At 46.4% G+C, this 67,703-nt stretch overlaps 3 protein-coding genes across 3 annotated transcripts in view; all 3 read right to left on the bottom strand.

Moving 5' to 3' along the window:
• Window positions 1–7,119: 7,119 nt before the first annotated feature.
• Window positions 7,120–57,620, bottom strand: LOC120023219 (general transcription factor 3C polypeptide 1-like). Its single transcript, XM_038967264.1, has 24 exons — window positions 57,180–57,620; window positions 56,363–56,566; window positions 51,946–52,122; window positions 51,525–51,668; window positions 48,284–48,380; window positions 34,873–34,996; window positions 31,580–31,756; window positions 31,321–31,436; window positions 30,616–31,084; window positions 27,279–27,463; window positions 27,078–27,169; window positions 26,682–26,835; window positions 25,206–25,309; window positions 24,619–24,752; window positions 23,985–24,057; window positions 18,951–19,444; window positions 16,407–16,552; window positions 15,792–15,889; window positions 14,048–14,144; window positions 10,990–11,167; window positions 10,552–10,669; window positions 9,986–10,118; window positions 7,403–7,525; window positions 7,120–7,218 (listed from the first exon to the last, which is right to left on the bottom strand). Exons 1-24 carry the CDS (start codon window positions 57,398–57,400, stop codon window positions 7,120–7,122), a joined length of 3,957 nt encoding a protein of 1,318 aa, XP_038823192.1. The 5' UTR covers window positions 57,401–57,620.
• A 5,813-nt stretch (window positions 57,621–63,433) lies between these two features.
• Window positions 63,434–64,216, bottom strand: LOC120017640. Its single transcript, XM_038960547.1, has 2 exons — window positions 63,981–64,216; window positions 63,434–63,907 (listed from the first exon to the last, which is right to left on the bottom strand). The coding sequence occupies exons 1-2, from the start codon at window positions 64,194–64,196 to the stop codon at window positions 63,449–63,451; spliced, it is 675 nt and encodes a 224-aa protein (XP_038816475.1). The 5' UTR covers window positions 64,197–64,216; the 3' UTR covers window positions 63,434–63,448.
• LOC120017648 (axin-1-like) overlaps window positions 64,193–67,703 on the bottom strand; it is a 5,218-nt gene continuing 1,707 nt past the window's right edge. Inside the window, exons 3-4 of the mRNA XM_038960559.1 lie at window positions 65,107–65,268; window positions 64,193–64,338 (exon numbers count right to left, since the gene is read on the bottom strand). Coding sequence (XP_038816487.1) covers window positions 64,212–64,338; window positions 65,107–65,268 — 289 coding nt within the window. The 3' untranslated portion in view covers window positions 64,193–64,211. The remainder of the gene's footprint in view (window positions 64,339–65,106; window positions 65,269–67,703) is intronic.

The raw sequence follows: 67,703 nt of genomic DNA, 5'->3' as shown, positions 1-67,703 counted from the left end.
CGATCCATCCACGTGAATGGAGGTCTATAGGAGCGATCCATTCACGTGAATGGAGGTCTATAGGAGCGATCCATCCACGTGAATGGAGGTCTATAGGAGCGATCCATCCACGTGACTGAAGGTCTATAGGAGCGATCCATTCAGGTGAATGAAGGTCTATAGGAGCGATCCATTCACGTGAATGAAGGTCTATAGGAGCGATCCATTCACGTGAATGAAGGTCTATAGGAGCGATCCATTCACGTGAATGGAGGTCTATAGGAGCGATCCATTCACGTGAATGGAGGTCTATAGGAGCGATCCATCCACGTGACTGAAGGTCTATAGGAGCGATCCATTCACGTGAATGAAGGTCTATAGGAGCGATCCATTCACGTGAATGAAGGCCTATAGGAGCGATCCATCCACGTGAATGGAGGTCTATAGGAGCGATCCATCCACGTGAATGGAGGTCTATAGGAGCGATCCATTCACGTGAATGAAGGTCTATAGGAGCGATCCATCCACGTGAATGAAGGTCTATAGGAGCGATCCATCCACGTGAATGAAGGTCTATAGGAGCGATCCATTCACGTGACTGAAGGTCTATAGGAGCGATCCATTCACGTGAATGGAGGTCTATAGGAGCGATCCATCCACGTGACTGAAGGTCTATAGGAGCGATCCATTCACGTGAATGAAGGTCTATAGGAGCGATCCATTCACGTGAATGAAGGTCTATAGGAGCGATCCATTCACGTGAATGAAGGTCTATAGGAGCGATCCATTCACGTGAATGGAGGTCTATAGGAGCGATCCATTCACGTGAATGGAGGTCTATAGGAGCGATCCATCCACGTGACTGAAGGTCTATAGGAGCGATCCATTCACGTGAATGAAGGTCTATAGGAGCGATCCATTCACGTGAATGAAGGTCTATAGGAGCGATCCATTCACGTGAATGAAGGCCTATAGGAGCGATCCATCCACGTGAATGGAGGTCTATAGGAGCGATCCATCCACGTGAATGGAGGTCTATAGGAGCGATCCATTCACGTGAATGAAGGTCTATAGGAGCGATCCATCCACGTGAATGAAGGTCTATAGGAGCGATCCATCCACGTGAATGAAGGTCTATAGGAGCGATCCATTCACGTGACTGAAGGTCTATAGGAGCGATCCATTCACGTGAATGGAGGTCTATAGGAGCGATCCATCCACGTGACTGAAGGTCTATAGGAGCGATCCATTCACGTGAATGAAGGTCTACAGGAGCGATCCATTCACGTGAATGAAGGTCTACAGGAGCGATCCATTCACGTGAATGAAGGTCTACAGGAGCGATCCATTCACGTGACTGAAGGTCTATAGGAGCGATCCATTCACGTGAATGAAGGTCTATAGGAGCGATCCATTCACGTGAATGAAGGTCTATAGGAGCGATCCATCCACGTGAATGAAGGTCTATAGGAGCGATCCATTCACGTGACTGAAGGTCTATAGGAGCGATCCATTCACGTGAATGGAGGTCTATAGGAGCGATCCATCCACGTGACTGAAGGTCTATAGGAGCGATCCATTCACGTGAATGAAGGTCTACAGGAGCGATCCATTCACGTGAATGAAGGTCTACAGGAGCGATCCATTCACGTGACTGAAGGTCTATAGGAGCGATCCATTCACGTGAATGAAGGTCTATAGGAGCGATCCATTCACGTGACTGAAGGTCTATAGGAGCGATCCATCCACGTGACTGAAGGTCTATAGGAGCGATCCATCCACGTGAATGAAGGTCTATAAGAGCGATCCATTCACGTGAATGAAGGTCTATAGGAGCGATCCATCCACGTGAATGGAGGTCTATAGGAGCGATCCATCCACGTGAATGAAGGTCTATAGGAGCGATCCATCCACGTGAATGAAGGTCTATAGGAGCGATCCATCCACGTGAATGAAGGTCTATAGGAGCGATCCATCCACGTGAATGAAGGTCTATAGGAGCGATCCATTCAGGTGACTGAAGGTCTATAGGAGCGATCCATCCACGTGAATGAAGGTCTATAGGAGCGATCCATCCACGTGAATGAAGGTCTATAGGAGCGATCCATCCACGTGAATGAAGGTCTATAGGAGCGATCCATCCACGTGACTGAAGGTCTATAGGAGCGATCCATTCACGTGAATGAAGGTCTATAGGAGCGATCCATCCACGTGAATGAAGGTCTATAGGAGCGATCCATTCACGTGAATGGAGGTCTATAGGAGCGATCCATCCACGTGACTGAAGGTCTATAGGAGCGATCCATTCACGTGAATGAAGGTCTATAGGAGCGATCCATTCACGTGAATGAAGGTCTATAGGAGCGATCCATTCACGTGAATGAAGGTCTACAGGAGCGATCCATTCACGTGACTGAAGGTCTACAGGAGCGATCCATTCACGTGACTGAAGGTCTACAGGAGCGATCCATTCACGTGACTGAAGGTCTACAGGAGCGATCCATTCACGTGAATGAAGGTCTATAGGAGCGATCCATTCACGTGAATGAAGGTCTATAGGAGCGATCCATCCACGTGAATGAAGGTCTATAGGAGCGATCCATTCACGTGACTGAAGGTCTATAGGAGCGATCCATTCACGTGAATGGAGGTCTATAGGAGCGATCCATCCACGTGACTGAAGGTCTATAGGAGCGATCCATTCACGTGAATGAAGGTCTACAGGAGCGATCCATTCACGTGAATGAAGGTCTACAGGAGCGATCCATTCACGTGACTGAAGGTCTATAGGAGCGATCCATTCACGTGACTGAAGGTCTATAGGAGCGATCCATTCACGTGACTGAAGGTCTATAGGAGCGATCCATCCACGTGACTGAAGGTCTATAGGAGCGGTCCATCCACGTGAATGAAGGTCTATAAGAGCGATCCATTCACGTGAATGAAGGTCTATAGGAGCGATCCATTCACGTGAATGAAGGTCTATAGGAGCGATCCATTCACGTGAATGAAGGTCTATAGGAGCGATCCATTCACGTGAATGAAGGTCTATAGGAGCGATCCATCCACGTGAATGAAGGTCTATAAGAGCGATCCATTCACGTGAATGGAGGTCTATAGGAGCGATCCATTCACGTGAATGAAGGTCTATAGGAGCGATCCATTCACGTGAATGGAGGTCTATAGGAGCGATCCATTCACGTGACTGAAGGTCTATAGGAGCGATCCATTCACGTGACTGAAGGTCTATAGGAGCGATCCATTCACGTGACTGAAGGTCTATAGGAGCGATCCATTCACGTGACTGAAGGTCTATAGGAGCGATCCATTCACGTGACTGAAGGTCTATAGGAGCGATCCATTCACGTGAATGGAGGTCTATAGGAGCGATCCATTCACGTGAATGGAGGTCTATAGGAGCGATCCATCCACGTGAATGAAGGTCTATAGGAGCGATCCATTCACGTGACTGAAGGTCTATAGGAGCGATCCATTCACGTGACTGAAGGTCTATAGGAGCGATCCATCCACGTGACTGAAGGTCTATAGGAGCGATCCATCCACGTGAATGAAGGTCTATAGGAGCGATCCATTCACGTGACTGAAGGTCTATAGGAGCGATCCATCCACGTGACTGAAGGTCTATAGGAGCGATCCATCCACGTGAATGAAGGTCTATAGGAGCGATCCATTCACGTGACTGAAGGTCTATAGGAGCGATCCATTCACGTGACTGAAGGTCTATAGGAGCGATCCATTCACGTGACTGAAGGTCTATAGGAGCGATCCATTCACGTGAATGAAGGTCTATAGGAGCGATCCATTCACGTGACTGAAGGGCGATAGGAGCGATCCATTCACGTGACTGAAGGGCGATAGGAGCGATCCATCCACGTGACTGAAGGTCTATAGGAGCGATCCATTCACGTGAATGAAGGTCTATAGGAGCGATCCATTCACGTGACTGAAGGTCTATAGGAGCGATCCATCCACGTGACTGAAGGTCTATAGGAGCGGTCCATCCACGTGAATGAAGGTCTATAGGAGCGATCCATTCACGTGAATGAAGGTCTATAGGAGCGATCCATTCACGTGAATGAAGGTCTATAGGAGCGATCCATTCACGTGAATGAAGGTCTATAGGAGCGATCCATTCACGTGAATGAAGGTCTATAGGAGCGATCCATCCACGTGAATGAAGGTCTATAAGAGCGATCCATTCACGTGAATGAAGGTCTATAGGAGCGATCCATTCACGTGAATGAAGGTCTATAGGAGCGATCCATTCACGTGAATGAAGGTCTATAGGAGCGATCCATTCACGTGAATGAAGGTCTATAGGAGCGATCCATTCACGTGAATGAAGGTCTATAGGAGCGATCCATTCACGTGAATGGAGGTCTATAGGAGCGATCCATTCACGTGACTGAAGGTCTATAGGAGCGATCCATTCACGTGACTGAAGGTCTATAGGAGCGATCCATTCACGTGACTGAAGGTCTATAGGAGCGATCCATTCACGTGACTGAAGGTCTATAGGAGCGATCCATTCACGTGAATGGAGGTCTATAGGAGCGATCCATTCACGTGACTGAAGGTCTATAGGAGCGATCCATTCACGTGACTGAAGGTCTATAGGAGCGATCCATTCACGTGAATGGAGGTCTATAGGAGCGATCCATTCACGTGAATGGAGGTCTATAGGAGCGATCCATCCACGTGAATGAAGGTCTATAGGAGCGATCCATTCACGTGACTGAAGGTCTATAGGAGCGATCCATTCACGTGACTGAAGATCTATAGGAGCGATCCATTCACGTGACTGAAGGTCTATAGGAGCGATCCATCCACGTGACTGAAGGTCTATAGGAGCGGTCCATCCACGTGAATGAAGGTCTATAAGAGCGATCCATTCACGTGAATGAAGGTCTATAGGAGCGATCCATTCACGTGAATGAAGGTCTATAGGAGCGATCCATTCACGTGAATGAAGGTCTATAGGAGCGATCCATTCACGTGAATGAAGGTCTATAGGAGCGATCCATTCACGTGAATGAAGGTCTATAGGAGCGATCCATCCACGTGAATGAAGGTCTATAAGAGCGATCCATTCACGTGAATGGAGGTCTATAGGAGCGATCCATTCACGTGAATGAAGGTCTATAGGAGCGATCCATTCACGTGAATGAAGGTCTATAGGAGCGATCCATTCACGTGAATGGAGGTCTATAGGAGCGATCCATTCACGTGACTGAAGGTCTATAGGAGCGATCCATTCACGTGACTGAAGGTCTATAGGAGCGATCCATTCACGTGACTGAAGGTCTATAGGAGCGATCCATTCACGTGACTGAAGGTCTATAGGAGCGATCCATTCACGTGACTGAAGGTCTATAGGAGCGATCCATCCACGTGAATGGAGGTCTATAGGAGCGATCCATCCACGTGAATGAAGGTCTATAGGAGCGATCCATTCACGTGACTGAAGGTCTATAGGAGCGATCCATTCACGTGACTGAAGGTCTATAGGAGCGATCCATCCACGTGACTGAAGGTCTATAGGAGCGATCCATCCACGTGAATGAAGGTCTATAGGAGCGATCCATTCACGTGACTGAAGGTCTATAGGAGCGATCCATCCACGTGACTGAAGGTCTATAGGAGCGATCCATCCACGTGAATGAAGGTCTATAGGAGCGATCCATTCACGTGACTGAAGGTCTATAGGAGCGATCCATTCACGTGACTGAAGGTCTATAGGAGCGATCCATTCACGTGACTGAAGGTCTATAGGAGCGATCCATTCACGTGAATGAAGGTCTATAGGAGCGATCCATTCACGTGACTGAAGGGCGATAGGAGCGATCCATTCACGTGACTGAAGGGCGATAGGAGCGATCCATCCACGTGACTGAAGGTCTATAGGAGCGATCCATTCACGTGAATGAAGGTCTATAGGAGCGATCCATTCACGTGACTGAAGGTCTATAGGAGCGATCCATCCACGTGACTGAAGGTCTATAGGAGCGGTCCATCCACGTGAATGAAGGTCTATAGGAGCGATCCATTCACGTGAATGAAGGTCTATAGGAGCGATCCATTCACGTGAATGAAGGTCTATAGGAGCGATCCATTCACGTGAATGAAGGTCTATAGGAGCGATCCATTCACGTGAATGAAGGTCTATAGGAGCGATCCATTCACGTGAATGAAGGTCTATAGGAGCGATCCATCCACGTGAATGAAGGTCTATAAGAGCGATCCATTCACGTGAATGGAGGTCTATAGGAGCGATCCATTCACGTGAATGAAGGTCTATAGGAGCGATCCATTCACGTGAATGAAGGTCTATAGGAGCGATCCATTCACGTGAATGGAGGTCTATAGGAGCGATCCATTCACGTGACTGAAGGTCTATAGGAGCGATCCATTCACGTGACTGAAGGTCTATAGGAGCGATCCATTCACGTGACTGAAGGTCTATAGGAGCGATCCATTCACGTGACTGAAGGTCTATAGGAGCGATCCATTCACGTGAATGGAGGTCTATAGGAGCGATCCATTCACGTGACTGAAGGTCTATAGGAGCGATCCATTCACGTGACTGAAGGTCTATAGGAGCGATCCATTCACGTGAATGGAGGTCTATAGGAGCGATCCATTCACGTGAATGGAGGTCTATAGGAGCGATCCATCCACGTGAATGAAGGTCTATAGGAGCGATCCATTCACGTGACTGAAGGTCTATAGGAGCGATCCATTCACGTGACTGAAGGTCTATAGGAGCGATCCATTCACGTGACTGAAGGTCTATAGGAGCGATCCATCCACGTGACTGAAGGTCTATAGGAGCGATCCATCCACGTGAATGAAGGTCTATAGGAGCGATCCATTCACGTGACTGAAGGTCTATAGGAGCGATCCATCCACGTGACTGAAGGTCTATAGGAGCGATCCATCCACGTGAATGAAGGTCTATAGGAGCGATCCATTCACGTGACTGAAGGTCTATAGGAGCGATCCATTCACGTGACTGAAGGTCTATAGGAGCGATCCATTCACGTGACTGAAGGTCTATAGGAGCGATCCATTCACGTGACTGAAGGTCTATAGGAGCGATCCATTCACGTGAATGAAGGTCTATAGGAGCGATCCATTCACGTGACTGAAGGGCGATAGGAGCGATCCATTCACGTGAATGAAGGGCGATAGGAGCGATCCATCCACGTGACTGAAGGTCTATAGGAGCGATCCATCCACGTGAATGAAGACCTACAGGAGCGATCCATTCACGTGACTGAAGGTCTATAGGAGCGATCCATTCACGTGAATGAAGGTCTATAGGAGCAATCCATTCACGTGAATGAAGGTCTATAGGAGCAATCCATTCACGTGAATGGGGCGGTGTACCTAATAAACTGACCGGTGAGTGTGTATAGATGTAAACACAGACAGGAGTGTGTAACTCACCTATATCCATGGCCAGATGTTTGGTCAGTAGACTATTCAGCCTCACTGTGTTACTGGACTCGTACTGGTTGTTGCTCTAGAACACACAATATACCTCTTACAATTCTAGAACGCTGAAAGGCGTACAATTCTAGAACGCTGAAAGGCGTACAATTCTAGAGCGCTGAAAGGCGTACAATTCTAGAGCGCTGAAAGGCGTACAATTCTAGAACGCTGAAAGGCTTACAATTCTAGAGCGCTGAAAGGCGTACAATTCTAGAACGCTGAAAGGCGTACAATTCTAGAGCGCTGAAAGGCGTACAATTCTAGAGCGCTGAAAGGCGTACAATTCTAGAGCGCTGAAAGGCTTCCAATTCTAGAGCGCTGAAAGGCGTACAATTCTAGAGCGCTGAAAGGCGTACAATTCTAGAGCGCTGAAAGGCTTCCAATTCTAGAGCGCTGAAAGGCGTACAATTCTAGAGCGCTGAAAGGCGTACAATTCTAGAGCGCTGAAAGGCGTACAATTCCAGAGCTCTGAAAGGCGTACAATTCCAGAGCTCTGAAAGGCTTACAATTCTAGAGCGCTGAAAGGCTTACAATTCTAGAGCGCTGAAAGGCTTCCAATTCCAGAGCGCTGAAAGGCTACCAATTCCAGAGCGCTGAAAGGCTTCCAATTCCAGAGCTCTGAAAGGCGTACAATTCTAGAGCGCTGAAATGCTTACAATTCTAGAGCGCTGAAAGGCGTACAATTCTAGAACGCTGAAAGGCGTACAATTCTAGAACGCTGAAAGGCGTACAATTCTAGAACGCTGAAAGGCGTACAATTCTAGAACGCTGAAAGGCGTACAATTCTAGAACGCTGAAAGGCTTCCAATTCTAGAGCGCTGAAAGGCTTCCAATTCTAGAGCGCTGAAAGGCTTCCAATTCTAGAGCGCTGAAAGGCTTCCAATTCTAGAGCGCTGAAAGGCTTCCAATTCTAGAGCGCTGAAAGGCTTCCAATTCTAGAGCGCTGAAAGGCTTCCAATTCTAGAGCGCTGAAAGGCTTCCAAATCTTGAGCTCTGAAAGGCTTACAATTCTAGAGCGCTGAAAGGCTTACAATTCTAGAGCGCTGAAAGGCGTACAATTCTAGAGCGCTGAAAGGCGTACAATTCTAGAGCGCTGAAAGGCGTACAATTCTAGAGCGCTGAAAGGCTTCCAATTCTAGAGCGCTGAAAGGCTTCCAATTCTAGAGCGCTGAAAGGCTTCCAATTCTAGAGCGCTGAAAGGCTTCCAAATCTTGAGCTCTGAAAGGCTTACAATTCTAGAGCGCTGAAAGGCTTACAATTCTAGAGCGCTGAAAGGCTTCCAATTCTAGAGCGCTGAAAGGCTTCCAATTCTAGAGCGCTGAAAGGCTTCCAATTCTAGAGCGCTGAAAGGCTTCCAATTCTAGAGCGCTGAAAGGCTTCCAATTCTAGAGCGCTGAAAGGCTTCCAATTCTAGAGCGCTGAAAGGCTTCCAATTCTAGAGCGCTGAAAGGCTTACAATTCTAGAGCTCTGAAAGGCTTACAATTCTAGAGCGCTGAAAGGCTTACAATTCTAGAGCGCTGAAAGGCTTACAATTCTAGAGCGCTGAAAGGCGTACAATTCTAGAGCGCTGAAAGGCGTACAATTCTAGAGCGCTGAAAGGCGTACAATTCTAGAGCGCTGAAAGGCGTACAATTCTAGAGCGCTGAAAGGCGTACAATTCTAGAGCGCTGAAAGGCTTCCAATTCTAGAGCGCTGAAAGGCTTCCAAATCTTGAGCTCTGAAAGGCTTACAATTCTAGAGCGCTGAAAGGCTTACAATTCTAGAGCGCTGAAAGGCGTACAATTCTAGAGCGCTGAAAGGCGTACAATTCTAGAGCGCTGAAAGGCGTACAATTCTAGAACGCTGAAAGGCGTACAATTCTAGAACGCTGAAATGCTTACAATTCTAGAGCGCTGAAAGGCGTACAATTCTAGAACGCTGAAAGGCGTACAATTCTAGAACGCTGAAAGGCGTACAATTCTAGAGCGCTGAAAGGCGTACAATTCTAGAACGCTGAAAGGCGTACAATTCTAGAACGCTGAAAGGCGTACAATTCTAGAGCTCTGAAAGGCGTACAATTCTAGAGCTCTGAAAGGCGTACAATTCTAGAGCACTGAAAGGCTTCCAATTCTAGAGCGCTGAAAGGCTTACAATTCTAGAGCGCTGAAAGGCGTACAATTCTAGAGCGCTGAAAGGCGTACAATTCTAGAGCTCTGAAAGGCTTACAATTCTAGAGCGCTGAAAGGCTTACAATTCTAGAGCGCTGAAAGTTGAGAATTTATATTTCTATAGACAACATAACAATAACGGTTTATTTGTGTGTATACGGGTGTTTTAGTGTGTGTTTTAGCGTGATTGTGTTTTAGTGCGTGTGTGTGTGTGTGTGTGTGTGTGTGTGTATAGAAATATATATATATATATACGGGTGTTTTAGTGCGTGTGTGTGTTTTACCCTCTTGGTTCTCATCAGATGACAGGTCCATATCAGTTGCGTTTTAATGTGTGTTTTACCTTCTTGGTTCTCATCAGATGACAGGTCCATATCCAGTTGCGTTTGAGGTGTCCGAAGAAGTCAGAGTCCAGACCTCCTGCACCTTTACTGTCTCCTGGTATTACTGCTGTATAACACACCTCCCTGCTGCCCCTACACACACACACACACACACAGGTTACACACACACACAGGTTACACACACGTTACACACACACACACACACACACACACACACACACACAGGTTACACACACACACACACAGGTTACACACACACACACACACAGGTTACACACACACACACACAGGTTACACACACACACACACACACAGGTTACACACACACACAGGTTACACACACACACAGGTTACACACACACACACACACACACAGGTTACACACACACACACACAGGTTACACACACACACACACAGGTTACACACACACACACACACACACAGGTTACACACACACACACACACAGGTTACACACACACACACACACAGGTTACACACACACACACACAGGTTACACACACACACACACAGGTCACACACACACACGTCTCTCTCCCCCTTACTTGAGCATGTGATCCAGGTGACGGAACTTGTGGCGGTCTGTATCCACGGGAACCCTGACTGGCTCCTCCTGGGATTTGGAGGCAGAGCTTCTCTTCGGCCGCTCCTTCCTGATCACACCTGGGAGAGAAAGAGAGAGAGAGCAAGAGACAGAAATGGAGAGAGACGGAGAGAGAGACAGAGACAGATGAGAGAGCAAGAGACAGAATTGGAGAGAGACCGAAAGAGCGACAGAGACAGATGAGAGAGCAAGAGAGAGAAATGTTGAGAGACGGAGAGAGAGACAGAAATGTAGAGAGACGGAGAGCGAGCGAGGGAGAGAGAGAGAGAAGGAGAGAGGGAGGGCAAGACGGCGTGAGTAGCCTGTGCATGCAGGCAGATCGTCGATAGTGATCGTTTTTGCGTGTCTGCGTGTTTTAGTGTGCGTGTGTGTGGCCTACCTAGTGGTGTGTTGAGGCAGACACACATCAGGTCAAACCAGTAGTTGTCTACGTCTGTCAGGGTGTTCAGTGTGTATCTGCGTCTCTCAAACACCCTCGTCTCCAACACCAGGTTATAGTGGGGCTCACACATAGTAGTGTCTACTATCATACAGTTACGTTTCACATACAGGTACACCTAGAGAGAGAGAGAGGAGAGAGAGGAGAGAGAGACAGAAAGAGAGAGGAGATAGAGGAGAGAGGGGAGAGAGAGGAGAGAGGGGAGAGAAGATAGAGGGGAGAGAGAGGAGAGAGAGTGAGGAGAGAGAGAGGGGAGAGAGACAGAAAGATAGAGGAGAGAGGGGAGATAGAGGGGAGAGAGGAGAGAGGGGAGAGAGGGGAGAGGGAGGGGAGAGAGAGAGGAGAGAGAGAGGGGAGAGACAGAGACAGAAGCACATTGTAAATAGAGATAGCTAATTAGCCCAACACCTTGTCAAAATCCAATAGTTAAAACAAAGAATACATGAACAACGTACAGTTCTTCACAAAGTCATTCACACCCCTTGACTTTCTCCACATGTTGTTGTGTTACAGACTGATGGGTGAAAAAAAAAAAAAGAAGCAAACATAGAAAGATGTCATCATTCCCTTTGAGTTTTACTTTGGTGAAGTAATTCATTACTCTTTGGATGGTGCATCAATACGCCCAAATCATTGTTTTATGGAAACCCTTTCAAAGAGCCTATTCAAATGAAATACACATTTTTATTGGTCACATGAGCCGAATACAACAGGTGTAGACTTAACAGTCAAAGGCCTTACGAGCCCCTAACCAACAACGCTGAGTTAAAGAGTCAAAGGCCTTACGAGCCCCTAACCAACAACGCTGAGTTGAAGAGTCAAAGGCCTTACGAGCCCCTAACCAACAACGCTGAGTTGAAGAGTCTAACGCCTTACGAGCCCCTAACCAACAACGCTGAGTTAAAGAGTCAAACGCCTTACGAGCCCCTAACCAACAACGCTGAGTTAAAGAGTGAAACGCCTTACGAACCCCTAACCAACAACGCTGAGTTAAAGAGTCAAAGGCCTTACGAGCCCCTAACCAACAACGCTGCGTTAAAGAGTCAAAGGCCTTACGAGCCCCTAACCAACAACGCTGAGTTAAAGAGTCAAAGGCCTTACGAGCCCCTAACCAACAACGCTGAGTTAAAGAGTCAAAGGCCTTACGAGCCCCTAACCAACAACGCTGAGTTAAAGAGTCAAAGGCCTTACGAGCCCCTAACCAACAACGCTGAGTTAAAGAGTCAAACGCCTTACGAGCCCCTAACCAACAACGCTGAGTTGAAGAGTCAAACGCCTTACGAGCCCAAAACCAACAACGCTGAGTTGAAGAGTCAAAGGCCTTACGAGCCCCTAACCAACAACGCTGAGTTAAAGAGTCAAACGCCTTACGAGCCCCTAACCAACAGCGATGAGTTAAAAAAGAGTCAAAGGCCTTACGAGCCCCTAACCAACAACGCTGAGTTAAAAAAAGAGTCAAACGCCTTACGAGCCCCTAACCAACAACGCTGAGTTAAAGAGTCAAAGGCCTTACGAGCCCCTAACCAACAACGCTGAGTTAAAAAGGAAGACATACTTGCTAAATAAAAAAAGAAATAGTAACAAAAAAAATAACGAGGCTTTATAGTACCAGTACCAAGTCAATGTGCAGGGGGCATAGTCGTGGGTGAACAGGGAGTACAAGAGGGGACTGAGCACGCACACCTGAGGGGCCCCCTTGTTGAGGGTCAGCTTGGCGAATTTTCCTACCTGGACAAAAGGAACACCTATGTGAGAATGCTGTTCATTGACTACAGCTCAGCATTGAACACCATAGTGCCCTCAAAGCTCATCGCTAAGGACCCTGGGATTAAACACCTCCCTCTGCAACTGGATCCTGGACATCCTGACGGGCCGCCCCCAGGTGGTAAGGGTAGGTAACAACACATCCGCCCTCCTGTACTGCCTGTTCACCCACGACTGCATGGCCAGGCACGACTCCAACACCATCATTAAGCTTGCCGATGACAACAGTGGTAGGCCTGATCACCGACAATGATGAGACAGCCTATAGGGAGAAGGTCAGAGACCAGACCGTGTGGTGCAAGGACGACAACAACCTCTCCATCAACATGGTCAAGACAAATTAGACGACTGTGGACTACAGGAAAAGGAGGACCGAGCACACCCCCATTCTCATCGACCGGGCTGTAGTGGAGCAGGTTGAGAGCTTCAAGTTCCTGCGGCCTCCGAACGCAAGGCACTAGAGGGTAGTGGGTACGGCCCAGTACATCACCGGGGCCAAGCTTCCTGCCATCCAGGACCTCTATACCAGGCGGTGTCAGAGGAAGGCCCTAAAAATTGTCAAAGACTCCAGCCACCCTGGTCCTAGACTGTTCTCTCTGCTACCGCACGGCAAGCGGTACCGGAGCACCAAGTCTAGGTCCAAGACGCTTCTAAACAGCTTCTACCCCCAAGACATAAGACTCCTGAACATCTAATCAACCTGTTGTATTCGCGCACGTGACAAATAAAGTTTGATTTGAAATGACTCGTTATAACTTCAGCTTTAAGCACAAAGTGATTTGTCTCTCTAAGAGAACGTAGTCTTCTAAAACTCCAGGAAATAATTTAGTATGTTGTTCATGTTGTGAGCTCCAAATCTGGCTGAGAATATCACAACATAATGAAACCGGTTGGGACTCGCTAGACGGGTCACCTTCCATCTGCCGTCACACCCTTGGCTGGGTTAACTTGTACAGAGGAAATCTATTCTTTATCTGGATAGGCCAGAAAACGTGATGTCACTTCCTATGCAAATCTGGGTTCTAAAAACCTGACACTTCAAGCTCTGCTGAGTGTGGAAGCAGAGACGAGACAGACGAGGCTTTCTGACATTATAAAAGCACAGGACCCTACGGCGTTCACACAGCGCTTTGTACACCAAAAGGTCCGCCTGGAACCGGTCCACAACCGCTCAAAGTACAGCATATAGTGGACTTGACATGTGTAATTGATGTATTTGTGCTAGAAGATATACCTGGTCTTTGTCTTGGAACTTCTCCACCGGGCCAAACTGCAGCAGACCCATGTAAATCAGACGCTGCATGCTGTCATGGAAACTAAAGATGTACTTCCTGGATGATAGATAGAAACAGGAAATATGTCATCAACACTTCCCGTTACGGCTTCTTCTGATTGGACGATGCAAAGAGGGTCTTTACGTGACAGTTTGTAATTGGGCGACAGAAATAAATGAACAAATCAGACACGTCACACCCTTTGTGGGTATTTAACAAGTGTGTGTGTGTCACCTTTTGTGGGTATTTAACCTGTTTGGGATAGGGGGCAGCATTTTCACTTTTGCATGAAATGCGTGCCCAGAGTAAACTGCCTCCTACTCTGTCCCAGATGCTAATATATGCATATTATTAGTAGTACTGAATAAAAAAACACTCTGAAGTTTCTACAACTGTTTGAATGATGTCTGTGAGTATAACAGAACTCATATGGCAGGCAAAAACCTGAGAAAAAATCCAACCAGGAAGTGGGAAATCTGAGGTTTGTAGTTTTTCAAAGCTTGGCCTACCGAATACACAGTGTCTATGGGGTTAAGTTGCACTTCCTAAGGCTTCCACTAGATGTCAACGGTCTTTAGAAACTTATTTCAGGCTTCTGCTATAAGGGAAGGGGGAATGGGAGCTGAATGAGACATGGGTCTGGCAGAGTGTCTCAGGCTCGTGACGCGCGATCCCGACAGCTTTCCTTCCAGTGCTTTTCTAAAGACAATGGAATTCTCCGGTTGGAACATTATTGATGATTTATGTTAAAAACATCCTACAGATTGATTCCATACGTTTGATATGTTTCTACGACCTCTAACGGAACTTTTCGAGTTTTTGTCTGGACGTAGTGCTCATGAAGATGGTTTACTGGGTTGAACACGCTAACAACTAGTGGCTATTTGGACATAAATGATGGACTTTATGGAACTTTATGGAACAAATCAGTCATTTATTGTCGAACTAGGAATCCTGGGAGTGCCTTCTGATGAAGATCATCAAAGGTAAGTGAATATTTATCATGTTATTTCTAACTTCTGTTGACTCCAACATGGCGGATATTTCTTTGGCTGGATTGGGCTCTGAGCACCGTACTCAGATTATGCTTTTTCCGTAAAGTTTTTTTGAAATCTGACACAGCGGTTGCATTAAGGAGAAGTCTATCTTTAATTCTGTGAATAACACTTGTATCTTTTATCAATGTTTATTATGAGGATTTCTGGGATTTCTGTGGCTATCTGCAAAAACACCGGATGTTTTGGAATCAAAACATTACTGCACGTAACGTGCCAACGTAAACTGAGATTTTTTTATATAAATATGCACATTATCGAACAAAACATACATGTATTGTGTAACATGATGTCCTATGAGTGTCATTTGATGAAGATCATCAAAGGTTAGTGATTAATTTTATCTATATTTCTGCTTTTTGTGACTCCTCTCTTTGGCTGGAAAAATGGCTGTGTTTTTTTGACTTGGCTCTGAACTAACATAATCATGTTGTGCTTTCACTGAAAAGCCTTTTTGAAATCGGACACGATGGTAGATTAACAAGAAGTTTCTTTCATTTGCTGTATTGGACTTGTTAATGTGTGAAAGTTACATATTTCTAAAAAATATATTTTTGAATTTCCCGCGCTGCCTTTTCAGCGGAATGTTGTCGAGGGGTTCCGCTAGCGGAACGTGTGTCCTAGACAGGTTAACAAGTGTGTGTGTCACCGTTTGTGCAGTAGTTGGGTCTTCATCCTAGAAGGCAGGAACCTGATGAGGTAGTGCTGCTTCACTGGGTCGTTCAGATACTCCTCCAAACCATCCACCTAACAGAGAGACAGAGAGAGAGAGAGACAGAGAGAGAGAGAGAGACAGAGAGAGAGAGAGAGAGACAGAGAGAGAGACAGACAGAGAGAGAGACAGACAGAGAGAGAGAGAGAGACAGAGACAAAGACGCACACACAGACAGAGAGAGAAACACACACAGACAGAGAGAAACAAAGATTAAATAAGAGGTCTCTCACTACTGTTTGAAAAATGTGTGTGTGTACTGTGCAGCCGGTGTGTGTGTGAGAGAGTGTGTGTGTGTGCACTGTGCAGCCGGTGTGTGTGAGAGAATGTGTGTGTGTGTGTGTACTGTGCAGCCGGTGTGTGTGTGAGAGAGTGTGTGTGTGTGTACTGTGCAGCCGGTGTGTGTGTGAGAGAGTATGTGTGTGTGTGTGTGTACTGTGCAGCCGGTGTGTGTGTGAGAGAGAGTGTGTGTGTGTGTACTGTGCAGCCGGTGTGTGTGTGTACTGTGCAGCCGGTGTGTGTGTGTGTGTGTGTGTGAGAGAGTGTGTGTACCTTGAAGGATGTCTGTATAATCTGAATGTAGATGGAGAGAGGCAGACAGAGCACAACATCAGAGGTCAGGGCCCAGCCTGGACCAAAATCTCTGTGGACCGGAGCAGGGGGGATATACCTCCTCCAAGACAACTCATCTACATAGACTAGAGAGAGGGAGGGGGGGAGAGAGGGGGGAGGGGGGAAGAGGGAGGAGAGAGCGAGAGAGGGGAGAGTGGGGGGAGAGGGAGGAGAGAGAGAGGGAGGGAGGGGGGAGAGGGAGGAGAAAGGGGGGAGAGGAAGGAGAGAGCGAGAGAGAGGGGGAGAGGGAGGAGAGAGCGAGAGGGGGGGAATGAGGAGAGAGCGAGAGAGGGGGGGAATGAGGAGAGAGCGAGAGAGGGGGGGAATGAGGAGAGAGCGAGAGAGGGGGGGAGAGGGAGGAGAGAGCAAGAGAGGGAGGAGAGGGGGGGAGAGAGCGAGAGAGGGAGGAGAGGGGGGGGAGAGCGAAAGTAAGCACATATAAGTGCCATTTCATCCAAACCCCAACAGTACACCACACAGAGAAGCTTCAACTTTGGATTTGAGATCAAATGTTTTATACGAGGCGACAGAACATCTCCTTTTATTTGAGGGTATTTTCATCCATACCCGTTTTACTGTTCAGAACCTAACGCAGTGTATCTAGTCCCCCCATTTAAAGGGCCGTGGGTATTAAGGACACATTACCTTACTGTATTACATTTTGTTAAAATATTTACTCTTTGGTCCCATATTCCTAGTTTTTTTTTTTTTTTTTTTATTTATCCGTTATTTTACCAGGTAAGTTGACTGAGAACACGTTCTCATTTGCAGCAACGACCTGGGGAATAGTTACAGGGGAGAGGAGGGGGATGAATGAGCCAATTGTAAACTGGGGATTATTAGGTGACCGTGATGGTGGGCAATGATTATATCAGGCTTGTGACTCGACTTGTTGGATGTCTTTGCAGTTTGTTTTGGTTGTGTTTTGGATGAATGGTAATGAACATATCGTGTCATTTTGGAATCACTTTTACTGTAAACAAGAACAGAACATGTTTCTGAACACTTCTACGTGAATGCGGGATGCTGCCGTGAATCACATATTCTAGTACCAACAACAGGGGAGGTTAGCATTAATTCACATATTCTCGTACCAATAACAGGGGAGGTTAGCATTAATTCACACATTCTCGTACCAATAACAGGGGAGGTTAGCATTAATTCACACATTCTCGTACCAATAACAGGGGAGGTTAGCATTAATTCACATATTCTCGTACCAATAACAGGGGAGGTTAGCATTAATTCACATATTCTAGTACCAATAACAGGGGAGGTTAGCATTAATTCACATATTCTAGTACCAATAACAGGGGAGGTTAGCATTAATTCACATATTCTCGTACCAATAACAGGGGAGGTTAGCATTAACTCACATATTCTAGTACCAATAACAGGGGAGGTTAGCATTAATTCACATATTCTAGTACCAATAACAGGGTAGGTTAGCATTAATTCACATATTCTAGTACCAATAACAGGGGAGGTTAGCATTAATTCACATATTCTCGTACCAATAACAGGGGAGGTTAGCATTAATTCACATATTCTCGTACCAATAACAGGGGAGGTTAGCATTAATTCACATATTCTCGTACCAATAACAGGGGAGGTTAGCATTAATTCACACATTCTCGTACCAATAACAGGGGAGGTTAGCATTAATTCACACATTCTCGTACCAATAACAGGGGAGGTTAGCATTAATTCACACATTCTCGTACCAATAACAGGGGAGGTTAGCATTAATTCACATATTCTCGTACCAATAACAGGGGAGGTTAGCATTAATTCACATATTCTAGTACCAATAACAGGGGAGGTTAGCATTAATTCACACATTCTCGTACCAATAACAGGGGAGGTTAGCATTAACTCACATATTCTAGTACCAATAACAGGGGAGGTTAGCATTAATTCACATATTCTAGTACCAATAACAGGGGAGGTTAGCATTAATTCACATATTCTCGTACCAATAACAGGGGAGGTTAGCATTAACTCACATATTCTAGTACCAATAACAGGGGAGGTTAGCATTAATTCACATATTCTAGTACCAATAACAGGGGAGGTTAGCATTAATTCACATTCTCGTACCAATAACAGGGGAGGTTAGCATTAATTCACATATTCTAGTACCAATAACAGGGGAGGTTAGCATTAATTCACATATTCTCGTACCAATAACAGGGGAGGTTAGCATTAATTCACATATTCTAGTACCAATAACAGGGGAGGTTAGCATTAATTCACATATTCTAGTACCAATAACAGGGTAGGTTAGCATTCATTCACATATTCTAGTACCAATAACAGGGGAGGTTAGCATTAATTCACATATTCTCGTACCAATAACAGGGGAGGTTAGCATTAATTCACATATTCTCGTACCAATAACAGGGGAGGTTAGCATTAATTCACATTATAGTACCAATAACAGGGGAGGTTAGCATTAATTCACATATTTCTCAGGAAATGTACCTTTCATGTCAGGGTCGTGTCCGACATCTGTCAGATTGATCCCCTCCTGCCCTTCCTCCGCCAACGATGACATCACTTCCGGGTCAGTGGGCAGGCCTGGCTGGCACTCTGTGGAGGCGGGGTCACTTACTGCAGCGTTGTCAGTGGGTGGGTTCTGGGTGTCGGGGAGGTCCGAGTTCTGGGTGTCGGGGAGGTCCGAGTTCTGGGTGTCGGGGAGGTCCGAGTTCTGGGTGTCGGGGAGGTCCGAGTTCTGGGGATCGGGGGAGTCTGTGTTTCGGGGGGTTGAGGTGGGGAGGTCTGTGTGTTCAGAGCTAGAAGGATGGGTGTCGTCAGGGTGTGTAGTTTGGGGTTGTGAGGGGTTACCGGGGGTGGTGGGGTAGGTAGTCTGGACACCAGGGTTATCAGTGGGGAGGACGATAGAGCTGGGGGTGTTGTGGAGGTCAGGGGGAGTGGCGGTAGAGGGGTGTCTCAGGGGGTGTCCGTAGACCAGATACCTAGGAACACATTTCATCAATGATAAATATTGATATGGTTTTAACAAGTGTTTCTCTGGCTTCATTAATAATGAACTCCCTTACGTTGCCCAGTGTACACTGGGTGGTATGAAATACTATTAACTGAACTCCTTACGTTGCCCAGTGTACACTGTGTGGTATGAAATACTATTAACTGAACCTCTTACGTTGCCCAGTGTACACTGTGTGGTATGAAATACTATTAACTGAACTCCTTACGTTGCCCAGTGTACACTGGGTGGTATGAAATACTATTAACTGAACTCCTTACGTTGCCCAGTGTACACTGTGTGGTATGAAATACTATTAACTGAACCCCTTACGTTGCCCAGTGTACACTGTGTGGTATGAAATACTATTAACTGAACCCCTTACGTTGCCCAGTGTACACTGGGTGGTATGAAATACTATTAACTAACCCCCTTACGTTGCCCAGTGTACACTGGGTGGTATGAAATACTATTAACTGAACCCCTTACGTTGCCTAGTGTACACTGTGTGGTATGAAATACTATTAACTGAACCCCTTACGTTGCCCAGTGTACACTGGGTGGTATGAAATACTACTAACTGAACCCCTTACGTTGCCCAGTGTACACTGGGTGGTATGAAATACTATTAACTGAACCCCTTACGTTGCCCAGTGTACACTGGGTGGTATGAAATACTATTAACTGAACCCCTTACGTTGCCCAGTGTACACTGTGTAGTATGAAATACTATTAACTGAACCCCCTACGTTGCCCAGTGTATACTGTGTGGTATGAAATACTACTAACTGAACCCCTTACGTTGCCCAGTGTATACTGTGTGGTATGAAATACTATTAACTGAACCCCTTACGTTGCCCAGTGTACACTGTGTAGTATGAAATACTATTAACTGAACCCCCTACGTTGCCCAGTGTACACTGTGTGGTATGAAATACTATTAACTGAACCCCTTACGTTGCCCAGTGTACACTGTGTGGTATGAAATACTATTAACTAAACCCCTTACGTTGCCCAGTGTACACTGTGTGGTATGAAATACTATTAACTAAACCCCTTACGTTGCCCAGTGTACACTGTGTGGTATGAAATACTATTAACTGAACCCCTTACGTTGCCCAGTGTACACTGTGTGGTATGAAACACTATTAACTGAACCCCTTACGTTGCCCAGTGTACACTGTGTGGTATGAAATACTATTAACTGAACCCCTTACGTTGCCCAGTGTACACTGTGTAGTATGAAATACTATTAACTGAACCCCTTACGTTGCCCAGTGTACACTGTGTGGTATGAAACACTATTAACTGAACCCCTTACGTTGCCCAGTGTACACTGTGTGGTATGAAATACTATTAACTGAACCCCTTACGTTGCCCAGTGTACACTGTGTAGTATGAAATACTATTAACTGAACCCCTTACGTTGCCCAGTGTACACTGTGTGGTATGAAATACTATTAACTGAACCCCTTACGTTGCCCAGTGTACACTGTGTGGTATGAAATACTATTAACTGAACCCCCTTACGTTGCCCAGTGTACACTGTGTGGTATGAAATACTATTAACTGAACCCCTTACGTTGCCCAGTGTGCACAGTGTGGTATGAAATACTATTAACTGAACCCCTTACGTTGCCCAGTGTACACTGTGTGGTATGAAATACTATTAACTGAACCCCCTTACGTTGCCCAGTGTACACTGGGTGGTATGAAATACTATCAACTGAACCCCTTACGTTGCCCAGTGTACACTGTGTGGTATGAAATACTATTAACTAACCCCCTTATGTTGCCCAGTGTACACTGTGTGGTATGAAATACTATTAACTGAACCCCTTACGTTGCCCAGTGTACACTGGGTGGTATGAAATACTATTAACTGAACCCCTTACGTTGCCCAGTGTACACTGTGTGGTATGAAATACTATTAACTGAACCCCTTACGTTGCCCAGTGTACACTGTGTGGCATGAAATACTATTAACTGAACCCCTTACGTTGCCCAGTGTACACTGTGTGGTATGAAATACTATTAACTGAACCCCTTACGTTGCCCAGTGTACACTGTGTGGTATGAAATACTATTAACTGAACCCCTTACGTTGCCCAGTGTACACTGGGTGGTATGAAATACTATTAACTGAACCCCTTACGTTGCCCAGTGTACACTGTGTGGTATGAAATACTATTAACTGAACCCCTTACGTTGCCCAGTGTACACTGTGTGGTATGAAATACTATTAACTGAACTCCTTACGTTGCCCAGTGTACACTGTGTGGTATGAAATACTATTAACTGAACCCCTTACGTTGCCCAGTGTACACTGTGTGGTATGAAATACTATTAACTGAACTCCCTTACCTTGCCCAGTGTACACTGTGTGGTATGAAATACTATTAACTGAACCCCTTACGTTGCCCAGTGTACACTGTGTGGCATGAAATACTATTAACTGAACCCCCTACGTTGCCCAGTGTACACTGTGTGGTATGAAATACTATTAACTGAACCCCCTACGTTGCCCAGTGTACACTGGGTGGTATGAAATACTATTAACTGAACCCCTTACGTTGCCCAGTGTACACTGTGTGGTATGAAATACTATTAACTGAACCCCTTACGTTGCCCAGTGTACACTGTGTGGTATGAAATACTATTAACTGAACCCCCTACGTTGCCCAGTGTACACTGGGTGGTATGAAATACTATTAACTGAACCCCTTACGTTGCCCAGTGTACACTGTGTGGTATGAAATACTATTAACTGAACCCCCTACGTTGCCCAGTGTACACTGGGTGGTATGAAATACTATTAACTGAACCCCTTACGTTGCCCAGTGTACACTGTGTGGTATGAAATACTATTAACTGAACCCCTTACGTTGCCCAGTGTACACTGTGTGGTATGAAATACTATTAACTGAACCCCCTACGTTGCCCAGTGTACACTGTGTGGTATGAAATACTATTAACTGAACCCCTTACGTTGCCCAGTGTACACTGGGTGGTATGAAATACTATTAACTGAACCCCCTACGTTGCCCAGTGTACACTGGGTGGTATGAAATACTATTAACTGAACCCCTTACGTTGCCCAGTGTACACTGTGTGGTATGAAATACTATTAACTGAACCCCCTACGTTGCCCAGTGTACACTGTGTGGTATGAAATACTATTAACTGAACCCCTTACGTTGCCCAGTGTACACTGTGTGGTATGAAATACTATTAACTGAACCCCTTACGTTGCCCAGTGTACACTGTGTGGTATGAAATACTATTAACTGAACCCCCTACGTTGCCCAGTGTACACTGGGTGGTATGAAATACTATTAACTGAACCCCTTACGTTGCCCAGTGTACACTGTGTGGTATGAAATACTATTAACTGAACCCCTTACGTTGCCCAGTGTACACTGTGTGGTATGAAATACTATTAACTGAACCCCTTACGTTGCCCAGTGTACACTGTGTGGTATGAAATACTATTAACTGAACCCCCTACGTTGCCCAGTGTACACTGGGTGGTATGAAATACTATTAACTGAACCCCTTACGTTGCCCAGTGTACACTGTGTGGTATGAAATACTATTAACTGAACCCCTTACGTTGCCCAGTGTACACTGTGTGGTATGAAATACTATTAACTGAACCCCCTACGTTGCCCAGTGTACACTGTGTGGTATGAAATACTATTAACTGAACCCCTTACGTTGCCCAGTGTACACTGTGTGGTATGAAATACTATTAACTGAACCCCCTACGTTGCCCAGTGTACACTGTGTGGTATGAAATACTATTAACTGAACCCCTTACGTTGCCCAGTGTACACTGTGTGGTATGAAATACTATTAACTGAACCCCCTACGTTGCCCAGTGTACACTGTGTGGTATGAAATACTATTAACTGAACCCCTTACGTTGCCCAGTGTACACTGTGTGGTATGAAATACTATTAACTGAACCCCTTACGTTGCCCAGTGTACACTGTGTGGTATGAAATACTATTAACTGAACCCCTTACGTTGCCCAGTGTACACTGTGTGGTATGAAATACTATTAACTGAACCCCTTACGTTGCCCAGTGTACACTGGGTGGCATGAAATACCATTTTTCCTAGAACAATATATTTAATTTAATTCAAAATAGTTTATCCGACAAAGGGAAAAGTTGCTTGACTGTGGGACTAGTTAGTTTAAGGGTAATACTGACTGTGGGACTAGTTAGTTTAAGGGTAATACTGGTAATACTGACTGTGGGACTAGTTAGTTTAAGGGTAATACTGACTGTGGGACTAGTTAGTTTAAGGGTAATACTGACTGTGGGACTAGTTAGTTTAAGGGTAATACTGACTGTGGGACTAGTTAGTTTAAGGGTAATACTGACTGTGGGACTAGTTAGTTTAAGGGTAATACTGACTGTGGGACTAGTTAGTTTAAGGGTAATACTGACTGTGGGACTAGTTAGTTTAAGGGTAATACTGACTGTGGGACTAGTTAGTTTAAGGGTAATACTGGTGCGTACCACAAGAAGGTGTGTGTCAGTCTCAGACGTGGCATCTTAGGCTGGTACCCCAAAGACCTGCTGAGACCTGGGACTGGAGGCGGACAGAGACCGACAGAGAGAGACGGGGGGAGACAGACGGAGGGAGAGAGACGGGGGGGAGACAGAGAGAGAGAGACAGAGAGAGACGGGGGAGACAGAGAGGGGCAGAGAGAGACGGGGGCAGACAGAGAGAGAGAGAGAGAGACAGAGAGAGAGAGACGGGGGAGACAGAGAGAGAGACAGAGAGACAGAGAGAGAGACGGGGGCAGACAGAGAGGGACAGAGAGAGACGGGGGGAGACGGGGGCAGGCAGAGAGAGACAGAGAGAGACGGGGGCAGACAGAGAGAGACAGAGAGAGATGGGGGCAGACAGAGAAGGACAGAGAGAGAGAGACAGAGGAAGAGACGGGGGAGACAGGGGCAGACAGAGAGGGACAGAGAGAGACGGGGGCAGACAGAGAGGGACAGAGAGGGACAGAGACAGAGACGGGGGGAGACAGAGAGAGACGGGGGAGACAGAGGGACAGAGAGAGACAGAGAGGCTTGTCAGCTACTGAACAGTCATATTCCAGGTAGCAGGGTTACCACCATCTCAAACCACACAGAAGTTCACCTATAGAAGGTTTGAAGGTCTTCAGTTGTTTGTCTTTGTCCTCTGTTGTCATATTCTGGGGTTCAGCAGGGACCTCATTTCCCACACTGCTCCTCTCTCTCTCCTTAGCCTTCTCCTCCTCCTGCATTTCATTACTACAGAGAGAGAGAGAAGGATAGAGAGAAATGAAAGAGAGAGCAGTTATAGAGGAGTCTTTACTCTTAAATCTGTCTGTCAGTGAATCTGTCTGTCAGTGTGTCTGTCCGTCCGTGCGTCTGTCCGTCCGTGCGTCCGTCTGTCAGTGCGTCCGTCTGTCTGTCCGTGCGTCCGTCTGTCTGTCCGTGCGTCCGTCTGTCTGTCCGTGCGTCCGTCTGTCTGTCCGTGCGTCCGTCTGTCTGTCCGTGCGTCCGTCTGTCCGTCCGTGCGTCCGTCTGTCCGTCCGTGCGTCCGTCTGTCAGTGCGTCCGTCTGTCAGTGCGTCCGTCTGTCTGTCCGTCCATCCGTCTGTCCGTCCATCCGTCTGTCTGTCAGTGTGTCTGTCTGTCCGTCCGTCCGTGCGTCTGTCCGTCCGTCTGTCAGTGCGTTCGTCTGTCCGTCCGTCCGTCTCACCGTGCAGCAGGGTAGGAGCTGGAGATGCGGAAGCGGACCTGTTCTATAGCCGACTTCACTACAGCATCACTAGGAGAGACAGAGGGGTGGACTATAAACTCCACCTGGAGGAGAGGAGAAGAGGAGAGGAGGAAGAGAGGAGAGGAGGAAGAGAGGAGGAAGAGAGGAGAGGAGAGGAGGAAGAGAGGAGAGGAGAGGAGAGGAGAGGAGAGGAGAGGAGAGGAGAGGAGAGGAGAGGAGAGGAGAGGAGAGGAGAGGAGAGGAGACAGGAGGGGAGAAGAAGAGAGGAGGAAGAGAGGAAGAGAGAAGAGAGGGGGAGAAGAGGAGAGGAGGAGGAGACAGGAGGGGAGAAGAAGAGAGGAGGAAGAGAGAAGAGAGGAGAGGAGAGGAGAGGAGAGGAGAGGAGAGGAGAGGAGAGGAGAGGAGAGGAGAGGAGAGGAGAGGAGAGGAGAGGAGAGGAGAGGAGAGGAGAGGAGAGGAGAGGAGAGGAGAGGAGAGAGAAGGAGGAGGGGGGAGAGGAGGAGGAGAGGAACAGAGGAGGAGAGGAAGAGAGGAACAGAGGAAGAGAGGAGGAGAGGAGGAGGGAGAGGAGGAGAGAAGATGGGGAGGAGAAAGGGAGACAAAATGATACACAGTTAGAGAAACTAGTTACAAGCTGTAAATGCACCGTGTGTGGGTGAATTATGTCTGTTTATGTGGGTCCGGTGTGTACATCTAGTGTGTGCGCTCGGTGTGTGCGCGTGTCTGTCCGGTGTGTGCGCGTGTCCAGTGTGTCCGTGTGTGTCTAGTGTGTCCGTGTGTGTCCAGTGTGTCCGTGTGTGTCCAGTGTGTCCGTGTGTGTCCAGTGTGTCCGTGTGTGTCCAGTGTGTCCGTGTGTGTCCGTGTGTGTCCAGTGTGTGTGTGCTCGTGTGTGTCCAGTGTGTCCGTGTGTCCAGTGTGTGTGTGTCCGTGTGTCCAGTGTGTGTGTGTGTCCAGTGTGTGTGTGTCCAGTGTGTGTGTCCAGTGTGTCCGTGTCCAGTGTGCAGTGTGTGTGTGTGTCCAGTGTGTCCAGTGTGCGTGTGTGTGTGTGCAGTGTGTGTGTGTGTGTGCACAGTGTGTCCGTGTGTCCAGTGTGTGTACCTTCTTGCTGACTCCATCCTGTATAACAGTGTGTGTGTGTGTGTGTGTGTGTGTCCAGTGTGTGTGTGTGTGTGTGTGTGTGTGTGTACCTTCTTGCTGACTCCGTCCTGTATAACAGTGTGTGTGTGTGTGTGTGTGTGTGTGTGTGTGTGTGTGTGTGTGTGTGTGTGTGTGTGTGTGTGTGTGTGTGTGTGTCCAGTGTGTGTGTGTGTGTGTGTGTGTACCTTCTTGCTGACTCCGTCCTGTATAACAGTGTGTGTGTGTGTGTGTGTGTGTGTGTGTGTGTGTGTGTGTGTGTGTGTGTGTGTGTGTGTGTGTGTGTGTGTGTCCAGTGTGTGTGTGTGTGTGTGTGTGTACCTTCTTGCTGACTCCGTCCTGTATAACAGTGGTTCTGAACAGTTTGAGCATTCCCTCTTTAGACAGAGATCTGATGAGACGCAGGATAGACTTCTTACAACACTTAGTGATCACACCCTCTAGCTTCTCCTCATCCTGAACCAACCTCTGGATTCTGGAGGGAGACACAGAGGGGGGAGAGAGAGAGGGACAGAGAGAGAGAGAGAGGGACAGAGAGAGACAGAGAGAGAGAGACAGAGAGAGAGAGACAGAGAGAGAGAGAGACAGAGGGACAGAGAGACAGAGAGAGACAGAGAGAGGAGGGGGGATGAGAAGAACAATATAATCAGATTGAGGATTATTTATATATTGTTTTAAACTACAAATCCCAGTGAGACAGGAAGTGGTGTGACTGACGTGAAGAGGCCCTCTATGATCTTAAGGCTCTGGACAGCTTCCACAATCACGTTCTTCCTCTTCAGCAGGCGGTACGTCTGGCGTTGGTGCTCCTGACCAAACAGAGACGGGGGGAGGAAGAGGAGAGGGATTCAGACAGGGAATTCATGCACTAGATTTAAAGACATCTTACACCATAATGTTGGAGACACACAGCCTCACCTTCTGACTGGGGATCTCCTCGACGACCGTGACGCTGTTCTCTGCTTGGCTGTTGCCTGCGAACATACTCCCCGTCTGGTCCAATGAAACGTCAGGACAGAATTTTGACTCCTCCTCTGGGCTGAGCGTAGACTCCAGCTCTGGCTCCTGATTGGCTTCACCTTTGGTAGGGGGTGTGGTCTTACCTGAGAGGCAAGTGAACCAAGGTAAAGCAGGGGAATATTCAGGGGCGTGAAACATCACAGATAGAAATAGATCTGATACAATTCCTCAACCTGACAGCCAATCATATCTGTTCTACAACCAATGAACAACCAACTACAGCCAGACTCCTTCACTTTTTCCACATTGTTACAGCCTTATTCGAAAATTGATTTTTTAAAGTTCAATCTACCCACAATACCCCATAATGACATCACAATACCCCATAATGACATCACAATACCCCATAATGACATCACAATACCCCATAATGACAAAGCGAAATCCAGTTTTTCGAAATGTAAAAACAGAAATACCTTATTTACATAAGTATTCAGATCCTTTGCTATGAGACTAAATTGAGCTCAGGTGCGTCCTGTTTCCATTGATCATCCTTGAGATGTTTCTACAACTCGATTGGAGTCCACTTGTGGTAAATTCAATTGATTGGACATGATTTGGAAAGGCACAAACCTGTCTATATAAGGTCCCACAGTTGACAGTGAATGTCAGAGCAAAAACCAAGCCATGAGGTCGAAGGAATTGTCCATTGAGCTCCGAGACATGATTGTGTCGAGACAGAGATCTGGGGAATGGTACCAAACAATGTCTGCAGCTTTGAAGGTCCCCCACAACACAGTGGCCTCCATCAATCTTAAATGGAAGAAGTTTGGAACCACAAAGACTCTTCCTAGAGCTGGCCGCCTGGCCAAACTGAGCAATCGGGGAGAAGGGCCTTGGTCAGGGAGGTGACCAAGAACCTGACGGTCTCTGACAGAGCTCTATAGTTCCTCTGTGGAGATGGGAGAACCTTCCAGAAGGACAACCATCTCTGCAGCACTCCACCATTAAGGCCTTTATGGTAGAGTGGCCAGACGGAAGCCACTCCTCAGTAAAAGGCTCACAACAGCCCGCTTGGAGTTTGCCAAAAGGTACCTAAAGACTCTCAGACCATGAAAAACAAGATTCTCTGGGCTGATGAAACCAAGATTGAACTCTTTGGCCTGAATGCCAAGTGTCACATCTGAAGGAAACCTGGCACCATCCCTATGGTGAAGCATGGTGGTGGCAGCATCATGTTGTGGGGGTGTTTTTCAGCGTCAGGGAGACTAGTCAGGATCGAGGGAAAGATGAACAGAACAAGGAACACAGAGATCCTTGATGAAAACCTTCTCCAGAGCGCTCAGGACCTCAGACTGGGGCAAAGGTTCACCTTCTAACAGGACAACGCAGGAGTGGGTTCAGGACAAGTCTCTGAATGTCCTTGAGGGGCCCAGCCAGAGCCCGGACTTGAACCCGATCAAACATCTCTGGAGAGACCTGAAAATAGATGTGCAGCGACGTTCCCCATCAAACCTGACAGAGCTTGAGAGGATCTACAGAGAAGAACGGGAGAAACACCCCAAATACAGGTGTGCCAAACTTATAGCATCATACCCAAGAAGACTCGAGGCTGTAATCCCTACCAAAGTACTGAGTAAAGGGTCTGAATTCTTAAGTAAATGTGATATTTAAAAATATATTTATTTTTTTATACTTTTGCAGAAATGTCTAAATACCTGTTTTTGCTTTGTCATTATGAGTGTTGTGTGTAGACTGATGAGGGATTTTTTTTATTTTATTATTATTTTAGAATAAGGCTGTAAAATACAGGAAAAGTGAAGGGGTCTGAATACTTTCCAAATGCAGTGTAAATGGAGATGAAATCTTAAGTGAGCATTAGTTAGATTGGACCCCTACAGGATGCTAAGGGGTAGGGAAATGGGTGTTAGGGTGGGTGTAGAGTGATGAGGTACCAGGAAGTAGAGTTCGGTCAGTATTTAAGGTGTTGGGTACTTACTAATGATGGGTGTAGAGTGAGGAGGTACCAGGAAGTAGAGTTCGGTCAGTATTTAAGGTGTTGGGTACTTACTAATGATGGGTGTAGAGTGAGGAGGTACCAGGAAGTAGAGTTCGGTCAGTATTTAAGGTGTTGGGTACTTACTCGTGATGGGTGTAGAGTGATGAGGTACCAGGAAGAAGAGTTAGGTCAGTATTTAAGGTGTTGGGTACTTACTCGTGATGGGTGTAGAGTGACGAGGTACCAGGAAGTAGAGTTAGGTCAGTATTTAAGGTGTTGGGTACTTACTAATGATGGGTGCAGAGTGATGAGGTACCAGGAAGTAGAGTTCGGTCAGTATTTAAGGTGTTGGGTACTTACTCGTGATGGGTGCAGAGTGATGAGGTACCAGGAAGTAGAGTTCGGTCAGTATTTAAGGTGTTGGGTACTTACTAATGATGGGTGTAGAGTGAGGAGGTACCAGGAAGTAGAGTTCGGTCAGTATTTAAGGTGTTGGGTACTTACTAATGATGGGTGTAGAGTGAGGAGGTACCAGGAAGTAGAGTTCGGTCAGTATTTAAGGTGTTGGGTACTTACTCGTGATGGGTGTAGAGTGATGAGGTACCAGGAAGAAGAGTTAGGTCAGTATTTAAGGTGTTGGGTACTTACTCGTGATGGGTGTAGAGTGACGAGGTACCAGGAAGTAGAGTTAGGTCAGTATTTAAGGTGTTGGGTACTTACTAATGATGGGTGCAGAGTGATGAGGTACCAGGAAGTAGAGTTCGGTCAGTATTTAAGGTGTTGGGTACTTACTCGTGATGGGTGCAGAGTGATGAGGTACCAGGAAGTAGAGTTCGGTCAGTATTTAAGGTGTTGGGTACTTACTAATGATGGGTGTAGAGTGAGGAGGTACCAGGAAGTAGAGTTCGGTCAGTATTTAAGGTGTTGGGTACTTACTAATGATGGGTGTAGAGTGAGGAGGTACCAGGAAGTAGAGTTCGGTCAGTATTTAAGGTGTTGGGTACTTACTCGTGATGGGTGTAGAGTGATGAGGTACCAGGAAGAAGAGTTAGGTCAGTATTTAAGGTGTTGGGTACTTACTCGTGATGGGTGTAGAGTGATGAGGTACCAGGAAGTAGAGTTAGGTCAGTATTTAAGGTGTTGGGTACTTACTAATGATGGGTGTAGAGTGAGGAGGTACCAGGAAGTAGAGTTCGGTCAGTATTTAAGGTGTTGGGTACTTACTAATGATGGGTGTAGAGTGAGGAGGTACCAGGAAGTAGAGTTCGGTCAGTATTTAAGGTGTTGGGTACTTACTCGTGATGGGTGTAGAGTGATGAGGTACCAGGAAGTTGAGTTCGGACTGCTTCAGGAGAGACATCTTGCCCACTTTCTTTTCTTTTGCATTTTTCTTCTTCGCTCCCTTCTTCCCTTTCTTCTTGACTTCCCAGTCTTTGTCTTCCTCATCCCTCTCTCTCTCCTCCTCCTCCTCTCCCTCAGTGTCTCCCAGAGGTTCCAGAAGCGATGGGGTTTTTGGGGTAGGCCGAGTCTTTGGGGTAGCTGGTGTTTTTGGGGTAGGCCGAGTCTTTGGGGTAGCTGGTGTTTTTGCGGTGGGCTGTGCTGGGGTTTTGGGGACCCCCTCTCCTTCCCCTCCTCCCCCTCCAGCGCGAAGCCTGTCTGATCGCTCCTGCTCTTTAACTAGATGTTGAAGCAGATCGGACTCATCTACATGCATATGGCCGAGGTACTTAGTGGTCCTCTGACGACCCTCGTCTTCCATGAACCCCTGAGGGACGGACGGACACACGGGAAAACACACACAATTGTCCATTTCATATTTATTTATTTTTTAAACATGGGAAAACTTACATATACACGGCAAACAGACACAGCTCAATAAGCTTTGACATGACGACAGAAAAATGACAGATCAATGATGATCTATGACAAAACAATGGTGACATCACAGTAGATGACATATCTGTGAATATATTTATTGAATGTGCACACACAGACTTTTACCTTGATCATGTCTGTCCTCTCCAGCAGTCGGCAGATCATACGAGACTCCAGATTGCCGATGCACATCCTCGCACGCAGTGCACTCTGAGAGATGCCCTTGGTCCCGCAGGACACGACTAGATCAGCCAATCACAAAGCAGAGAGTAAGACATTCAACCAATCACAAATGGAACTGTTTCCTTGCCTTAAAAAAAAGGAAAATATATCTATTTCTACACCAATATTTTGGCCAATAAGAAAAGAGCAAACCAGAACGTACTGATCCCATAGGCCTGTGAGAGCAAGTCTCTCTCCATGATCCGCCCCTCTGTGGGGACGGTCTTCCTATTTGCTCCTCCCCCATCATCGTCGTCATCATCGTCATCCTCAGCCTCGACCACCTCCTTCCTCACGTAGGGTTTGATTAGCTTCAGACAGCGAGCCACCACCTTGGTGCCTAGAGGAGAGGAGACGGGGGGTTAGGGAACAAGGCGGCCTCAGTGAGGACAAGGAGAGTAAGGAAGGGGGAGTTAGTGAGGAAGGGAACAGGGTGTCAGACAGAACAAAGGGCGTAGTGTATAGGGCGTAGTGTCTAGGAGAACCAGCCATCAGACTGGGTGATTATATCTGAGTTAGTGTCTAGGAGAACCAGCCATCAGACTGGGTGATTATATCTGAGTTAGTGTCTAGGAGAACCAGCCGTCAGACTGGGTGATTATATCTGAGTTAGTGTCTAGGAGAACCAGCCGTCAGACTGGGTGATTATATCTGAGTTAGTGTCTAGGAGAACCAGCCGTCAGACTGGGTGATTATATCTGAGTTAGTGTCTAGGAGAACCAGCCATCAGACTGGGTGATTATATCTGAGTTAGTGTCTAGGAGAACCAGCCATCAGACTGGGTGATTATATCTGAGTTAGTGTCTAGGAGAACCAGCCATCAGACTGGGTGATTATATCTGAGTTAGTGTCTAGGAGAACCAGCTGTCAGACTGGGTGATTATATCTGAGTTAGTGTCTAGGAGAACCAGCCGTCAGACTGGGTGATTATATCTGAGTTAGTGTCTAGGAGAACCAGCCGTCAGACTGGGTGATTATATCTGAGTTAGTGTATAGGAGAACCAGCCATCAGACTGGGTGATTATATCTGAGTTAGTGTCTAGGAGAACCAGCCGTCAGACTGGGTGATTATATCTGAGTTAGTGTCTAGGAGAACCAGCTGTCAGACTGGGTGATTATATCTGAGTTAGTGTCTAGGAGAACCAGCTGTCAGACTGGGTGATTATATCTGAGTTAGTGTCTAGGAGAACCAGCTGTCAGACTGGGTGATTATATCTGAGTTAGTGTCTAGGAGAACCAGCCATCAGACTGGGTGATTATATCTGAGTTAGTGTCTAGGAGAACCAGCCGTCAGACTGGGTGATTATATCTGAGTTAGTGTATAGGAGAACCAGCTGTCAGACTGGGTGATTATATCTGAGTTAGTGTCTAGGAGAACCAGCCGTCAGACTGGGTGATTATATCTGAGTTAGTGTATAGGAGGACCAGCCATCAGACTGGGTGATTATATCTGAGTTAGTGTATAGGAGAACCAGCCGTCAGACTGGGTGATTATATCTGAGTTAGTGTATAGGAGAACCAGCCGTCAGACTGGGTGATTATATCTGAGTTAGTGTATAGGAGAACCAGCCGTCAGACTGGGTGATTATATCTGAGTTAGTGTATAGGAGAACCAGCCGTCAGACTGGGTGATTATATCTGAGTTAGTGTATAGGAGAACCAGCCGTCAGACTGGGTGATTATATCTGAGTTAGTGTATAGGAGAACCAGCCGTCAGACTGGGTGATTATATCTGAGTTAGTGTATAGGAGAACCAGCCGTCAGACTGGGTGATTATATCTGAGTTAGTGTATAGGAGAACCAGCCATCAGACTGGGTGATTATATCTGAGTTAGTGTATAGGAGAACCAGCCATCAGACTGGGTGATTATATCTGAGTTAGTGTATAGGGGAACCAGCCATCAGACTGGGTGATTATATCTGAGTTAGTGTATAGGAGAACCAGCCATCAGACTGGGTGATTATATCTGAGTTAGTGTAGAGGAGAACCAGCCGTCAGACTGGGTGATTATATCTGAGTTAGTGTAGAGGAGAACCAGCCGTCAGACTGGGTGATTATATCTGAGTTAGTGTAGAGGGGAACCAGCCATCAGACTGGGTGATTATATCTGTCCTGTTTCACATGTACAAGTTAGTATTAATATACATGTGGTAATTGAATTATTATATCCCAACTCCCCAAAACACCCTCATAGGGTCTCGGCCAGGGTCACAGGGCCCTACTGTAGGGTTGAGGTAGTGAGGTAGTGTGTAGGGTGCATACCTCTCCTGGTGTCACAGGGCCCTACTGTAGGGTTGAGGTAGTGAGGTAGTGAGGTAGTGTGTAGGGTACATACCTCTCCTGGTGTCACAGGGGCCTACTGTAGGGTTGAGGTAGTGAGGTAGTGTGTAGGGTACATACCTCTCCTGGTATCACAGGGTCCTACTGTAGGGTTGAGGTAGTGAGGTAGTGAGGTAGTGTGTAGGGTACATACCTCTCCTGGTGTCACAGGGCCCTACTGTAGGGTTGAGGTAGTGAGGTAGTGTGTAGGGTACATACCTCTCCTGGTGTCACAGGGTCCTACTGTAGGGTTGAGGTAGTGAGGTAGTGAGGTAGTGTGTAGGGTACATACCTCTCCTGGTGTCACAGGGCCCTACTGTAGGGTTGAGGTAGTGAGGTAGTGAGGTAGTGTGTAGGGTACATACCTCTCCTGGTATCACAGGGCCCTACTGTAGGGTTGAGGTAGTGAGGTAGTGTGTAGGGTACATACCTCTCCTGGTATCACAGGGCCCTACTGTAGGGTTGAGGTAGTGAGGTAGTGTGTAGGGTACATACCTCTCCTGGTGTCACAGGGTCCTACTGTAGGGTTGAGGTAGTGAGGTAGTGAGGTAGTGTGTAGGGTACATACCTCTCCTGGTGTCACAGGGTCCTACTGTATGGTTGAGGTAGTGAGGTAGTGTGTAGGGTACATACCTCTCCTGGTATCACAGGGCCCTACTGTAGGGTTGAGGTAGTGAGGTAGTGAGGTAGTGTGTAGGGTACATACCTCTCCTGGTATCACAGGGCCCTACTGTAGGGTTGAGGTAGTGAGGTAGTGAGGTAGTGTGTAGGGTACATACCTCTCCTGGTATCACAGGGCCCTACTGTAGGGTTGAGGTAGTGAGGTAGTGAGGTAGTGTGTAGGGTACATACCTCTCCTGGTGTCACAGGGTCCTACTGTAGGGTTGAGGTAGTGAGGTAGTGTGTAGGGTACATACCTCTCCTGGTGTCACAGGGCCCTACTGTAGGGTTGAGGTAGTGAGGTAGTGAGGTAGTGTGTAGGGTACATACCTCTCCTGGTGTCACAGGGTCCTACTGTAGGGTTGAGGTAGTGAGGTAGTGTGTAGGGTACATACCTTTCCTGGTGTCACAGGGCCCTACTGTAGGGTTGAGGTAGTGAGGTAGTGAGGTAGTGAGGTAGTGTGTAGGGTACATACCTCTCCTGGTGTCACAGGGCCCTACTGTAGGGTTGAGGTGTTCAACAGGTTTAATGACCACTTGGACCAGTTTGGCGGCTTGCATGTACTGATACATACGCTTGAAGGTCTTCTCACTGATACTCTGCAGAGAGAAAACACACTGTCCTGATACACTCTCTAACCTCACACTGTCCTGATACACACTCTCTAACCACACACTGTCCTGATACACACTCTCTAACCTCACACTGTCCTGATACACACTCTCTAACCACACACTGTCCTGATACACACTCTCTAACCTCACACTGTCCTGATACACACTCTCTAACCTCACACTGTCCTGATACACACTCTCTAACCTTACACTGTCCTGATACACACTCTCTAACCACACACTGTCCTGATACACACTCTCTAACCACACACTGTCCTGATACACACTCTCTAACCTCACACTGTCCTGATACACACTCTCTAACCTCACACTGTCCTGATACACACTCTCTAACCACACACTGTCCTGATACACACTCTAACCTCACACTGTCCTGATACACACTCTCTAACCCCACACTGTCCTGATACACACTCTCTAACCACACACTGTCCTGATACACACTCTCTAACCACACACTGTCCTGATACACACTCTAACCTCACACTGTCCTGATACACACTCTCTAACCACACACTGTCCTGATACACACTCTCTAACCACACACTGTCCTGATACACACTCTCTAACCACACACTGTCCTGATACACACTCTCTAACCACACACTGTCCTGATACACACTCTCTAACCACACACTGTCCTGATACACACTCTCTAACCTCACACTGTCCTGATACACACTCTCTAACCACACGCTGTCCTGATACACACTCTCTAACGACACACACTCTCTAACCACACACTGTCCTGATACACACTCTCTAACCTCACACTGTCCTGATACACACTCTCTAACCACACACTGTTCTGATACACACTCTCTAACCCCACACTGTCCTGATACACACTCTCTAACCACACACTGTCCTGATACACACTCTCTAACCACACACTGTCCTGATACACACTCTCTAACCTCACACTGTCCTGATACACACTCTCTAACCTCACACTGTCCTGATACACACTCTCTAACCACACACTGTCCTGATACACACTCTAACCTCACACTGTCCTGATACACACTCTCTAACCCCACACTGTCCTGATACACACTCTCTAACCACACACTGTCCTGATACACACTCTCTAACCACACACTGTCCTGATACACACTCTAACCTCACACTGTCCTGATACACACTCTCTAACCACACACTGTCCTGATACACACTCTCTAACCACACACTGTCCTGATACACACTCTCTAACCACACACTGTCCTGATACACACTCTCTAACCACACACTGTCCTGATACACACTCTCTAACCACACACTGTCCTGATACACACTCTCTAACCTCACACTGTCCTGATACACACTCTCTAACCACACGCTGTCCTGATACACACTCTCTAACGACACACACTCTCTAACCACACACTGTCCTGATACACACTCTCTAACCTCACACTGTCCTGATACACACTCTCTAACCACACACTGTTCTGATACACACTCTCTAACCCCACACTGTCCTGATACACACTCTCTAACCACACACTGTCCTGATACACACTCTCTAACCACACACTGTCCTGATACACACTCTCTAACCACACACTGTCCTGATACACACTCTCTAACCTCACACTGTCCTGATACACACTCTCTAACCACACGCTGTCCTGATACACACTCTCTAACGACACACACTCTCTAACCACACACTGTCCTGATACACACTCTCTAACCTCACACTGTCCTGATACACACTCTCTAACCACACACTGTTCTGATACACACTCTCTAACCCCACACTGTCCTGATACACACTCTCTAACCACACACTGTCCTGATACACACTCTCTAACCACACACTGTCCTGATACACACTCTCTAACCTCACACTGTCCTGATACACACTCTCTAACCTCACACTGTCCTGATACACACTCTCTAACCACACACTGTCCTGATACACACTCTCTAACCACACACTGTCCTGATACACACTCTAACCACACACTGTCCTGATACACACTCTCTAACCTCACACTGTCCTGATACACACTCTCTAACCACACACTGTCCTGGTACACTCTCTCTAACCACACACTGTCCTGATACACTCTCTCTAACCACACACTGTCCTGATACACACTCTAACCACACACTGTCCTGATACACACTCTCTAACCACACACTGTCCTGATACACACTCTCTAACCACACACTGTCCTGATACACACTCTCTAACCTCACACCGTCCTGGTACACACTCTCTAACCTCACACTGTCCTGACACTCTCTAACCACACACTGTCCTGATACACACTCTCTAACCTCACACTGTCCTGATACACACTCTCTAACCACACACTGTCCTGATACACACTCTCTAACCACACACTGTCCTGATACACACTCTCTAACCTCACACTGTCCTGATACACACTCTCTAACCTCACACTGTCCTGATACACACTCTCTAACCTCACACTGTCCTGATACACACTCTCTAACCTCACACTGTCCTGATACACACTCTCTAACCCCACACTGTCCTGATACACACTCTCTAACCCCACACTGTCCTGATACACACTCTCTAACCCCACACTGTCCTGATACACACTCTCTAACCCCACACTGTCCTGATACACACTCTCTAACCACACACTGCCTGTCCTGGTACACACTCTCTAACCACACACTGCCCTGATACACACTCTCTAACCACACACACTCTCTAACCACACACTGTCCTGATACACACTCTCTAACCTCACACTGTCCTGATACACACTCTCTAACCACACACTGTCCTGATACACACTCTCTAACCACACACTGTCCTGATACACACTCTCTAACCACACACTGTCCTGATACACACTCTCTAACCACACACACTCTCTAACCACACACTGTCCTGATACACACTCTCTAACCTCACACTGTCCTGATACACACTCTCTAACCACACACTGTCCTGATACACACTCTCTAACCACACACTGTCCTGATACACACTCTCTAACCACACACTGTCCTGATACACACTCTCTAACCACACACACTCTCTAACCACACACTGTCCTGATACACACTCTCTAACCACACACTGTCCTGATACACACTCTCTAACCACACGCTGTCCTGATACACACTCTAACCACACACTGTCCTGATACACACTCTCTAACCACACACTGCCTGTCCTGGTACACACTCTCTAACCACACACTGCCCTGATACACACTCTCTAACCACACACACTCTCTAACCACACACTGTCCTGATACACACTCTCTAACCTCACACTGTCCTGATACACACTCTCTAACCTCACACTGTCCTGATACACACTCTCTAACCTCACACTGTCCTGATACACACTCTCTAACCATACACTGTCCTGATACACACTCTCTAACCACACACTGCCCTGATACACACTCTCTAACCACACACTGTCCCGATACACACTCTCTAACCACACACTGTCCCGATACACACTCTCTAACCACACACTGTCCTGATACACACTCTCTAACCACACACTGTCCTGGTACACACTCTCTAACCACACACTGTCCTGATACACACTCTCTAACCTCACACTGTCCTGACACTCTCTAACCACACACTGTCCTGATACACACTCTCTAACCTCACACTGTCCTGATACACACTCTCTAACCTCACACTGTCTTGATACACACTCTCTAACCTCACACTGTCCTGATACACACTCTCTAACCTCACACTGTCTTGATACACACTCTCTAACCTCACACTGTCCTGATACACACTCTCTAACCTCACACTGTCCTGATACACACTCTCTAACCTCACACTGTCCTGATACACACTCTCTAACCTCACACTGTCCTGATACACACTCTCTAACCTCACACTGTCCTGATACACACTCTCTAACCTCACACTGTCTTGATACACACTCTCTAACCTCACACTGTCCTGATACACACTCTCTAACCACACACTGTCCTGATACACACTCTCTAACCACACACTGTCCTGATACACACTCTCTAACCTCACACTGTCCTGATACACACTCTCTAACCTCACACTGTCCTGATACACACTCTCTAACCTCACACTGTCCTGATACACACTCTCTAACCTCACACTGTCCTGATACACACTCTCTAACCTCACACTGTCTTGATACACACTCTCTAACCTCACACTGTCCTGATACACACTCTCTAACCACACACTGTCCTGATACACACTCTCTAACCACACACTGTCCTGATACACACTCTCTAACCTCACACTGTCCTGATACACACTCTCTAACCTCACACTGTCCTGATACACACTCTCTAACCTCACACTGTCCTGATACACACTCTCTAACCTCACACTGTCCTGATACACACTCTCTAACCCCACACTGTCCTGATACACACTCTCTAACCCCACACTGTCCTGATACACACTCCCTAACCTCACACTGTCCTGATACACACTCTCTAACCCCACACTGTCCTGATACACACTCTCTAACCACACACTGTCCCGATACACACTCTAACCACACACTGTCCTGATACACACTCTCTAACCTCACACTGTCCTGATACACTAACCACACACTGTCCTGGTACACACTCTCTAACCTCACACTGTCCTGATACACACTCTCTAACCTCACACTGTCCTGGTACACACTCTCTAACCACACACTGTCCTGATACACACTCTCTAACCTCACACTGTCCTGATACACACTCTCTAACCTCACACTGTCCTGATACACTAACCACACACTGTCCTGGTACACACTCTCTAACCTCACACTGTCCTGATACACTCTCTAACCACACACTGTCCTGATACACACTCTCTAACCTCACACTGTCCTGATACACACTCTCTAACCTCACACTGTCCTGATACACACTCTCTAACCACACGCTGTCCTGATACACACTCTCTAACGACACACACTCTCTAACCACACACTGTCCTGATACACACTCTCTAACCTCACACTGTCCTGATACACACTCTCTAACCACACACTGTTCTGATACACACTCTCTAACCCCACACTGTCCTGATACACACTCTCTAACCACACACTGTCCTGATACACACTCTCTAACCACACACTGTCCTGATACACACTCTCTAACCACACACTGTCCTGATACACACTCTCTAACCACACACTGTCCTGATACACACTCTCTAACCACACACACTCTCTAACCACACACTGTCCTGATACACACTCTCTAACCACACACTGTCCTGATACACACTCTAACCACACACTGTCCTGATACACACTCTCTAACCTCACACTGTCCTGATACACACTCTCTAACCTCACACTGTCCTGATACACACTCTCTAACCACACACTGTCCTGATACACACTCTAACCACACACTGTCCTGATACACACTCTAACCACACACTGTCCTGATACACACTCTCTAACCTCACACTGTCCTGATACACACTCTCTAACCACACACTGTCCTGGTACACTCTCTCTAACCACACACTGTCCTGATACACTCTCTCTAACCACACACTGTCCTGATACACACTCTAACCACACACTGTCCTGATACACACTCTCTAACCACACACTGTCCTGATACACACTCTCTAACCACACACTGTCCTGATACACACTCTCTAACCTCACACTGTCCTGATACACACTCTCTAACCTCACACTGTCTTGATACACACTCTCTAACCTCACACTGTCCTGATACACACTCTCTAACCTCACACTGTCTTGATACACACTCTCTAACCTCACACTGTCCTGATACACACTCTCTAACCTCACACTGTCCTGATACACACTCTCTAACCTCACACTGTCCTGATACACACTCTCTAACCTCACACTGTCCTGATACACACTCTCTAACCTCACACTGTCTTGATACACACTCTCTAACCTCACACTGTCCTGATACACACTCTCTAACCACACACTGTCCTGATACACACTCTCTAACCTCACACTGTCCTGATACACACTCTCTAACCTCACACTGTCCTGATACACACTCTCTAACCTCACACTGTCCTGATACACACTCTCTAACCTCACACTGTCCTGATACACACTCTCTAACCTCACACTGTCCTGATACACACTCTCTAACCTCACACTGTCCTGATACACACTCTCTAACCTCACACTGTCCTGATACACACTCTCTAACCTCACACTGTCCTGATACACACTCTCTAACCACACACTGTCCTGATACACACTCTCTAACCACACACTGTCCTGATACACACTCTCTAACCTCACACTGTCCTGATACACACTCTCTAACCTCACACTGTCCTGATACACACTCTCTAACCTCACACTGTCCTGATACACACTCTCTAACCTCACACTGTCCTGATACACACTCTCTAACCTCACACTGTCCTGATACACACTCTCTAACCCCACACTGTCCTGATACACACTCTCTAACCTCACACTGTCCTGATACACACTCTCTAACCCACACTGTCCTGATACACACTCTCTAACCACACACTGTCCCGATACACACTCTAACCACACACTGTCCTGATACACACTCTCTAACCTCACACTGTCCTGATACACTAACCACACACTGTCCTGGTACACACTCTCTAACCTCACACTGTCCTGATACACACTCTCTAACCTCACACTGTCCTGGTACACACTCTCTAACCACACACTGTCCTGATACACACTCTCTAACCTCACACTGTCCTGATACACACTCTCTAACCTCACACTGTCCTGATACACTAACCACACACTGTCCTGGTACACACTCTCTAACCTCACACTGTCCTGATACACTCTCTAACCACACACTGTCCTGATACACACTCTCTAACCTCACACTGTCCTGATACACACTCTCTAACCTCACACTGTCCTGATACACACTCTCTAACCACACGCTGTCCTGATACACACTCTCTAACGACACACACTCTCTAACCACACACTGTCCTGATACACACTCTCTAACCTCACACTGTCCTGATACACACTCTCTAACCACACACTGTTCTGATACACACTCTCTAACCCCACACTGTCCTGATACACACTCTCTAACCACACACTGTCCTGATACACACTCTCTAACCACACACTGTCCTGATACACACTCTCTAACCACACACTGTCCTGATACACACTCTCTAACCACACACTGTCCTGATACACACTCTCTAACCACACACACTCTCTAACCACACACTGTCCTGATACACACTCTCTAACCACACACTGTCCTGATACACACTCTAACCACACACTGTCCTGATACACACTCTCTAACCTCACACTGTCCTGATACACACTCTCTAACCTCACACTGTCCTGATACACACTCTCTAACCACACACTGTCCTGATACACACTCTCTAACCACACACTGTCCTGATACACACTCTAACCACACACTGTCCTGATACACACTCTCTAACCTCACACTGTCCTGATACACACTCTCTAACCACACACTGTCCTGGTACACTCTCTCTAACCACACACTGTCCTGATACACTCTCTCTAACCACACACTGTCCTGATACACACTCTAACCACACACTGTCCTGATACACACTCTCTAACCACACACTGTCCTGATACACACTCTCTAACCACACACTGTCCTGATACACACTCTCTAACCTCACACCGTCCTGGTACACACTCTCTAACCTCACACTGTCCTGACACTCTCTAACCACACACTGTCCTGATACACACTCTCTAACCACACACTGCCCTGATACACTCTCTAACCACACACTGCCCTGATACACACTCTCTAACCACACACACTCTCTAACCACACACTGTCCTGATACACACTCTCTAACCTCACACTGTCCTGATACACACTCTCTAACCACACACTGTCCTGATACACACTCTCTAACCACACACTGTCCTGATACACACTCTCTAACCACACACTGTCCTGATACACACTCTCTAACCACACACACTCTCTAACCACACACTGTCCTGATACACACTCTCTAACCACACACTGTCCTGATACACACTCTCTAACCACACGCTGTCCTGATACACTCTCTAACCTCACACTGTCCTGATACACACTCTCTAACCTCACACTGTCCTGATACACACTCTCTAACCTCACACTGTCCTGATACACACTCTAACCACACACTGTCCTGATACACACTCTCTAACCTCACACTGTCCTGATACACACTCTCTAACCTCACACTGTCCTGATACACACTCTCTAACCATACACTGTCCCGATACACACTCTCTAACCACACACTGTCCCGATACACACTCTCTAACCACACACTGTCCCGATACACACACTCTAACCACACACTGTCCCGATACACACTCTCTAACCACACACTGTCCCGATACACACTCTCTAACCACACACTGTCCCGATACACACTCTCTAACCACACACTGTCCTGGTACACACTCTCTAACCACACACTGTCCTGATACACACTCTCTAACCTCACACTGTCCTGACACTCTCTAACCACACACTGTCCTGATACACACTCTCTAACCTCACACTGTCCTGATACACACTCTCTAACCTCACACTGTCTTGATACACACTCTCTAACCTCACACTGTCCTGATACACACTCTCTAACCTCACACTGTCTTGATACACACTCTCTAACCTCACACTGTCCTGATACACACTCTCTAACCTCACACTGTCCTGATACACACTCTCTAACCTCACACTGTCCTGATACACACTCTCTAACCTCACACTGTCCTGATACACACTCTCTAACCTCACACTGTCCTGATACACACTCTCTAACCTCACACTGTCTTGATACACACTCTCTAACCTCACACTGTCCTGATACACACTCTCTAACCACACACTGTCCTGATACACACTCTCTAACCACACACTGTCCTGATACACTCTCTAACCTCACACTGTCCTGATACACACTCTCTAACCTCACACTGTCCTGATACACACTCTCTAACCTCACACTGTCCTGATACACACTCTCTAACCTCACACTGTCTTGATACACACTCTCTAACCTCACACTGTCCTGATACACACTCTCTAACCACACACTGTCCTGATACACACTCTCTAACCACACACTGTCCTGATACACACTCTCTAACCTCACACTGTCCTGATACACACTCTCTAACCTCACACTGTCCTGATACACACTCTCTAACCTCACACTGTCCTGATACACACTCTCTAACCTCACACTGTCCTGATACACACTCTCTAACCTCACACTGTCCTGATACACACTCTCTAACCCCACACTGTCCTGATACACACTCTCTAACCCCACACTGTCCTGATACACACTCCCTAACCTCACACTGTCCTGATACACACTCTCTAACCCCACACTGTCCTGATACACACTCTCTAACCACACACTGTCCCGATACACACTCTAACCACACACTGTCCTGATACACACTCTCTAACCTCACACTGTCCTGATACACTAACCACACACTGTCCTGGTACACACTCTCTAACCTCACACTGTCCTGATACACACTCTCTAACCTCACACTGTCCTGGTACACACTCTCTAACCACACACTGTCCTGATACACACTCTCTAACCTCACACTGTCCTGATACACACTCTCTAACCTCACACTGTCCTGATACACTAACCACACACTGTCATGGTACACACTCTCTAACCTCACACTGTCCTGATACACTCTCTAACCACACACTGTCCTGATACACACTCTCTAACCTCACACTGTCCCGATACACACACTCTAACCACACACTGTCCCGATACACACTCTCTAACCACACACTGTCCCGATACACACTCTCTAACCACACACTGTCCTGGTACACACTCTCTAACCACACACTGTCCTGATACACACTCTCTAACCTCACACTGTCCTGACACTCTCTAACCACACACTGTCCTGATACACACTCTCTAACCTCACACTGTCCTGATACACACTCTCTAACCTCACACTGTCTTGATACACACTCTCTAACCTCACACTGTCCTGATACACACTCTCTAACCTCACACTGTCTTGATACACACTCTCTAACCACACACTGTCCCGATACACACTCTCTAACCACACACTGTCCTGGTACACACTCTCTAACCACACACTGTCCTGATACACACTCTCTAACCACACACTGTCCTGATACACACTCTCTAACCTCACACTGTCCTGATACACACTCTCTAACCTCACACTGTCCTGATACACACTCTCTAACCTCACACTGTCTTGATACACACTCTCTAACCTCACACTGTCCTGATACACACTCTCTAACCTCACACTGTCTTGATACACACTCTCTAACCTCACACTGTCCTGATACACACTCTCTAACCTCACACTGTCCTGATACACACTCTCTAACCTCACACTGTCCTGATACACACTCTCTAACCTCACACTGTCCTGATACACACTCTCTAACCTCACACTGTCCTGATACACACTCTCTAACCTCACACTGTCTTGATACACACTCTCTAACCTCACACTGTCCTGATACACACTCTCTAACCACACACTGTCCTGATACACACTCTCTAACCACACACTGTCCTGATACACTCTCTAACCTCACACTGTCCTGATACACACTCTCTAACCTCACACTGTCCTGATACACACTCTCTAACCTCACACTGTCCTGATACACACTCTCTAACCTCACACTGTCTTGATACACACTCTCTAACCTCACACTGTCCTGATACACACTCTCTAACCACACACTGTCCTGATACACACTCTCTAACCACACACTGTCCTGATACACACTCTCTAACCTCACACTGTCCTGATACACACTCTCTAACCTCACACTGTCCTGATACACACTCTCTAACCTCACACTGTCCTGATACACACTCTCTAACCTCACACTGTCCTGATACACACTCTCTAACCTCACACTGTCCTGATACACACTCTCTAACCCCACACTGTCCTGATACACACTCTCTAACCCCACACTGTCCTGATACACACTCCCTAACCTCACACTGTCCTGATACACACTCTCTAACCCCACACTGTCCTGATACACACTCTCTAACCACACACTGTCCCGATACACACTCTAACCACACACTGTCCTGATACACACTCTCTAACCTCACACTGTCCTGATACACTAACCACACACTGTCCTGGTACACACTCTCTAACCTCACACTGTCCTGATACACACTCTCTAACCTCACACTGTCCTGGTACACACTCTCTAACCACACACTGTCCTGATACACACTCTCTAACCTCACACTGTCCTGATACACACTCTCTAACCTCACACTGTCCTGATACACTAACCACACACTGTCATGGTACACACTCTCTAACCTCACACTGTCCTGATACACTCTCTAACCACACACTGTCCTGATACACACTCTCTAACCTCACACTGTCCTGATACACACTCTCTAACCTCACACTGTCCCGGTACACACTCTCTAAACTCACACTGTCCCGGTACACACTCTCTAACCACACACTGTCCCGATACACACTCTCTAACCTCACACTGTCCCGATACACACTCTCTAACCACACACTGTCCCGATACACACTCTCTAACCACACACTGTCCCGATACACACTCTCTAACCACACACTGCCCCGATACACACTCTCTAACCACACACTGCCCTGTTACACACTCTCTAACCACACACTGTCCTGATACACACTCTCTAACCACACACTGTCCTGATACACACTCTCTAACCTCACACTGTCCTGATACACACTCTCTAACCTCACACTGTCCTGATACACACTCTCTAACCTCACACTGTCCTGATACACACTCTCTAACCACACACTGTCCTGATACACACTCTCTAACCTCACACTGTCCTGATACACTCTCTAACCTCACACTGTCCTGATACACACTCTCTAACCACACACTGTCCTGATACACACTCTCTAACCACACACTGTCCTGATACACACTCTCTAACCCCACACTGTCCTGATACACACTCTCTAACCACACACTGTCCTGGTACACACTCTCTAACCACACACTGTCCTGGTACACACTCTCTAACCACACACTGTCCTGATACACACTCTCTAACCACACACTGTCCTGATACACACTCTCTAACCACACACTGTCCTGATACACTCTCTAACCACACACTGTCCTGATACTCTCTAACCACACACTGTCCTGATACACTCTCTAACCTCACACTGTCCTGATACACACTCTCTAACCTCACACTGTCCTGATACACACTCTCTAACCTCACACTGTCCTGATACACACTCTCTAACCACACACTGTCCTGATACACACTCTCTAACCTCACACTGTCCTGATACACACTCTCTAACCTCACACTGTCCTGATACACACTCTCTAACCTCACACTGTCCCGATACACTCTCTAACCCCACACTGTCCCGATACACTCTCTAACCCCACACTGTCCCGATACACTCTCTAACCCCACACTGTCCCGATACACTCTCTAACCCCACACTGTCCCGATACACTCTCTAACCCCACACTGTCCCGATACACACTCTCTAACCCCACACTGTCCCCATACACACTCTCTAACCTCACACTGTCCTGATACACTCTCTAACCACACACTGTCCTGATACACTCTCTAATCCCACACTCTCTAACCTCACACTGTCCTGATACACTCTCTAACCACACACTGTCCTGATACACACTCTCTAACCTCACACTGTCCTGGTACACACTCTCTAACCACACACTGTCCCGATACACACTCTCTAACCTCACACTGTCCTGATACACACTCTCTAACCTCACACTGTCCTGATACACACTGTCCTGATACACACTGTCCTGATACACACTCTCTAACCACACACTGTCCTGATACACACTCTCTAACCCCACACTCTCTAACCACACACTGTCCTGATACACTCTCTAACCTCACACTGTCCTGATACACACTCTCTAACCTCACACTGTCCTGATACACACTCTCTAACCACACACTGTCCCGATACACACTCTCTAAACACACACTGTCCTGATACACACTCTCTAACCTCACACTGTCCCGATACACACTCTCTAACCACACACTGCCTGTCCTGATACACACTCTTTAACCACACACTGCCTGTCCTGGTACACATGCATACAAGGTCCGCACAACAATGCACTGTTGACTGGAACACACACACGGAGGTCTCACCAGTTGGTCTCGTAGTGTGATCATGGAGGCTATGTGGTTGGGCGCCTCTGACAGGAGGTTAGAGGTCAACTCCATCAGGATATCATACTTACTACGCCTGGAGAGACAGAGAGAGACCCAATCAAATCATGAGAAAACAAAAAGATAATTACTTGACACATTGGAAAGAATTAACAAAAAAACAGAGCAAACTAGAATGCTATTTGGCCCTAAACAGAGAGTACACACAGTGGCAGAATACCTGACCACTGTGACTGACCCAAACTTAATTAAGGACAGCTTTGTTCTATGTACAGACTCAGTGAGCATAGCCTTGCTATTGAGAAAGGCCACCGTAGGCAGACCTGGCTCTCACGAGAAGACAGGCCATGTGCACACGGCCCACTAAATGAGGTGGAAACCGAGCTGCACTTCCTAACCTCCTGCCCAATGTATGACCATATTAGAGACACATATTTCCCTCAGATTACACTCACTCCCATATCTACTGGGTGAAATATCACAGTGTGACATCACAGCAGCAAGATTTGTGACCTGTTGCCACAAGAAAAGGGCAACCAGTGAAGAACAAACACCATTGTAAATACTAGAGGTCGACCGATTAATCGGAATGGCCGATTAATTAGGGCCGATTTCAAGTTTTCATAACAATCGGAAATCGGTATTTTTGGACACCGATTTGGCAGATTTTTTTTTTTTTACACCTTTATTTAACTAGTCAAGTCAGTTAAGAACACATTCTTATTTTCAATGACGGCCTAGGAACGGTGGGTTAACTGCCTTGTTCAGGGGCCTTGTCAGCTCGGGGATTCAATCTTGCAACCTTACGGTTAACTAGTCCAACGCTCTAACCACCGGCCTTACATTGCACTCCACAAGGAGACTACCTGTTACGCGAATGCAGTAAGAAGCCAAGGTAAGTTGCTAGCTAGCATTAAACTTATCTTATAAAAAACAATCAATCAATCATAATCACTAGTTATAACTACACATGGTTGATGATATTACTAGTTTATATGCGGTGCGCATTCACGTAAAAGGACTGTCGTTGCTCCAATGTGTACCTAACCATAAACATCAATGCCTTTCTTAAAATCAATACACAAGTATATATTTTTTAACTTGCATATACCTGCTAACATGGATTTCTTTTAACTAGGGAAAATGTGTCACTTCACTTGCAACAGAGTCAGGTTATATGCAGCAGTTTGGGCCCCTGGCTCGTTGCGAACTGTGTGAAGACTATTTCTTCCTAACAAACGGGGGATGATTTAACAAAAGCGCATTTGCGAAAAAAAACACAATCGTTGCACGACTGTACCTAACCCTAAACATCAATGCCTTTCTTAAAATCAATACACAGAAGTATATATTTTTAAACCTGCATATTTAGCTAAATTGAGTTTGAGTTTATTTTTACAGGGACAGTGCACATTAATCAACGTTTCAGTAAAAGTGCCGGTTTTAGCCAGCCGGCTAATTTTCAACCGCAGTCCCTGGGCAGGTTATTAAAAACAATTACAATATAGACAATAGCAACATAGAACAAGACATAGCATACAGACATAGCAACATAGGACAAGCAAGACGTAGCATACAGACAGAGCAACATAGAACAAAAAGCAGCAAGACAAAATTCATAAAAGCAACAAAGTGTTTCCACACCTCACAAGTTACAGACAACAGACAATGAAATCCAGGTTAGCAGGCAATATTAACCAGGTGAAATTGTGTCACTTCTCTTGCGTTCATTGCACGCAGAGTCAGGGTATATGCAACAGTTTGGGCCGCCTGGCTCGTTGCGAACTAATTTGCCAGAATTTTACGTAATTATGACATAACATTGAAGGTTGTGCAATGTAACAGGAATATTTAGACTGATGGATGCCACCCGTTAGATAAAATACGGAACGGTTCTGTATTTCACTGAAAGAATAAACGTTTTGTTTTCGAAAGGATAGTTTCCGGATTCGACCATATTAATGACCAAAGGCTCGTATTTCTGTGTTATTATGCTATAATTAAGTCTATGATTTGATATTTGATAGAGCAGTCTGACTGAGCGATGGTAGGCAGCAGCAGGCTCGTAAGCATTCATTCAAACAGCACTTTCGTGCGTTTTGCCATCAGCTCTTCGCTGTGCTTCAAGCATTGAGCTGTTTATGACTTCAAGCCTATCAACTCCCGAGATTAGGCTGGTGTAACCGATGTGAAATGGCTAGCTAGTTAGCTGGGTGCGCGCTAATAGCGTTTCAAACGTCACTCGCTCTGAGACTTGGAGTAGTTGTTCCCCTTGCTCTGCATGGGTAACGCTGCTTCGAGGGTGGTTGTTGTCTATGTGTTCCTCGTTCGAGCCAAGGTAGGGGCGAGGAGAGGAATGGAAGCTATACTGTTACACTGGCAATACTAAAGTGCCTATAAGAACATCCAATAGTCAAAGGTATATGAAATACAAATCGTATAGAGAGAAATAGTCCTATAATTCCTATAATAACTACAACCTAAAACTTCTTACCTGGGAATATTGAAGACTCATGTTAAAAGGAACCACCAGCTTTCATATGTTCTCATGTTCTGAGCAAGGAACTTAAACGTTAGCTTTCTTACATGGCACATATTGCACTTTTACTTTCTTCTCCAACACTTTGTTTTTGCATTATTTAAACCAAATTGAACAAGTTACATTATTTATTTGAGACTAAATAGATTCTGATGTATTATATTAACTTAAAATAAGTGTTCATTCAGTATTATTGTAATTGGCATTATTACAAATAAATACTTTTTTATTGATTTTTTTAAAATCGGCCGATTAATCGGTATCGGCTTTTTTGGTCCTCCAATAATCGGTATCGGCGTTGAAAAATCATAAATCGGTCGACCTCTAGTAAATACAACCCATATTTATGTTTATTTATTTTCCCTTTTGTACATCATTACAACACTGTATACATACATACATACATATTTACATTTACATTTAAGTCATTTAGCAGACGCTCTTATCCAGAGCGACTTACAAATTGACTTACAAATACATATATATATATATATACACACATAATATGCCATTTGAAATGTCTGTATTATTTTGGAACTTCTGTGAGTGTAATGTTTACTGTTCATAAACAAAAGTGAAATAAACAATACAAATGATCTAGTTCACTTGCTGTGGAAATGTAAACATGCGTTTCCATGCCAATAAAGCCCCTTGAATCCGACAGAGTGAGTGTGTACTGACCGGTCTACGTGGAAGCGTTTGAGCAGCAGCAGTATGGAGTGTTGCTGTGCTCCGCTGGCCAGTCTGAGGACATGAGACTGCATGGTGATCAGATCATTCTGCGTCAGAGACTTCCTCAAGTAGTGCATCTTCCTCGGGTCCGTCCTGCACCAATCACAACACAGTTTATTACATAGGGTGACTACTTGAATGAGCAGGACTGCAGGCCGCTCAGTAGCTAAAGAGGTAGATATGTGTTTTCCTACTTGAATGAGCAGGACTGCAGGTCTCTCAGTAGCTAAAGTGGTAGAGATGTGTTTTCCTACTTGAATGAGCAGGACTGCAGGTCTCAGTAGTAAGAGGTAGATATGTGTTTTCCTACTTGAATGAGCAGGACTGCAGGTCTCTCTGTAGCTAAAGAGGTAGATATGTGTTTTCCTACTTGAATGAGCAGGAGTGCAGGTCTCTCTGTAGCTCTCCCTGCCAGCGGGCCCTCCCCAGCCTCTCCAGGATACAGTATGAGTGGTCAGTCAGCTTCAAGTCCGGGTCTCCTCCGTCACCTATTAACACCCTGAACCTCAACCTCTGGGAGGCCACCATTACCAGCTTCCTCCCCCACCTGGAGGAGGAGAGGTCATCATGGGTTAAGAGTTGTTTTAGGACCATTCTTACTATCTACCTGACTAGTTGATGACAAGTTGTGGATTGATTCTACCTGGAGGAGAGGTTATCAGTTTGGGCTATGACTTTCTGTAGTCGGCCAGCTAATGTAATGTTAACAGCCGGTCCCATATCACACCCTATCCCTCCCCCTTGGCCCTAAACCCTTGATGTAACATGCTAATGTAATGTTAACAGCCGGTCCCATATCACACCCTATCCCTCCCCCTTGGCCCTAAACCCTTGATGTAACATGCTAATGTAATGTTAACAGCCGGTCCCATATCACACCCTATCCCTCCCCCTTGGCCCTAAACCCTTGATGTAACATGCTAATGTAATGTTAACAGCTGGTACCATATCACACCCTATCCCTCCCCCTTGGCCCTAAACCCTTGATGTAACATGCTAATGTAATGTTAACAGCCGGTCCCATATCACACCCTATCCCTCCCCCTTGGCCCTAAACCCTTGATGTAACATGCTAATGTAATGTTAACAGCCGGTCCCATATCACACCCTATCCCTCCCCCTTGGCTCTAAACCCTTGATGTAACATGCTAATGTAATGTTAACAGCCGGTCCCATATCACACCCTATCCCTCCCCCTTGGCCCTAAACCCTTGATGTAACATGCTAATGTAATGTTAACAGCCGGTCCCATATCACACCCTATCCCTCCCCCTTGGCCCTAAACCCTTGATGTAACATGCTAATGTAATGTTAACAGCCGGTCCCATATCACACCCTATCCCTCCCCCTTGGCCCTAAACCCTTGATGTAACATGCTAATGTAATGTTAACAGCCGGTCCCATATCACACCCTATCCCTCCCCCTTGGCCCTAAACCCTTGATGTAACATGCTGACCACACCGCTCGCGTCGAAAAATACATTTAAACACATGTTATTCAATTATTGCACCCACGCTGCTCGCGCACCAACGAGCGTCTGCGTTGCCAAGCGCTAAAATAGAAGTCAGTTCTATTTGTGACGCTGAACGCGGTGCAAGTCCTGCCTCTCCCATCTCCTCATTGGTTTATAGAAGCAGATACCCACGTGCCATCTCCTCATTGGTTATACTCACGTGGGTGATTGAAAGATGAACTAAGTTCAGTCGGTCATCGTGGTAACCATGAAAGTTAGATGCCAATCACTATATAAAGGCCAAAGAAGAAAAAGCCTGGAAGGAGGAGAGATGACTAGAAACGATTCGGTTGACCGTTTTATCTGTGGATTAATTGTCGGAGTTGAGGACCTTGTGCATTTCAGGTAAAACAACTCAATGTTTATATCCCAGGACAAATTAACTAGCAACTGCAAGTTAGCCAGCTGAATTGCCATAAATGTTTAATGCTTTTCGACCTGTCCTTAAATTAATATAGTTGGTTCAGAGTTTGTTTTGATATTTCAACCTGCGTGTTGTGATCGCGTCTGGTGTGGGGGGGGGAGGACAAAATCATTTTGCGCGCGGCCGGTTTGGGTACAATGTTAGCGTCTCTGCAGGGTCTGGATAGGTCAACAGTGGAGTAGAGGATGTTTAGGGTCTGGATAGGTCAACAGTGGAGTAGAGGATGTTTAGGGTCTGGATAGGTCAACAGTGGAGTAGAGGACTGAAGGGTCTGGATAGATCAACAGTGGAGTAGAGGACTGAAGGGTCTGGATAGGTCAACAGTGGAGTAGAGGATGTTTAGGGTCTGGATAGGTCAACAGTGGAGTAGAAGATGTTTAGGGTCTGGATAGGTCAACAGTGGAGTAGAGGATGTTTAGGGTCTGGATAGGTCAACAGTGGAGTAGAGGACTGAAGGGTCTGGATAGGTCAACAGTGGAGTAGAGGACTGAAGGGTCTGGATAGGTCAACAGTGGAGTAGAGGATGTTTAGGGTCTGGATAGGTCAACAGTGGAGTAGAGGACCGAAGGGTCTGGATAGGTCAACAGTGGAGTAGAGGACTGAAGGGTCTGGATAGGTCAACAGTGGAGTAGAGGATGTTTAGGGTCTGGATAGGTCAACAGTGGAGTAGAGGACTGAAGGGTCTGGATAGGTCAACAGTGGAGTAGAGGACTGACGGGTCTGGATAGGTCAACAGTGGAGTAGAGGACTGAAGGGTCTGGATAGGTCAACAGTGGAGTAGAGGACTGAAGGGTCTGGATAGGTCAACAGTGGAGTAGAGGATGTTTAGGGTCTGGATAGGTCAACAGTGGAGTAGAGGACTGAAGGGTCTGGATAGGTCAACAGTGGAGTAGAGGATGTTTAGGGTCTGGATAGGTCAACAGTGGAGTAGAGGATGTTTAGGGTCTGGATAGGTCAACAGTGGAGTAGAGGATGTTTAGTGTCTGTTTATCGTTTATATCACCAATGTGCACCAGTTTATTGCTTCCACCTTACATATGTACAAACATTGAAGTGGGCTTGGGCGATATACCGTTTATATAGCATACGAAACACCCATGGTATGATTTTCAATATCGCCTCGCGTGCGTGCTCCGCCACTGCTTATAACGATAACGAAGTATAACTATAAGTGTCAAATTATATCCAGCTCAGGGATCCAGCTATGCATTTGGTTTGCTAACTTGTTAAGACCAAACTTCTTGATTATAGCAGAGACATAACAGTCTGAGTAACAGCTTCTTTAGCTAACAAGCCACTCCTTGCCTCTCTTTGTCAATGCCAAACAGACTGGCCTTTCTGCCATCTTCAAATATGAACATTCTGTCCTTAATGAGCACGAGGAGAAAAGAGGAGTTGATCGTGATTCGATAACCCCTCACAGCTATCCTCCAATCACAATAATTATCAAAATATTGGCTTTTATTTTATTTAAATTTCATACATTTATAAGGATACAAATTCAAATGTGTTACAAAAATCAAACTCATGTCAAAATTCTCAAACTAAATACATGCTGCAATTCCAACCACAAAATGTCTTTCCTTTGATTTTAAGCCTCAAAATACAACAGCGTGCCAAGCTAACAGCTATCAAAATACAACAGCGTGCCTAGCTAGCAGCTATCAAAATACAAAAGTTTGCCTAGCTAGCAGCTATCAAAATACAACAGCGTGCCAAGCTAACAGCTATCAAAATACAACAGCGTGCCTAGCTAGCAGCTATCAAAATACAACAGCGTGCCTAGCTAACAGCTATCAAAATACAACAGCTTGCCAAGCTAACAGCTATCAAAAAATACAAAAGTTTGCCTAGCTAGCAGCTATCAAAATACAACAGCGTGCCTAGCTAGCAGCTATCAAAATACAACAGCGTGCCTAGCTAGCAGCTATCAAAATACAACAGCGTGCCTAGCTAACAGCTATCAAAATACAACAGCGTGCCAAGCCAACAGCTATCAAAATACAACAGCGTGCCAAGCCAACAGCTATCAAAATACAACAGCGTGCCAAGCCAACAGCTATCAAAATACAACAGCTTGCCAAGCTAACAGCTATCAAAATACAACAGCGTGCCAAGCTAACAGCTATCAAAATACAACAGCTTGTCTATCTAACAGCTATCAAAATACAACAGCTTGCCAAGCTAACAGCTATCAAAATACAACAGCTTGCCTAGCTAACAGCTATCAAAATACAACAGCTTGCCTAGCTAACAGCTATCAAAATACAACAGCTTGCCTAACTAAAAGCTATTAAAATACAACAGCTTGCCAAGCTAACAGCTATCAAAATACAACAGCTTGGTTAGCTAACAGCTAAATGTTTGTTTTTCACTGTTATAATTCGAATTATATTATTTAGGCTCTACATGTTGTCCTGGAAAATATCAATGTCATTTGTAACAACCAATGAGCAATGCCGGCGTAAATCTAGCTGCATATTGAACATTGAGATTGCCGAAAGGCGAGTCTCCTCGGCAATGACAAGGAGTGGAATGTTAGCTAAAAAAAAGACTGCTACTCAGACTAGAGACATTTAATACCCTCCTGGATCAAGATCCCTGTTGCCTAAATAGTTGTGTGTGTCAAATAGCACCCTTTGTGTGCACTTCCGATAACACGTATACTGTATGGTACAGAAACGGAATGAAGATCTGGATACCGCCCCAAACCTACACTGAAGGGTTAAGGCCAAGGAGAGGTGGAGGAATTGGGACCAGCTGGATATGAATGTCTTAGAGATATCTTGAATTCCCCCCCCACACACACACACACACACACGGATTAATCTTCAGCCAGTTTCTCCCACCTTTTGAAGGCGTCCTCTAACGTTACACATGGCGTCAGGTTGGTGGTGCGGATGATTGGGGTGACGTTTCTCCTCTCCTGGAAGAAGACACACGAGCCCTGGATTCCACTCTTATCCTCCAATAAGACCTGGACAGGGTAGGAGTCCACTCTGTCCCAACAGGATGCTTCCTGAATCCCTGTGTCGGGATCTATGTCTGCAAACCTGAAGAACAGACATACGGCATGGAGAGGGATAGTAGCGTTGACAACTTGCATGCAGCTAACGGAACATTTGGCACCGAGCATGGCTAGATATTCAGCCATCAAGGTTAGTTAACTAGTTAGTATTGTCAGCTTTGGTGTCAGGGCTTCTGAATGATTTTACTAGCTAGTTAGATAGTTTGTTTCAAATTCATAGGCTATCAAACAATGCCATAACGCTACAAATGTACGACATAGGGAAAATGTATAGCAGGACTGATGTTGGGAACTGGGAAATCCAAGTTCAAAACAAATTTTCGCAGTTGGAGCTAGTTTTTTCTCTCCAATTTCTCATTTGTTTTGAACGCACTGAAGTAGCTAGACAAGTAACGGCTGGATCACGCCGACAGTGTCAATGCATTTTGGGTACACCAGAAGTACATTAATTCCAATGGAACGCTGCGTTGCAGTGCATTCGTTGGATTTATCTAAAGTATGCGTCATACTGTATGCGTAGACGGCTTGACAGAAATGGTGGCAGAAGGTGAATGTTGAACACATCCAGATGATGCTCCGTCCCATTTTTCGTAATGACACCGTACGTGTGATCGACGCGTAAGACAACTCCAACCTACCTGTCGACGAGCAAGACATCAGCTCTCTCTTGCGGCAGCTCGTAGAAGTTGACTTCGTGGTTCGATACCAAGGATTTCCAAATGAACTCTTTAGTGTACGAGTCTAGATTCCGTGGGAAAGCAGGGTTTCTCTTTTCCAACCGAATCCACAGAGAGAGGATAGTAACCCCGTCCAGTCCCTCCAACGCCACTTCGTCCATTACTATGTCTAGCGGATCCATGGCTAGCAAACTAACGTTAGCTCGCTAGCTCCGCTGCGAATTCGTAACTCAAAGTTTAAAAAATGACCAACTACTACTGTACGGCTCGATATGCATTCAAAGCATCTGCATTGTATCCTGTTTAATTAAAACCGCTAAATGAAACGTTAAATCATGCACATGTCACGCAAATGTATGTTTTCTTTGGGAGTTTACGTTTCAACTGTGTTCCTATCGTGACGTTGCACATGTAAACTTTGACCTTGTGTTGTACGTCATTCGCGTCACTCGAACCGTCAAGTTTCCTGAAGGACATTTCCCAATGTTCCACAAGATGGCGTACTACTCACATTTACCTGTAGACATCAAACGGAAACTGTATAGTCATCGTCACAACAATTCATTGAGGGCAATAAACTGAAATCAACAAACGTTATTGCATCCAACTCCTGATATTAAAGGGGTGAGCTAAAATATGTTGCGGAATAGCTCGGGACTGTCCTTAAAGGGTGCACTAAACTGAAGGGAACAAATAGGAGGATTGCCTGCATACATTGTGGGATTTTAAGTATAGTCCTGGACATAAAAGCATGTTCAAGAGGAACTGTCCCAAGGAATAGGGCACTAGATTGGTACCTTTTGCAGACTATGTATAGATTGGTAGTAGGGATGCACCGATATTACATTTTTGGCCGATACCGATATCCAATATTTTCTTTGCCAAAAACCCGATACCGATATAAAAAATGTTAGCGGCCTTTTCAGCATTCTAGTAGTTAAATAGTTTACACACAGCAAAAAGTAATTTTTTGGGGGCATTTAAGCATGTCCCCATTACCAGTAAAACATAATCAAAACCTATTTCTTTCACTTACTTGCTGTTTTGTTCAGTCATTTCATTCTCAACCAGTACTGCATCATGTCACTGTCTGTTTCCATGTTGTCCAGCTGTGTCTGTAACATTTCACGTAAACCCTGTTTCTTGTCTGCACCGAAGTAGCGGTCCTTGTACCTAGCATCGAGCATGGTGGCGACACCGTAAAGAGGCTCAGAGAGAATGCCATCGAATCGCTTGTTCGCAGCCTCTTGTACTTTTCCAAGTTAACCCCACGGTCTGTCGTCAGTTTTGTTGAGCAGACGTTTCAATGCCATGACAGAGGGTATGACGTTTCAATGCCATGACAGAGGGTATCACGTCTGCTGCAGACGCAGTTGATGAGCTTATTTCTCTAGTCAGTTGTTTGAATGGTGCTAGGAGTGTGTTCATGTTCCAAACATGTTCTCAAATGCCATTGAAATGGCAGCAGCGGAATGAGAACCAGCACATTCTTCAGCAATACGGCTTTCCTCAGTAGGAAATCCTCATCGACCCACTGTGCTGTCAGACTCCGCATGCCCATGGGGCTGACATCGCAGGTCCAAATGTCAGTCATGAAGCTAATAGCAGTGAAGCACGTAGTAAGTAGCTCATGGATGTGCGTTTCAACAATACTGTGTAACTCCGGTAGGGCAACATCTGAAAGAATAGTGGCTACTTAGTACTGTGTACTGGGGCTCGAGGTGCTTGACCAGTTGGCGAAAGCCAACGTCATCAACGACAGAGAACAGTTGATTGTCAAGGGCAATGAATTCTATTATCTTGGTGTTAATGGATTTCACCTTTGAGTTGTCTCGCTGAAATGTTCTTACTCTTTCAAATGAATGCTCGATACACAGCAGACATTGTGGGCGAGGTTAGGAATGCTGTGTTGTAGGTGTAGCGCTATAATTTGTGGCGTCATTAGATCATCTACCTACGTTATATTAGGTATGCACGTCAGCTTTGACATCGGTTTTGCACATAGGCGTTAAACTAGACATCGGGCCGATGCCTATGTTGCTATTTTTAGCCAATACCGGCCGATTCCGATATGCTTACCGATATATCGTGCTTCCCTAATTGGTACCTTTAGCAGACTCCATGTATAGATTGGTACCTTTAGCAGACTCCATGTATAGATTGGTATCTTTAGCAGGCTCCATGTATAGATTGGTACCTTTAGCAGGTTCCATGTATAGATTGGTACCTTTAGCAGGCTCCGTGTATAGATTGGTACCTTTAGCAGGCTCCATGTATAGATTGGTACCTTTAGCAGGCTCCGTGTATAGATTGGTACCTTTAGCAGGCTCCGTGTATAGATTGGTACCTTTAGCAGGCTCCGTGTATAGATTGGTACCTTTAGCAGGCTCCATGTATAGGTTGGTACCTTTAGCAGGCTCCATGTATAGATTGGTAGAAGTGACTCCCCAGAAGCAGTCATCAATGTTTAGGTTTTCTAGAGCGTCAATAGATCCTTTTCACATAAATCCTGACGGCCCTCGACGGCATAGCGGCGGCCAGCGGCGGCCCTCGACGACATAGCAGCGGTCCTCGACGGCATAGCAGCGGTCCTCGACGACATAGCGGCGGCCCTCGACGACATAGCGGCGGCCCTCGACGACAACAGAATGATGCTCTACTACTCCAACAAGGACAGGGGTCGTATTTTATTCAATGTATTTATTAACGAAGTACCTTTTTAAAAAGAAATGTACAAGTGAATCCAGCGCTCTGCAATCTCTGTGTAGTTTATAAACCTCAGAGACTGTCTGTCTGTCAGCGGGTTGAGGACAGAAGACATAGGAAATATGGCAATGTACATATTTACATAGTGAAGAGCTTGTCTAGACCGACACAGCGTAATGTTGGTTGAAAATAAACAAAATGACAGTGATTTAAAAACAACACCACCTACAGGCGAATGCATGTAATGACAGGTTTTTATGACAATCAGTGATTGCCGTTTTAGGATGGGATTAAAAAGGCACAGTTTTCACCCCACCACCACTGACATCTGGGCCTGTATTCAGAAATCTTCTCAGAGTAGGTTGGCTGGATCTAGGATCAGGCTGCCCCCCCCCCCGTCCATGTAATGTCCCGTAGGCTGCCCCCCCCCCCGTCCATGTAATGTCCCGTGTGGCTCAGTTGGCACTTGCAACACTAGGAGGGGGGGGGGGGACCAGTATCAATAAATGTATTCCACTCACTACTGTAAGTGGCTCTGGATAAGAACATCTGCTAAATGACATAAATGTCATGTTATTCATTTACAAAAACTGATCGTAGATCAGTCCCACATACTCTGTAGTGACCCTGTAACATCTTAGTTAAATGGAAATGACCTTCATTATAATAATTACCATTATAAAAAAAGGACCCTTACAGCTTTTCCCATTCATTTATGAGAATTCCAGGGTGACGTCTCAAATGGCACCCTATTCCCTTTATAGTGCACTACTTTTTACCAGGTCCCTATGGCACCCTATTCTCTATGTAGTGCACTACTTAAGGCCAGTAGTGTACAAATAGAGAATAGGGTGCCATCCAGGACACCCCCCCCCCCAATACTTCCAATAACACAGCATTAAATACCATTCAAAAGGGGCAATGTAGTTTACAACTACAAATAAAACTAAAAATCGGGTATAATCCAATGTATAATTGTAAAATACATTTTATATAAAATGAGAACATGCTTGTTTGGACAGATATTGTCGCATGAAACAACATTCTCTCATCTAAAACGTTATAATTCAGAGGACGAGATAGTGGGTCACCATCTTGGATTTTTTGGGGATGAAATAGTCCTATTGTGTATTTACCCTCTTGGACCAGCTCTGAGTACAAGTCACCTTCAGGCACTGTTTCTCCAGAAGTTGATTTAAAACCCAATACATTTAACTCCACATTATAGACTGGACTATTGGGGGAAATTGGGATAACCAAGTTAATTTCTGCCATACAGACAGATACACAATAACACAAGATATTTCACGACGGGACTAACTGTACGGACAGAGACACAGACAGACGCATTTTGAGAGATGTACAGACATCACAACACAGACAGCTTATGGATTTTCTTTGGCTGTTTACATAGATCCACACACCGTAGATCGGTTCATTGTAGAAATACAACGTAGTACATAGAACACACACAGTCCAGGAACCTTGGAGTAAAAAATAGATCCTAAGAGTTTCCTCTCCAGAGAGTGACGCCTTATTCCCTATATAGCGCACTACTTCTGACCACAGCCCTATGAAACCTGGTGAAAAGAAGTGCACTATATAGGGAACAGGGTGTCACTTGAGACACAACACAGGGTTAGGGGTAAACTGATCCCAGATCTGTGCTCTGCTATGGGGCAGCTTTGATCAGATACAGGCCCTGGGACAGAGAGGAGAAGTTAGGGGTAAACTGATCCCAGATATATGCTCTGCTATGGGGCAGCTTTGATCTGAAACAGATACAGGCCCTGGGTGTCTGAGGGGAGAAGTTGGGGAGAGTGTAGGGGGTTAGGGTTCAACCTAGAGTGTAGGGGGGTGTCAACCTAGAGTGTAGGGGGGTGTCAACCTAGAGTGTAGGGTTTAGGGTTCAACCTAGAATGTAGGGTTTAGGATACAACCTAGGGTGTAGGGTTTAGGGTTCAACCTAGGGTGTAGGGTTCAACCTAGGGTGTAGGGTTTAGGGTTCAACCTAGGGTGTAGGGGTTAGGGTTTCAACCTAGGGTGTAGGGATTAGGGTTCAACCTAGGCTGCAGGGATTAGGGTTCAACCTGGGGTTAGGGTTCAACCTGGGGTTAGGGGTTCAACCTAGGGTGTAGGGGTTAGGGTTCAACCTAGGGTGTAGGGGTTAGGGTTTCAACCTAGGGTGTAAGGGGTTAGGGTTGCACATAAGTAAAAGCATATGTCCCGAAGTGCACACTATACCCTATATAGTACACTACTTCTGACCAGAGCTCCATGAACCCTGGTAAAACGTATCACACTACATAGGGAATACGGTGCCCTTTGGGACAAACAGCCAGAGGCAGTTGAACGGGATAATAGACATGAAGCGTCTCCTGGAGAAGAAGGCCTGAAAACAAGATGACAGCCCTTACAGGAGCCATCTGGCTTTACAATATATACCTTTACATAGAAAAACACAAGGAGTCCCACACCCTAACACCCCCCTCATAGTGCACTAGCTGGGGAATAGGGTGCCATTGGCCATAGGGCTCTGGTTAAAAGTAGTGCACTAGAAAGGGAATAGGGTGCCATTGGCCATAGGGTTCTGGTTAAAAGTAGTGCACTAGAAAGGGAATAGGGTGCCATTGGCCATAGGGTTCTGGTTAAAAGTAGTGCACTAGAAAGGGAATAGGGTGCCATTGGCCATAGGGTTCTGGTTAAAAGTAGTGCACTAGAAAGGGAATAGGGTGCCATTAGGGACTGTACTCCAGCCTGTACACATGTTAAAACCTACTAGTACCTGTACATTACCCACCCAGAAAAAATACTAAAATGTCTACAGGTAAAAAGACAACTTTTCCTTTTTATGTCCGTAGGCGTAGCGTTGTATCAAAAATATACAGCTGCAGTAAACCAGTTTTATACAACCATGTTCGTTTGAACAGAATGCTTTGACATCGCTAGGTGACATCAGAGGATGGGGCGTGAAGGTTCTTTATGATGTCATCATGATGTCATCATGATGTCTTTATGATGTCATCATGTCTTTATGATGTCATTATGATGTCTTTATGATGTCATCATGATGTCTTTATGATGTCATCATGATGTCTTTATGATGTCATCATGATGTCTTTATGATGTCATCATGATGTCCACGTGTTGAGGAGATGAAGGCTCTGTGATCAAAACCCTCACCTCATCGCGTCCCAAACGGCAGCCTATTCCCTATAGTGACCAGGGACCAGAGGGCTTTTATTTTGAAACATAACAGCTTGTAGAAACACCGGCGTTCATCTCCAAATGATTTTAAATGTCGGTATTCCAAAAGTATTCCCAGGCATAAGAGAGATATGTGATTGTATACAAATGTAAGCAAGGTTTGAAATGATTATGTTTTAGTCAAATATTCTATCTGTTTGTGCTTGTTGTAGTCAATTTGCAGTCCACAAATGATATGTAATTATATTCAGGCCCCCTGACCAGCCTGTGGCCCCCTGACCAGCCTGTGGCTGAATCTAGTCGATGATCACTGGGGTCTAGGGTGCTATTTGGGCCGCATTCATCCCCTCTGCCCCCTCAGTGACGAGTCTAGGGACTGAAGGGAGTGAGATTCTGGAATGGAACTCAGCCGTCATCCTGTTCCGAGCACCATGACGTCTCCATAGCAACTTAGCAGCAGCTGGTTCTGCAAGGAGAACAGCTTCCCCAGAGCAGGAGTGGAAGACTGTTCGGAACGGCTGTTCCCCCTGTTCCTCCCTCCATCCTTCTGTCTCGTCCTCCAGAGCAGGAGTGGAAGACTGTTCGGAACGGCTGTTCCCCCTGTTCCTCCCTCCATCCTTCGGTCTCGTCCCCCAGAGCAGGAGTGGAAGACTGTTCGGAACGGCTGTTCCCCCTGTTCCTCCCTCCATCCTTCTGTCTCGTCCTCCAGAGCAGGAGTGGAAGACTGTTCGGAACGGCTGTTCCCCCTGTTCCTCCCTCCATCCTTCTGTCTCGTCCTCCAGAGCAGGAGTGGAAGACTGTTCGGAACGGCTGTTCCCCCTGTTCCTCCCTCCATCCTTCTGTCTCGTCCTCCTTTCCAAACGTGTGTTCCTCTAAGCTTGAACCAGGCAGTGACATTCTGTGTACCATTCCATCCTTCTGTCTCGTCCTTTCCCACCCTCCTTTACCACCCCCCGCTCCTCCTCTTCCAAAAGCACTCTCTCCACCTCCTCTTCCTCCGTTCCGGTTCAGTCTTTTCTCTGCGTCATTGTTCCTCCTCCACTTCCTACTTCCTCCCGGCTCCATTTCCTGTTTCGTGGTTCAGTCCACCTTCTCTACCTTACCGATGATCTTCTCCTCGTAGATGGGCAAGACGGCGTCGTCCTCTTTGACTTCCTCAAACACCACGCCACAGTCAAACTCATCACTCACCTTCTTAAAGTAGAACCTAGAAGACACACACACACACACAATGAATCAACACACACAGGGAATCAACACACACAGGGAATCAACACACACAGGGAATCAACACACACACACACACAATGAATCAACACACACACACAATGAATCAACACACACACACACAATGAATCAACACACACACAATGAATCAACACACACACAATGAATCAACACACACACACACAATGAATCAACACACACACACACACACACACACACACACACACACACACACACACACACACACAATGAATCAACACACACACACACAATGAATCAACACACACAATGAATCAACACACACAGTGAATCAACACACACACACAATGAATCAACACACACACACAATGAATCAACACACACACACAATGAATCAACACACACACACACAATGAATCTACACACACAATGAATCAACACACACACACACAATGAATCTACACACACAATGAATCAACACACACACACACAATGAATCAACACACACACACACAATGAATCTACACACACAATGAATCAACACACACACACACACAATGAATCAACACACACAATGAATCAACACACAAGTAGTGCCCTACGTAGGGAACAGGGTTAGAAGACAGGACTTCATCGTCCACAGGTATTCACCCTGTTCCCTTCATAGGGCTCTGGTCACAAGTAGTGCACTACGTAGGGAACAGGGTGCCATTTGGAACACCACCATGGTCTCCAGAGCTTAATCTCTTTGACGACGACGGCCTCTCACCTGTAGAAGCCCTTCTTGGTGAGTAGCTCCTTGAACTGTCCCAGGGTCACCACGCGACCTTTGACCGTGGTGCGGTAGGGGATTGGCTCGCCACAGAAGTAGTACGCCACAGTCACGTTCTCACACTGTGACCCCTGTTTCTTACTGCTTAAAGACTTCTGTCTGGAGGAGAGGAGAGACGGAGACATGAGACAGACAGCACTGCTTAAAGACTTCTGTCTGGAGGAGAGGAGAGACGGAGACATGAGACAGACAGCACTGCTTAAAGACTTCTGTCTGGAGGAGAGGAGAGATGGAGACATGAGACAGACAGCACTGCTTAAAGACTTCTGTCTGGAGGAGAGACAGACATGAGACAGACAGCACTGCTTAAAGACTTCTGTCTGGAGGAGAGACAGAGACATGAGACAGACAGCACTGCTTAAAGACTTCTGTCTGAAGGAGAGGAGAGACAGAGACATGAGACAGACAGCACTGCTTAAAGACTTCTGTCTGGAGGAGAGGAGAGACGGAGACATGAGACAGACAGCACTGCTTAAAGACTTCTGTCTGGAGGAGAGGAGAGACGGAGACATGAGACAGACAGCACTGCTTAAAGACTTCTGTCTGGAGGAGAGAAAGAGACATGAGACAGACAGCACTGCTTAAAGACTTCTGTCTGGAGGAGAGACAGACATGAGACAGACAGCACTGCTTAAAGACTTCTGTCTGGAGGAGAGACAGAGACATGAGACAGACAGCACTGCTTAAAGACTTCTGTCTGAAGGAGAGGAGAGACAGAGACATGAGACAGACAGCACTGCTTAAAGACTTCTGTCTGGAGGAGAGGAGAGATGGAGACATGAGACAGACAGCACTGCTTAAAGACTTCTGTCTGGAGGAGAGGAGAGACGGAGACATGAGACAGACAGCACTGCTTAAAGACTTCTGTCTGGAGGAGAGGAGAGATGGAGACATGAGACAGACAGCACTGCTTAAAGACTTCTGTCTGGAGGAGAGACAGAGACATGAGACAGACAGCACTGCTTAAAGACTTCTGTCTGGAAGAGAGACGGAGACATGAGACAGACAGCACTGCTTAAAGACTTCTGTCTGGAGGAGAGACGGAGACATGAGACAGACAGCACTGCTTAAAGACTTCTGTCTGGAGGAGAGGAGAGATGGAGACATGAGACAGACAGCACTGCTTAAAGACTTCTGTCTGGAGGAGAGGAGAGACGGAGACATGAGACAGACAGCACTGCTTAAAGACTTCTGTCTGGAGGAGAGGAGAGATGGAGACATGAGACAGACAGCACTGCTTAAAGACTTCTGTCTGGAGGAGAGGAGAGACGGAGACATGAGACAGACAGCACTGCTTAAAGACTTCTGTCTGGAGGAGAGGAGAGACGGAGACATGAGACAGACAGCACTGCTTAAAGACTTCTGTCTGGAGGAGAGGAGAGATGGAGACATGAGACAGACAGCACTGCTTAAAGACTTCTGTCTGGAGGAGAGGAGAGACGAAGACATGAGACAGACAGCACATGGTGATAAACAGAGTTTATGTCTGTCAGAATGACTGATCCATCAGCGTATTGGAGTCTCCCTCCTCACCCAATACAGCCTCCTGTCCCAGTAACTTTACATCATGTAGTAGAAATTCTACACAGGGACACTGGAAGTCAATCTTAAATGAATCATTCTTTATTATCAGTGCGCTGGAGAGGTTCCAACCAACTGAATGCACCATAGTACACATGTCAATCAGGAGCTCCACCGGGGAAGTCCCGTTAGTTCTCTTATATCCCGTTAGTTCTCTTATATACAGACAAGTTATATTTGCATGACTTAGCTGGTTCATCACTCATAATTAATGAATCATCAACACCGGGTCCTAACACGTGACCGACCAACACCGGGTCCTAACACGTGACCGACCAACACCGGGTCCTAACACGTGACCGACCAACACCGGGTCCTAACACGTGACCGACCAACACCGGGTCCTAACACGTGACCGACCAACACCGGGTCCTAACACGTGACCGACCAACACCGGGTCCTAACACGTGACCGACCAACACCGGGTCCTAACAACACGTGACCTGCCAACACCGGGTCCTAACAACACGTGACCTGCCAACACCGGGTCCTAACAACACGTGACCTGCCAACACCGGGTCCTAACAACACGTGACCTGCCAACACCGGGTCCTGACAACACGTGACCTGCCAACACCGGGTCCTGACAACACGTGACCGACCAACACCGGGTCCTGACAACACGTGACCGACCAACACCGGGTCCTGACAACACGTGACCGACCAACACCGGGTCCTGACAACACGTGACCGACCAACACCGGGTCCTGACAACACGTGACCGACCAACACCGGGTCCTGACAACACGTGACCGACCAACACCGGGTCCTGACAACACGTGACCGACCAACACCGGGTCCTGACAACACGTGACCGACCAACACCGGGTCCTGACAACACGTGACCGACCAACACCGGGTCCTAACACGTGACCGACCAACACCGGGTCCTGACACGTGACCGACCAACACCGGGTCCTAACACGTGACCGACCAACACCGGGTCCTAACAC

This window comes from Salvelinus namaycush, chromosome 2 (genome assembly GCF_016432855.1).
Source record: "Salvelinus namaycush isolate Seneca chromosome 2, SaNama_1.0, whole genome shotgun sequence".
NCBI classification, from domain to species: domain Eukaryota; kingdom Metazoa; phylum Chordata; class Actinopteri; order Salmoniformes; family Salmonidae; genus Salvelinus; species Salvelinus namaycush.
Note: the sequence above shows the minus strand (reverse complement) of the source record. Positions and strands in the feature narration are given on the sequence as shown.

Bases quoted from the DNA above. Each gene is read 5' to 3' on its own strand.
- LOC120023219 (XM_038967264.1), bottom strand. From the start codon at position 57,400: ATGGATCCGCTAGACATAGTAATGGACGAAGTGGCGTTGGAGGGACTG. The intron at 27,464-30,615 runs GTAAGTACCCAA...CTTGCCTCTCAG, and splicing joins TCACTCTACACCCATCACGA to GTAAGACCACACCCCCTACC. The intron at 7,219-7,402 runs GTCAGTTTATTA...TCGCTCCTATAG, and splicing joins ACATCTATACACACTCACCG to ACCTTCAGTCACGTGGATGG.
- LOC120017640 (XM_038960547.1), bottom strand. From the start codon at position 64,196: ATGGAGCCGGGAGGAAGTAGGAAGTGGAGGAGGAACAATGACGCAGAG. The intron at 63,908-63,980 runs GACGAGACAGAA...CCTGCTCTGGAG, and splicing joins AACACACGTTTGGAAAGGAG to GACGAGACAGAAGGATGGAG.